This window comes from Phoca vitulina, unplaced genomic scaffold (genome assembly GCF_004348235.1).
Source record: "Phoca vitulina isolate PV1807 unplaced genomic scaffold, GSC_HSeal_1.0 scaffold53, whole genome shotgun sequence".
Lineage (NCBI taxonomy): Eukaryota > Metazoa > Chordata > Mammalia > Carnivora > Phocidae > Phoca > Phoca vitulina.
The window spans coordinates 12657131-12729219 of NW_022589756.1; the positions used below are offsets into that span (position 1 = coordinate 12657131).

A 72089-nucleotide genomic window follows, 5' to 3' on the forward strand; every position below is an offset into this window, starting at 1 on the left:
CAGTGCTTTTTGGTTTCACAAAGAAAAAGTCTATTTCTATATTGATTTATATGCGATCAATTAAAAATTAAATAAGCTGATATCTATCAGATGACTGACTTGTCTCTATCTTTAACCTGGCCCATGACTAGTTGCATCTTGGGATATCTATGCGCAACCTGGGCATGGGTTGAAGGAAAATCAAGTGAAGGCTCGTTGGTTTTAGCAGGTCTGAACTGAGCCAACAAAGAAAGACTAGTGTGTGTATGAAAATATATACTTGATTAGGAATTCTGACTTGAAGTTAAGTTTATTTTTAACTTGCCTTTCTTAAAGAAATCACTATTCAATCATGGCTAAAACTACTGCTCAGCTACAATCATCTCAAAAAGTTTAATTAAAAAAAATAAAAAGAAGTACCACTTAGTACCACACCTTGACTCAAAACCACCTCCTTCAATTTTCTAGATAAGTGACCTTGGCCAAATTCCCTAAAGTCCTTAAACCTATTTTCCTCATCTGTAAAATGACCACAATAATAACTACGTCACTGTTTGGTTGTAAATAATAAATGCAATTATATATGTATAGTGCTTAATGATAATAGCATTTTCAGAGCATTTGCTATCTGCCAGTCACTGGTCTAAGCACTTCACTTGAATTTATTTAACTCAGTATAGTCTTTTTTTTTTTTTTTTTTTTAAGATTTTATTTATTTATTTGAGAGAGAGAGCATGAGGGGGGGAGCGGGAGAGGGAGAAGCAGACTCCCTGCCGAGCAGGGAGCCCGATGCGGGACTCGATCCAGGGACTCCAGGATCATGACCTGAGCCGAAGGCAGTCGCTTAACCAACTGAGCCACCCAGGCGCCCTAACTCAGTATAGTCTTTACAACAACTTTGTGAAATAGGTACTCTTTCATCCTCATTTGACTGATGAAGAAGCTGAGATTCAGAGAAGTTAAGTAACTAGTTCAAGGCCACAGCTAGGAGGCGGCGGAGCTCAATCAGAGGCAGGCAGTTTGTTGCAGAGGCTATGCTTTTAGACTTTATCAGATGAGTAAATGTTCAATACCCAATACCTGCAATTGTATTGAGAGAAAAATCATCCCTTTTAATCTATTATTTAATTTTGCGTTTTATCTGTTTCCACTTAAAGAGAATTTTGTTCGAAGTTACTAAATAAAGTAGAACCTGTAAATAGGAATGCTTTGCAAAATTACGTGAATGATGGTTTGTTCCAGATTTAACTTAGTTTCACCTAAGAATTATTTTTTTAATTACACAAATTACATTGATGATAAAATTATATAGCTAGTGTCAATGAAACTAAATAATGCTATCAACACAGAAGCTGAGAAATGTATATCAGAAACCACGGGGAGATGTGTTTACTGGGTAAAGAGTACTTTTTTTGGTTTTAGAATATACATATATAATGTTCTATAGGTATTTTTATGTCAAAATGTACATTTAATACAAAATATGAAAAAAAGTATCAAGACACTCTGCTTCAAAAAATACCATACCAATGTATTTTTTCTAGTCTTGTAAGTTGTGTAAAAAGGGTAATCATAATATATGGGGGATCTCATCATCTAGTTCAAATTTTCCATCTTCTCTCAAACACATATCTCATATTTATCTGTACTTTTCTTCATTCAACATGTATAAGCACACACTTTGGGTAGCCCTGTGCTGGATGCTGGAGATATCCCGAAAAAAAGACCCAGTTCTCCCTTCAAGGAAAACTGACACACAGAGTTAGTCAGATCATTAGAATAACGCGATCAGTGTTTTCACTGTAGAATTTTCATAGCTGAGTTGAAAGACAAGAGAAGAAATTAGGAAGGGAAGCATCCTCAGGTGAGAAGACAGAAGATGGCAAGGGCCTGAGGCTTGGCGAGTGGGGTAGGTTTTAACTGATTCCACTTCCTAGACTCTAAAGAGAGGCTACAAGAAAGACACGGGGCGTGGAAAGCTATGCCCTCTTCCCATGCAGTGCCCGAGAGTTTGGGTATTTTACGGATTTTGAAAGTGAGAATGTCCAAACATGACTAGATCAATAGGTTAGAACTTTTCCTGGGAGGAGTGTGGAAGCTGAATTGGATTTAGGAAATTTGTGGGCAAAGTAATTCAGGATGTTAATTCAATTGCTATCACAGGAGAAAGTTAAGGGTCTGAACAAAGATGGTGACAGTGGAAGCTGAGAGGAAAGGGATTAAAAGGTACTAACTGCCCTAGATTCCAGTTCTTCCTATGTACTATAAATACATAAATACATAAATAAATAAATAAATAACCCAAACAAACAAAAAACTGTTTCTCACCTTTTCTTTTCTATCTCACATGTATTATTTATGAATAATCCAGAAGTAATTAGTTAGAACAGATATTTATTGCATGACTTTGTGCCAGACACTGAAAAAGTGCTTTATATGTATTACATAATTTAATTTTCACCAAATTCTTATAGGAACTGCTACTCTACTAAGAAGAAGTCTGAGGCACAGAGAGTTGAAGAAACTTGCCCAAGGTCAGACTGCTGGTCAAGTAAGATCCAAACCCATTTTGTGTGAGTCTGAAGCCAATGTTCTTCTGCACCCACAGACTGCTTCGGGTTCCTCTCACTCTCACAGACTCCTGGCCTTTTAAGCTGAATCAGTCCTCCTGTCCTTCCTTAGAGGAAAAACTGGTTTTTCCTCTGATCTTTCTGACTACTGTCTGATCCATTTCTTTCCATGTAATATCTTGAACTCCTGTGATACCCATTTCTCCCCATTTTCTCCTTAAATTTCAGCCATTTGGTTTCTGTGCCTTGTAAATTTATTCACACTAATTCTCTTCTTGAAAAATCCGAAGCATTCCTCCATCTGTCTTTTCCTTGTGCTGCTTAGAGTAGTCTGTATAATTAACCACTCCTTTCTTCTTGAATCTATTTTCCCCCATATGTGCTGTAACACTTTGCACTCCCAGCATGGTCCGATGTTCCTCTAGTGGTTCCTTCTCTGTTAGTAGTTCCTTCCTGCTGAGGAGCTCATTCCTTTTCTTCTCTGTTCTGTGCATGCCACGACAGGTATTGGGTTTTTGTTTATTTCCTTTTTTTTTTTTTTTTTGTCCTCTGCTGTTCTCTTTCAATATGATCCCTCAACGCACTCTTCATATTATGACTTTTAATTATCATGATAGAATGTAAATCTCTTTTCCTGTCTTAATTTCTCAACATTTTTTGAAGACCCAATTTCAAATCAACTTGGAAGTCTTTCTTCCGGCTTACTGACAACATATATTTCACACAGCCCGCCCAAACGCCTTCAGTGCTGACCCAGTCACCTGCGCCCATATCTCCAATAAGCAGCAAGGAAGTACACAAAGGCTTCATTCGGCTGTTAGTTAAGCCTTTTTGCCTGACTTTCATCTCCCCAAAGGCTTAGGTTTCATAATACATGCCAACCAGGTATTAAGCTTACAGAACTAAAATTGAAGCCTGTAGGTGATAACAAGAAAAAAAAAAAAAGTGATTAGGTCAGAAGAACAGCCCTGGCTGAATGCATCTTGGATACACAGCTTACACTCAAGTTCCTGGAAGACTGAGAACCTCTTTCCCACACTGGCAACTCAGAGCCTCCAAAGCTAGTATGATTCAATGAGTAAGCATTCCATTGAACCAACAGTTCACCAGGCTAACAGCGACTCTGGAAGTCCTGTGCAAGTAAAGATGACACACAATTGACACTCGGATCGCCGAGACATGGGAATTCAGATGTAAACTTAGATTGAGACAAAGAGCAACACCCCTAAGATTTTGCTCTGTTTGCTTGTTTTTGTTTCTTATTGTGGGGGCGGGGGGGGGGCGAGAGAGGGGAGGATGTTCTGGGTAGGAGGAGGAAACCAAGCTCCCGAGCCCCTCCTCTGCCCTCCTCTTATCCCGGTGGTCTTTAGCGCACTGAAGGTAATCTTTTTTGTTTTGTTTTGTTTTGTTTTGTTTTTCCTGTCAGAGCCCTGCCAGCCGCTCAGTCAGAGGCCAAGGGGAGGCTCTGACCCGGGCTGCGAGTCAGGAAGGCAAAGATCGCGAAGCTTGGCTTCTCGGAGCGCTCAGGGCCAGGTGACACAGCAGTGGGTTCCCCGGAGCGGGCTTGACAGTTTCATCCCCGCCCACTCGCAGGAGAGCGCCCGGCAGGGCTGGCTGCACGCGCGCGCGCAGGGGGCCATAAAAGCTGCGGCCGCGCCGAGACGCCGAGCTCGCCCACCGCCCCGGAGCAGCGGCCGCACCATGCACGTGAACGGCAAAGTGGCGCTGGTGACCGGCGCGGCGCAGGGCATCGGCAGAGCCTTTGCGGAGGCGCTCCTGCACAAGGGCGCCAAGGTAAGCGTGGCGCCCGGCCGCGGAAACTTGTCTTCCCACCCCGACCCTCGTCCCCCCACCCAGCCACATGACTCCCCGGGGAGCCAGGGCGCCGCGCCCCGGGCTGCCCACCTTGCCGCTTTCAAAAGCTGCTGAGGCTGACCGTCTCGAGCAGACCTCCGAAGCTGCTGGGGAGAGACCCCCAACTTTAACTGCAGAATCTGAGGTCCAAGAGGGGAGCGTCCTGGTGTTTATTTACTGTTCGTCTGTTTCACAAGCTGCTCAGGACCTCGATGCCTCTCCTCTTGTCTATAGGTAGCGCTGGTCGATTGGAATCTTGAAGCAGGTGTCAAGTGTAAAGCTGCCTTGGATGAGCAATTTGAACCTCAGAAGACTTTCTTCATCCAGTGCGATGTGGCGGACCAGGAACAACTGAGAGGTAAGAGAGGGGGAATCGATCCATCAAATCCGATCCATCCATCGGAACATGCCTTGAACAAGCAACGACCTGAAGGCAGCCTGGGCCAGAGAGCCAGCCTCGGTGCAGGCAGATCGGCTGCCTCCTGGAGAGCAGCCACTTAGAAGCTCCAGTAGATAGCTTGGACTGTTAGGTTTCCTACCCACATCCCGATAGCTATAAAGACCAAGGGGGGAAAACCGAGACTGCTTGAGTAATCTTTTATTTTAGTCATTTGGCAGCACATAATGTAATCAAAATTCCTTTGTGTAATCAAAGACCGTGCTGCTGCAGTAAGTATTAAGTGACTGAAGTTGCAGATGGAACTTGGAAAGTTGGAAGTAGGCTAAGGGACTGTGGCAAACAACTTCTCCCAGAACGCTGGAAGATGCAGAGTCCAACGACGACCAAATGTGGCAATGTTTCCTTTTAAACATACTAGAATGCAAGATCAAGGATCATCATCACAGACATGCTAGATGCTTTCAACCAAATGTTCTCTCTGGTTTTTCCCCTCTGAAATGGTACTTTAAAAATAATAATAGCTGTACTGCAGTGTTAGAATTGCAGAAGAAAAATTTCTATCAGACTTTCCTCAACACTTTCCTGTTTCCGGTCTACTCCCTTAAAATAGAAATATCTACTTGTGAGATATCAAGGACAATATTGGTGTGTACAATAAACAGATTTGGTCATATGGAGGCCTGATAGATTCGCATAAAAAAAAAAACACCTTTTTCTGGAAAAAAAGTAGAAAAATAAAATACATGTATTTCACAAAGTTTTATTGGAAGACTAAATTGTTAGGCACATCTTTAATGAAGGCACCAAAAATCTTCCATAAAAGTCATTCTAGTACTCCTGTTCTTAAACGAACACTGAACATGTGAATTTCTTTGAAATGTTGGGATATTCTGTAAGAGGGTAAAGATGGAGTGGTACCTTAGAAGGGAGTGTTCCCCCACAGCTAAAGGAAATTGTTTTAAAGGAAATTATGTAATTAAATCTGAAAATGCTAATAAAGACCTATAACATGAATTACAAGCACAACTAGAAGAGATCTGTGAACCACAGTGCTAGTGGAACATATTTTGCCAGAGGACAAAGTTCTGTTGATTGTGCATGGTATTTTGGATCAAGGATAAAGTCATGCCAAATCCCAACATCCATGCTGATGAAATAGGAAACAGTATAGATCATCTGAAAGCTATTTCTGCCTGAATTTATGTAGTTTCACATGTGACATTTAACCTTAATTGTTTTGCTTCCCAGTATTTAAAATTAGTATCTTGGCTGTAAACACATTCCTTAAGGATAAGTGATTGTGGAGGAGGAAACTCAGACACATAATGGGTGACCAGAAGAAGGCATGTTGGTCATGAGAAATCCACATGTTGTCTGAACATCAGCATTTATTTGCATTTAAGGAAGACATGGCCTTGACTCTAACAATTTCAGGATTTAATGCCATCTACAGCTTTTGAAACTGTTTAGGCTGTGGCCAAGAGAGACTTCTTTGAAATCACATAAATACGGAAGTGAAAAGTTTCTTAGAGATGATCTAGACATAATTCATATTACAAATGAAAAAAATACAACATGGAGAGTTTGGGTAAATCATAGAGTTCCCCAAGCTTCTAAATGTCAGCAAGAGCTTAATTGTAAGCCATTTGAGCCCAAAATTCAGTATAGGCCAGAGAGAAGATGATGTATTAGATATTGATAAGGGCAGAGGATAAGGAATGCAGCAGAGACCAGAATGAGGAAAGAAAATTTAAAAAGCAATTAGACTTATGTACTTAACAACCTAATTTCCTATACGATGGATGTGAGTTTTGAAAAGTAGAACATGTTTCAGGTGGAATGCAAAAAAAAAAAAAAATTATTCCTTAGATGTTTTCTGCTAGAGGACCTTTCTGGAATCAATTTGAGATTTTAAGCAGTTTAAAAATTCCATGAAAAAGTAAACAGTTTTTATTTTGTTGTTTTCTATTCCAGTATGGTAGAGTACTGTAAATAATGGCTTTTGCAATATTTTTGGCAATTAACTTGCATAGTAATTTATCCATTTGGGAACTGATGAATCCATGCTGTCTTCAATATGGTGGTTGTTAATAATTCTAGATTTTATTCAATTAAAATAAAGTTTGTGTGGATTTACTGTTTTCAAGGAACTCATATATTGGCCCTAAGACCAGAGAATACATTTCTGTCATTTGGAAGAACAGCCATGAATGTTATCTATAGTCTCAAGTAACAGAGCTAGAACCAATAGTAAAGGGCCCAAGGAAACAGTTTAAATCTATAGAACTCTTGTCAAAGGCTGCTTTGAAAAATAATGTGTTTCCTGATACAAAAGTGGTAAAACCAAGTATGAACTGGCTAAGGAGGGTTTGCAAGGCCTGGACTGGGTATGTGGTTGGACAATGTAATGAATGAACTTCAGGCCTCAGGATCTATGCAGACTTTACCCTGGTTGAACATAGTTTTTACACAAACTAGTAATACAAAGTAGCAATAATAGTGACAAAAAGAAAAGAATGAATAGTAGATATTGAAGTTACAGTATCCAGATCAACTGAATGAAAAGTACACTTTTACTTGCTGGAGTATGAGACTTCCTGAAATGATCATAATGGATCTGAATACACAAGATGACTTGTGTTTAATATACACTTTATGAAGATAATATGGCTTATTAAAAAAGGATGTTTGTCATAGTCTAAGCCACAGAACTTCAGTAATTTCTTAAGGACAGAATTTTAGAGTGTGCGAGCGTGCACGAGTGGGGGGAGCGGCGGAGGGAGAGAATCTTCCATCAGACCCCCCCTGAGTGCAGAATCCCCAGTGGGGCTCAATCTCACATGACCTGAACCCAAACCAAGAGGCAGATGTCCAACCAGCCGAGCCACCCAGGCGCCCGAGATTATGCATTTCTAACAAGTTTCGCGGTAATGCTCTTGAGGCTGCTGGCTCGCAAACCACGCTCTGAGAAGCAAGGCGTTAAGTCGCAGTCTAAGAGTATAATTTTCATTATAAAAGTAGATAAATGAAAATTAATTTCAGGGCACAGGGTAGGATTGAAATGTACCCATGGAATACAAGACTGTATCTATAATGTCTTCTTTTTTTTACTTAGATACCTTTAGAAAAGTTGTAGACCACTTCGGAAGATTGGACATTTTGGTCAATAATGCTGGCGTGAATAATGAGAAAAACTGGGAAAAAACTGTGCAAATTAATTTGGTAAGCTATTTTCGCCACGTTTATTGTCTAAACTTATTTAATAAACTGATGCTTTTAAAGAAGAAAAGGTTCTTACATTCACGGAATCAATATAATGACCTATAACCTAGAAAAAGGGACGTTACAGAAAGCTAGAAAAAAGCATTTCCTTTTACAAATGGGAAGACATTTGAGGCTTCTAATTATGCAAATAATTCTGTCTTAAAAATCTTAAAAGGAAATATGAAAAAACTCATAGTTTATGGCATAACTTAGGAGTTAGCAAACTATGGTCCACAGGTGAAACTAGCCTGCCACCTGTTTTGTGTGACTTACAAGCTAAAAACGGGTCTTACATTTTTTAATGGTTGAAAAAATGTAAAAAGAATATGAAATATATCAATATATGGAATTCAAATTTCAGTGTCTAGGGTTTTACTAGAGCACAGCTCCAGTCATGCATCTGCATATTACCTGTGGCTACTTTTTGCTGTAGCAGCAGAGTTGAATCGTGACAACGACCCTACGATGTGCACTGACTGAGCTATTTACCGTCTGGCCCTTTACAGAAAAATATTTGTCAATCCTGGCTTAACCTGTTTATTTAAAAACTAAGTCTTAATTTAATTCCAGAAATGTAACAGAAAGCAAGGCTGAAGTGACTGTTGGACTTTGTAATTATTAGGATTTTTATCCTGAGAGTCGGGGTGTGTGTGTGTGTGTGTGTGTGTTTATGTATAATTTCTACAATGTTTGATGATCATTTAGCTCTTAAATTACAAAACTGTAGAATTAGGAAATAAAATTTCTTTTTTAGCCTCCATATCACAAGTTTGTTGGTTATCCCATTTTATAAACACACTTCACATAAGATCTTGGGGTTTAGTAAAACTTAAATCTTAGCCAAAGGAAACTGTAAGAGCTAGGCTCTGCATGGGGTCACCCTGCCCTTGGTAAGGTCATTCTACTAGTCTTGCAAAGCAGGTATGTGTCAAGTACAGAAGGACCACTTGTGTGTATAAACATACAGGGAGTGGCCCCCTACTTCATGATATCCTCCCGGGAGATGATAAACTCCTTAAAAACAGGATGTGTTATGTTTTTTCTTTCTTTCTTTCTCAGTAATCAACACAATATCTTGAAGATAGTGCTTAGTCAATAAATGTTTGACTTGAATCTACATTCCCATGAATGATTTCTTAACTGTAATAACTTTATGGGAGTAATGAGAATTACACTACCTCACGAAAGAGTTGAATCACTTTGATAAGGGTACAGAGTTTCTCCCCAAACTTGACAGATGCCTGAAGTCCTTTAATCGAGAATGAAAGGTGTTCCTTCCAGTTCTTTTTAAAATTTGTCTCAGGGCACCTGGGTGGCTCAGTCGGTTAAACATCTGCCTTTGGCTCAGGTCCTGATTCCAGTGTCCTGGGAATCAAGCCCCACGCTGGGCTCCCTGCCCAGTGGAGAGTTTGCTTCTCCCTCTCCCCCTGCTTGTGCTCTCTCTCTCTCTCACTCACTCCCTCTCTCTGTCAAATAAATAAAAATCTTAAAAAATAATAAAATAATAAAATTTGTCTCAAGTGTTCCTAGATAGCATCAGATTTCAAAATAACTTTAAAATTTATATGTCAAGTTTCCCCTGAAGTTTTTCTGGGATATGTGTGTGTGTTTAGAGACCTGACCTGTCAACATTTATGTTAAATTTGTCTCTTGCTGACAGTATAGCGTGAGCTTTTTAAGTCACATCTGAGCATATCTGCATTTTATATTTGTGAATTTAAGCCACTTATATTTATCATTACCCTTTATTGGGATTTATGTCTTATATTTTTGTTCATATTTTATTTTTTAATTAATTTTTTAAAGATTTATTTTAGAAAGAGAGTGAGTAGAGAGAGAGGCAGCAGGAGAGGGAGAGAGAAAGAGAAGCAAACTCCCTGCTGAGTGCAGAGCCCGATGTAGGCCTTAATCTCACGACCCGTGAGATCATGACCTGAGCTGAAATCATGAGCCGAATGCTTAACCGACTGAGCCACCCAGGCTTTAGTTCATATTTTGAATTTACTAAGTTTTTTTTTTTTTTTTTTTTGCTTTTGACCTTTTTCCATTCCTTTCTTAAATTCCACTGGATACCTTTAATTCTTCTATGCTGGTAAGAAAATTGTACATTTTATTTATTTTTTTTAAGATGCTATTTGAGAGAGAGCAATAAATAAAAATTTATTCATTTTTTTAAGATTTTATTTATTTAAGATTTTATTTATTTGAGATCATGCACAGGAGTTGGTGGGGGGAGAGGGAGAGGAAGAAGCAGACTCCCCCTGAGCAGGGAGCCTGACTCAGGGCTGGATCCCAGGACCCTGGGATCATGACCTGAGCCAAAGGCAGATGCTTAACCGACTGAGCCACCCAAGCGCCCTGAAAATTATACATTTTATTAATCTTTGGTGGTTGTCCCTGACTTATTATGAACCATATTTCATTGCATCCTTTGGTTGCCAGATGGGAAAAAAATGAATGTATAACCAATTGAGAACTTCAGGAATATTTAAGAATATATTTTTATAAACTTAATGGCACTTTCCACAACCACATAAAGTGACGAGAATTTCTTTGCATCAAGCTCTGCTAGTGAAAAAGCACAAATCACACAGCAATTTTCTCACTACTGGTATTTTTAATAGTTTCCTCAGTAATATCTACAGATATTTTATAGACAAAGATCACTAGGTTATAAAGTTCTTATATTCATTGCATTCATAATGGACACCTACTGTGTCTTTTCTCTAAGAAATCAGCTGTCAGGACACCTATGTGGCTCAGTCGGTTAAGCAGTTAAGCATCTGCCTTAGGCTTAGGTCATGATCCCAGGGTCCTGGGATCCAGCCCCGCATTGGGCTCCCTGCTCAGCGGGGAGTCTGCTTCTCCCCCTCCCACTGCCCCTCTCTGCACTCATGCTCTCTCTCTCCCTCTGAAATAAATAAATAAAATCTTTAAAAAAAAAAAAAAGACAGAAATCAGCTCTCAGAAAACTGTGCAATGATTAGAGTTAATACAAAGAACATAAAAATAATGACGAGATTATCACAAAGGTAATAGGATTAGAATTATCAATTATCAATTTTCGCCAGGCTGGCTGAGAGGGCATGTTTGCTTTCACATGGCCTGGGCGAGTAAACACTTGCTGCAGGCTAGAAATTCTTACATTATCTGCAAATAGAAAATTCTAGAAGACCAGGAGAATTTTATTTGACTCCTTTGGTTACAACTCACTCTCTTAGATCCTTCCTCATTGAAATTATCTGGCCTTTATTTTTCTTTGGACTCTGCTGACGTAGGCCACTCCTTAGCTTAACTCCAGGAACTAATGACATTTATTTAATTTTACATCTAGAGAGCAAGCTATAACTTTTATATATAAGTTGAAAACATGTTACTTCCCCCTCCTCCCTGCAACACCCAGTTCAGTTCAAGAGTAGATCCCCTCCTCCCTGCAACACCCAGTTCAGTTCAAGAGTAGATTAGAGTCTGACCTATCACTATCCTTCCAACTTGATTATCTCTGTTAGTATAATGCAAATATTTGTGTTTGGTTTATATATTTTTTATACTCTGGATGTAATTTGCCTCCTTTTATGATGCCATGCATGTTCTTCTATGTTCCTGTCCCTATCAGAGTAACCACCTAGTTAAAGGACCTCACCACATATTTCTTCCTCTTCTGGAATCTTGTATATCATAATGATACCATTCTTATAGGGCTTACAAATTTTAAAATTATATTAGAATTATTTTTATACCTGTGCAATTTATGCCAGTATGCTATAAGCTCTTTCAAGGCATAAAATTTTTGTTTTGTGTACAGAGTAGATGTTCAATTTATATTTATTGGATACATAAACTGCCATTCTATGATATTTTACATACATGGATATTCATTTTTGTATTTTAATACAATGTTTGGATTATTTCCAAATCCATCAGTGCTGCCAAGCTGTATCATCTGTCCTACTTTTACTCCTTACCAAACTTGCCATTTCCTTATCCTTAACTCAGCAGATCTCACCATTCTTCCCACACAAGAGATACATTAAACCTCTTCCCATTCTTTTGTTTCCATTAGGCTATTCTGTGCTTCCTCCTTAGTCTGAAACCAACTGCAGTAGCTTTATTTATAGCTACCCAGAGCTCATTAGGAATGTTCAGGAAAGACTGAATCTTTGAATAGCTGTCAAAGGTTCCTCTGGCAACTGGGCGGGTGGAGGTAGACTTAACTTTGAATATTGATAAGGCCATTCTGTAATATACTTTTTTTACTTTCTGATCTTTAATAAGCCTAAATAATTCATTCTCATTCAGGTGGGATTTATAATCTAATTTGGACATGTAAATAACATATTGAATCCCTTAGTGTACTCAAATAAAAACTAAAAAAATAGATGGCTTATTGTGGTTGATTATTTTTTTCAGAAATACAAGGGTTCACTAAAGATTTGCACTGGTAAGGATATACATTTAGATTCCATCAAAACTAGATGACAGTCCTGAATTTAGAATTCATGAATTTTTATTTCATTTCTCTGGTCTTGAATTTCCCAGTTGTAAAAGGATGAAGATAATTTCCTTACCTGGAAGAATGGTTAAGCTTAAATAAACCCTAACTTACATGAAGTATCCAGCATAGTGCTACTACATAGTATCACTCAATAAATTACATTTCTCATCCAGAATGTCAAAACTTACATTTTCGTCATTCTCACAATCTCATTTCTATATGAAGTGGATTCTTCTGCCCTACTCTGCCTCTAAGGAAGAGTTGTGGAGATGGGTAGAAATGTTGTCAAATGTACGCCCTTTTCTTGGCTCCCAAGGATGTTGATTACAAATTAAATTAGTAACTTCTCTCTGTTTTGTTACTCCTACTCCGTAATATTTAAAGATCTAGTTGAACTGTTATGGTTAGGCAGAACTTGCTAAATTTTAAGTAGCTTCGCAAGGTGGAATACAATAATATTCATCACATAAACAAGCAAAAATGGAAAAAGACTGAACACAGAGAAACAAAAGATAGAAAAGGATTTCAGAAAAAAAAAGTGGTCCTCTATATTAGTACTCCTCGAGAATTGGGCTGGAGAAAAGACAAGAAACCTGAAAGGCAACGTTTCATAATTTAGATGACAGGATTTTTAAAATTAGAGTGTAGCACAAGAACCAGAAACTAAAAGGAACCTCAGAGGGGAGGAAGATAAGATAAGGAAAATGATAGATTAGGAAATTTCAGTAAGGAATACATGCATGTGTGCTTTTTGTATATAGGTTATGGAAATATATATGATATATAACATATTGTATATTATATATAATAATATATATTATATTACATATATACAGTAAGAAGACATGATGCCTGATAAGAGTTAAACAAATATGCTATTACCATTTATCCATTTATCTTTGCTACTTAAGAATTATTCCCAGGACAGGGGAATTTATGAGTGGTTTTTAACTTACAAGGTACTTTAATCTGTGGAAAAAACTAATTTAAGATTTGGAATACAGCACAGTTATAATTTTGGTATTACATATAAAAATTATTCATAACCAAAACTATTGAGTAAGCATGTGTTAATTAGATCATTTTGTCAGTAAGTGGATTTTTACTTGCACTATGTGAAATTAGCCATGGGATTTTCTTTTTCTTTTTTGAGAGTTGAGTACACCATCTTTTGAAGGTCAAATACAAAATTGAGAGTACCTTTGTGATAGACTAAAATAATACTATAGATCCCTGCTATTCTGTGTTTGTAGCTAGAATACGTCTATAATTTTCATTTTCTTCCCCTAGATGCTTGATATTTTAGTGACCCACTCTATGTGATACATAAATATTGCCAAGAGACAAGAAATAGAATATTAACAAAAACATTTTATTCTGTGGTTTCTTAACATTTCCTTGCATCTATTACCTGGGATAAGGAAGAGATTGTTGTAGGAGAGGACGACATATGCCCCAGCCAAAGCATTAAACCCTGTTTTGTAGATTTATTCCAAGAACACTTTCATTTGAAAAGTTCCTCAGTTCTTAACTTGGTAATAGATGGGAAAATAATCTTTTATCCTCCTCCACCAAAGACCTGGAAATAAATCTTCCTTTTTTAAAAAATTAAAGCTTAAATATTCCCAAACTTTCTATCTGGCTGCATCTAGTAGATGTTGAAAACACAAAAGCAGGGTGTCAGCAAAGCTATAAATACCTGAGAATAAAAGCATAGCGCCAATATGCGTAAACAGAAATTCTGTCCAGACTTGCTAGAGACTTAGGCAGAAACTACCAGAATCTAACTGACTTCAGTTATTTCAGCCATGTACATTTTTTCCTTCTTATATAAACCATTTAATGTTTTGTATTTTTTCTTTGTAAAGGGAATCATGTGGAGATTTTCCTCATTCTCCCTAAGCCTGCTTAATATCAAACTGACACATGGCTTAAGTGAATAGAATCTTCAATTTACTTTTTTGTTCTAGAACTACTATTAGGTAGAGTGGCAACGTTGAATGTGTGTCAAGAAAACTCCAAATGGACTTTTTAAAATAAAAAGAAGGTAACCACCACTATATGCTCTCAGTTTCAGACTCATTACTGTTGTGTCATTTTCTTTGCAGTATTGTAAAGAATGCAAAAAGTAGGAATTAAGATATCAAAAGAAAATGTTCACCTTCTCAAAGTCTGAGTTGGAAGGGAGAGGAGTTCTGAAATCTAAAAGGGAAAATAAGGCTTCAAGTAGAAGTTTTGTACCACAGGTTGTTTTTGGTAGTGGCAAATTCTCCAATGTTAGAATACAACAGGGACGCCTGGGCGGCTCAGTCGGTTAAGCATCTGCCTTCGGCTCAGGTCATGGTCCCAGCGTCCTGGGATCGAGCCTCGCATCAGGCTCCTTGCTCAGCTTCTCGCTCTGCCTGCCGCTCCCCCTGCTTGTGCTCTCTCTCTCTCTCTCTGACAAATAAACAAATAAAATCTTAAAAAAAAAAAAAAGAATACAACAAAAAAGTTGCCTACGCAGGGAGGTGAGTAACCAATCAGAGTAAAGTCTCAAAAAGACAGTGCGAGAGTGATGAACAAGATTAAGTGACAGATAGTACAGCAGACCCTGTGTCCAACTGACCGAAAAGTCGGGGTCCTGAAACTGAGGAAGAGAATTATGTGATCTCACACAACACAGAGGTCATGAGAGCTAGATACTGCCACACAGTGATCCCAGAACCCAGTTTCTTTTCATCTCTCCAGTCTGCCTTCCTTCGCGGAGCTTTCATCTTAAGGGTACTAGCAGTGTAACTGTGTATTCCAGCCACCACGCCCATACAGAGGGATGGAAAAGGACTAATGTAATCATTTCTTTCTGGTTTTCTTAAAAGCAACAGTCTTTTCGGCCACATCCTCTTCCACTGCCCTTCCCTGACCAGGACCCCCTCTAGCTGACTGCTCCTCAGGTCTCACTGGCTGGAAATGGGTCACATGTGGGCTCCTAAACCAGTCACTAGCAAAGAGAATGGGATTTCTGTGACTGAACGAAATTAATCAGTGTCCACACTAAACCTGGGGAGATCACCTTCCTCATGAGTTACTTGGGGAAGAAGTAGATACAAATGCCAAATAGACTTTTTATTAGAAATAAAAAAAAAAAAAGGACATGAAAACCGTGTAGGAAATCAAGGGTTTCCACTATTATATATTCCAAGATCCAAGAGAATTAACCTGGATCTGAGAACCATATGCTAAGAAGGGTAAATAAGTTTTTACCCAATATTTAGAGAAGAAAAAGAATACTGCATGTATAATTCTCGAAGATGCCGAGATTTGAGGTCAAGTGACAAACACTGTAGGAATACAACTTTTTTTCATAAAGTCTCAGATTGGGCAACTAAGTGAAGTTTTGCAGAGATGTGAGAAGCTCTGCAACTGTAGGCAAACAAAAGAGAAGCTAGTCAATGGCTCGCTTTAAAAAAAAGCAAGCAGCCGCTTGAAAGCCTTTCGGTGATAGTATTTGCAGAAATCTCCCTGGGTGTCTGCAATCGCCATAAAAGCTTCACTCTGGGATATATTATAAAGTATAACGGCTATGTTGTTTTTCCTGTTTATGCCTCTGGCTTAGGTTTCTGTTATCAGTGGGACCTACCTTGGCTTGGATTACATGAGTAAGCAAAACGGAGGTGAAGGCGGCATCATTATCAATATGTCCTCTTTAGCAGGTAAGGACAAGTATGACATTCATAACAATTTCCTATTGGTAATTTGGACCACAAAGGTAAATCTTCTGAGTATATTTACTATCAACTCAGGTTGGGAATTGAAAATTCATTTAATTGCTTTGTTTTGTTTTGTTTTTACTGCCTCTATGGAATTTTCTATTGCATAATATCAGAAGTTTGAAGTATATGTTTACCTCTATTACTTTAAATTGTGACTTTTTAAGCTCCCTTACTGTGGCACTGAGCAGTAATGCATATGAAAGCATCTTTGACAAAGTAAAAAAGTGCTAAAACACAGCACGGTATCTCTACTCCCATGTGATTTTAGAAGGAGTATATAATTTAAAAATATGGCATATATAGTAGTTGGGATCTGTTGTAGGGGAGGCCAGGCTTTACCTATAGTTTCTTAGGGTCTCTGGCTGGGCCTGAGAATTAAATCGACATAAGACAGATGAACAGGAAAAAAGGGTATAGATTTTTACGTGTATGTGAGAGCCCCCATAGGAAAACCAAGCCCCAAGAACGGCTAGGCCTAAGCGTTTATAAACAAGGTTGAACAAAGAGAGGTAATTGTGGGAAAGCCACTAAAATATTTAGGGGTCCTAAAGGAAGATGAGAGTTATTTTAACAAGGTCTGTACAGATTTCCATTGGCCTCAACTCCCCATCTCTGGTGATAAGAATGTTTCTTTCCTACTGGTATAGGAAGGACATATTTTACATGGGAGTTTTATCACCTGCTTTCAGGAGGAAAAGGAGAGGTCGGAGTGCCCTTCTTGTACCTGCTGTTTTTCAAGTGCCTTTAGCTCCAAATAATTCTTATGCCAAAATGACACATTTTGGGGTGACCTATTCTGCCACCCCTCAATGCTAAACTGCATTGATAGTTTACACCCAAACATGTAATGGCTTAAATATAGTATAAGCTTATTTCTCACTCATATATCAGTCCCGGGCAAGATCCTTGTTGCCAGGAGCCTCTTCTATATGCAGTCATTGGGAAAACTAGCTGGCTGAGCTCTTTGACATGGAGCTTCCATAGTTATGCTGGTGGGGGTGGGGTACGATGGGGTGGGGACTCCTTTCTCTGCAACAGAAATAGAGAGCACGGGGTAGGGGGGCAAAGCTGCCTTTCTAAACCCCTCTACCCCCAGCCTCACTTGTGTTCAGGTTCCAGAACAGAATTTGACCTCATGGCTCACCTAACTACAAGAGGGTCTGAGAATGTCATCTAGCTCTGTGCCTAAGGAAAGAATGGATTCCAGTAGACAGCTAACAGTCTTTGCCACAACGTGTAATCCAAACTCTGTTTTATTCAGGGCAGTAGGATTTAATACCACCCGGTACCATATTACTCAATAGTGGCTATAAATCTTTGGCAGAAACTTTTGGAGCAACTTAACCAGATGACTTGACTTCTAAAATTCTAGGGGAAAAAAAAAATCACCAGTGCTTCTTCAGTAGTTCAAATGAAATTATGAAGTTTTAGAAGTCTGACCAGTATTGACAGTGAGTCATCTAAACTCTGCATGTCCCAAAGTAGGGAGACTTCCTTACATTACCTGGTTTCAGTCACTTCGTAATTTCAGAACAGGTGTTCAGAACAGGTGTTCCCCGCCTCTCCCCTGTGCCCCACCTCCCAGTTCCAGTTGTATTTCAGGGGTCAGGTGTGCAAGCACCTGTGACCACATCAGAGCTCTGATTCTCAGCTTTGTTCTTTCTCCTTCCTCTGGGCTTCATTGTCAGGTGATCCTCTTTAAACTCTTCAAACCAAGGGAGGCTTAGAAATCTCCTTCTTGAGAGGTTCTCAAAAAACAGACTAGCATTTTGGTTTCTGGGTTGCTTAAAGACAAAATGACATCCCTAAAGTTATTATAGAACCAATTCTACAAGTTTTTGAGGGTAACTTGGTTATTTTTCCTAATGTTACGTCTACTTATAAATGATAACATTTCAATTTTGAGGATGTGGTAAAAGGTGAGAGCATGGGCAAGGCTTAGATATTTGGCCCAAGAGAGAGCCACATTTTAGATTCTGGGAGTCTGAAACCCTAGAGGCAAATTGCCAAGGCTATATCTGCACCATTTTGAAATGAAATTATAAGGGAAAAAATACATAAATGCTTGGAGAATTAACAAGAAGTATTTGATATCTTAATAAAAGTAGAAATGTAGAAAAACGTGGGGTGGTGATCAAGAGATAATCCCATGGGTTGTGTCTTGAAGCTAAAGGGCTAACAAGGATTGAAGACGCATGAACCCTGTCCAGGGAGCCCCTTGCCCTTCTGTCACTGGAGGCATTTCTTTCATTCCCAGGAAGTCTGGAAGCCTTAGGGCTAGATCAATTTTGGACTCTGTTTGAGACATTCTGTACCATAAGAGGAGGCTTAAAAAAAGGGGGGGGGGCTTACTTGCCTCAGAGCATAATTAAAAAATGCAATGTACTACTGCCTTTTGGCCAATAAAAATATTTAAAGATGTCATCACACTTAACATTCATTGAGCACTCACTGTTTACACAATACTATTTTAAGCATCGTGTGTATATTACCTCATTTAATACAACCACCCCATGAAGTAGATTCTGTAATCTCCATTTCATAGAGAAGGAAATCAAGGTAGGAGAATTTGAGTATCTTGCACAAGCTTACACAGCAAGGCAGCAGTAAAGCTGAAATTCCCGTGCAAGCAACCTGATACAGGACCTCTTCTGTCTTAATCACCAGGTGATCTAACTCTTCTGTCCGTGAGATTGTTAATCTGGCTCTCCATCCCTGAGTAGTTTAGCCCAACTGTGAGGTAAAAGAAACTGACTTCCTATAACTCCATGAAACCAGTGAAATGTGCTAGTTATCTTCAGGTCTTCTGGGCACTGCTTTAATCTCAAGACCACATAACTAAACTTCAGTGATATCTTAAGCTTTTGCCCCATTTGACACACAGAGTAAAGCCCTGAAAACATCTGAGGAGGTTACCAAAGTCACAAGTCAAAACACGTCATTGAGAAGCGCAATTTAAGGATTACAATTAGACGTCCACTTTGCTTTCTTGGCTAAGAGCTTGCTTTATCACACTACCCACCCCTGGGTATTCATTCTCTTCTTACCTGTTTCAGAATCAACATTTGGAACCGTGTGTGGATCTTTCTCTAATCATGCAGATGAAACAGTGAATAAATACAAATTCAGTGATAAGATCGTTTGGGTTTCAAATTACCTTTCTGGCACTCTTACAATTTAATGAATATCATGGCATTCCAGACTGCTTCTCCACCTGACATTCCTCCCAACCAGCAGGGTAACTCTACTTATAATGGTTACGTAGCTCATCTTTGTCCATTCTGTTTAATGTGGTGCCTTCATCCTTCTGTAGAGACGTACCCTTCCTCCATAATGCCTGACCTCTATACCTGATGCCTTTGTACTGTTTCTTTGTCGTCACTGGCCAACCTGGGCAGGCCCTGCCACCTCTCTTCCCACCCCGGGCTTTGGCACTAATGTCCTTTCATCTCACAAAGAGGATGAAGATGCATTGCCTTGTATTCTGTCCAATCCCCAAGAGCGTCTCTTCTTCCCACAATAAGATTAGTTTGATAAACACTTGGGATTTTGTAATAGTAGAAAAAGATCAGTGAGAACCTCTCTGGCTTCACATTTTCCTCAGAAATGTTACCAACAGTTTTAAACCCTTGAAGTCATTGCCTGTTGGGAGAGGCCAGATGACCAAAAAAGTCTTTGAGGAGTTACCAGAGTCAAAGTATTTTTCCCCCAGCTTTATTGAGGTATAAATGACAAAATCTAGGAAAGATATTTCCAATGCTTGCTTCCTCTGTGTTTTCCAGAGGTGTTTTCCGAACTTCCTTTCCTCAGATTTGTTCCTATTTCCCCCCTACTGGTCCCTCTATTAAAGGACTAGCTGTGGGTGCTGTTGAACTCCACCAGTCTTCCCTCACGATCTCTTACATAGATTCACTGGAGTCCTTCACTGTCAGTAAAACCTTAAGTTGAAACACTGGTTTGGGCAGAGAAGTTAATGAGTAATGACCACTGACGCAGACCAAGTATCAAATGCAATTAATAAGTTTAACAAACAGGAGTCAAGTGGAGAGTGATTCCTCCGCGTATTGAGGGAAGGGTGTGCGCCAGCTGGGAGCTCCGGAAGATGTTCTGAGCACTGTTAACAACCTAGACTCTTCTCTAGGAGTTTCTGTCTATCAACACAGTATATAAAGCTGTGCTCGTGTTGACATAGTCATCCTTAACTATTAAAAAAAAATAGTTGAGAGGAACAACAACAGATCAGCATGAAGTCTGGTTTAAGGCGGGTCATTCAACAGCTGTCCTCTGAGCACAAGACATCGGTGAGAGTCAAGTGTGCTTCTTATGTAGTTCGTTGCTTCAAACAGTGGGAAGGACGAAGTAGTTGTCACAGGAAAAGCAATCTGCCTGCTAATCCTGCCTCTACCTGCCTACATACCCAGCTGCTGAGGTCCTGGTGTTCACTGGGAGCATTCTCTGTGTCTCTGAGACAGGCACTCAGGGGCATTTTGTGAGAGATCCCATTAGGGTCTTATTTACTGAGATTAAAAACCGTAAATAAGAAAACTTATTTTCTGAAAACATTAGGGTCTCAAGAAAACAATCATAGATTTTTTTTTTTTTAGCATGTCTTAAATATCAACCCAGTATCATACTCACTTGAGCTATATGTTTCATCTAAGCTGATATAATTAGCTTGTAGTTTGTGTTAAGGTGGATGTCCTAAAGATACCGCTTTAAGTAACAGATTCAACTTAATCAAGCATACATTGAGCATGTACAGAAAGGAAAAGGGGGATATGGATATAACTAGGCAAAATTTCTACCTGAAGAGCTGTACATCAGTATCTCTTATCAGCATGGCAGAACCAAATGGTTAGCGTGACATAGACTTTTTAAACAGAAACATGATACTGAATTTCAAGGCACTGGGTCTCCCATGGCCTGAAGAACGGTAGTTGGACTGGAATGTCACAAGAGAGCAGAAATTTCAGGTGAGCTAAAATATTCATCACCTTCTTTCATCTCTAGGCTGAAAGTAAAAAGAATCACGTGGTACCACCCTCTGCAAGTATTCCTGCTACAAGGAAGGGGGCCTAACATATTTAGCAACTTCCAAGTCACAGGCATTGTGCTAAACTATTGGCTGTATGATGTCACATTTACCTCTTACCAAGTCCCTACAACTTATAGTCGAACAACTATATATAACTTGGAAAATGTGGTGAGAATTAGCAGTAGTAATAACAGCAGCTTTTATTTTGCCGTTATGAGTGTATGTCATAGATTAGGTGATCCTACAGTATCTGGATCTTTATTGGTCAGATGTCAGCTGTTAGGAATATGCGAGCCACATTTCTTGTTTTGTACTGGCAACGTTCTTCATGGTGTCCATTTTGCTGTCTTATGGCGTAAAATTATTAAGAAGGCACAGACTAGAGGGATCAATAAGAAAGATGAAATATTGATAAGTTGGCCTTTTGAGGAATGGATAAAAAGATTTAGGGCTTCCTAGCCAGATTAGGAAATGAATAAGTCTTCTGGAATCTAACATGCATAGATATTACCTAGGGATTTTGTTTAGATGTAAATTCTGACTCAGTAGGTCTGGGAGGGGTCCTGAAATTGTGGTGCTGGTCCTTGGACCACACTTCGAGCAGCTAGCTTCCAGTTTGCAGAGGGAGATTCACTGAGTGGCTACAGAAGCCCATCTCTTGTTTCTTTTGATCACAGCACAGGCAATGCCTGAACTTTTAGGAAGGAGAAGTTTGGTGCAACTTTAGAAGCCACTTTCTAAGAATTAATAAAGTTAATTCTTAACAAACAAAATTACCTTTCTGGAAAGATTTTTATTATAGAAGATGTCATGGTTTTAGGAAGGCTTAGACCACTTTTTATGTCATGTCACACTTTAAAACATGATTTGGGGGTGCCTGGGTGTGTCAGTCGGTTAAGCATCCGCCTCTTGATTTCAGCTCAGGTCATGATCTTCGACTGGTGAAGTCAACTCCCGCGGAGGGCTCCCCGCTGAGCTGGGAGTCTGCTTGGGATTCTTTCCCCTCCTTCTCCCTCCACCTCTCCCCCTCTCCCCCTCCCCCTCCTTGCTCGTGCTCTCTCTCTCTTTCTAAAATAAATAAATAAATCTTTAAAATAAATAAAATAGGTAAATAAATAAAACATGATTTGTTAATGGTAAACATGATACCTAGGGGAAAAAAAGCAGCATCAGATAAGGTGTTCTGTTATGTGGAACATCACATAATGAGGAAGTGCCTCCATTACTTTGGTCAGCTTTCTGCACCAATATAGATAAACAGATTCTCACTAGTTCTCCCTTTTCCTTTGTCTTAGAGATGTGATAGTTAAAAACAGAAAGGTGGGTACATGGTTTCCTTCTTGATTGTAAAGAAAATGTGAGGGGTTCAGATTCCTGCTTTTTGGCATAGCTGCTGAACTACAATTTATCATGCAAAGATTGGTATGCTTAGATTCTCAATTTATTTTCCTAAGTTGAATTTCTTTAGTACTTCTCTGTAATCTATTTCGTATGGCTTCTATCCACTTAAAAGAAAACCTGTTTGGGGATCCAGTACAATTCCCGTCCGAACAGATTTCAGTTTTTTGCACAAAATCCTTTTGGAGTTTTTTTACATCCTATGGGATGTAGAGATTAAAGCTATCTGTTGCAAATATGGCCAGAAAGAATATTAAAGATGGGAGAACAAATGTGGAAATGGAAATTATATTTTTCTAAATGACTTCCTTGTATGTTCTGTAATTGCATATGTAATTTTCAGGTATTTAAATTTTTCTTTGTAATTATCTCATCAGTCAGTGGCTATTTGGTGGTATTATCCTGAGCAGTTGTAGAAACGATTTCTCTATTTTGTGGCTAGAATTTCTCCTATTGATTTTTTTCTAAATCTATTGTTATGATAAACATAATCCTGTAACTAACTAGACATGTTATATTTTAGAGAGAGTCATTTTGGGATTCTGTAAGTGAACTTTGCACCATGCTGGGTCTAGAGTATTAGAGATAAAAGTTTTAGAGGGTTTAGAGATAGAGAGTTTTAGAGATAAAAACTCTATTCTTGACCTTAAATTTTAAATATAAGGTATCAATTTTTTTTTTAAAGATTTTATTTATTTATTTGACAGAGAGAGAGAGCGAGAGCAGGAACACAAGCAGGGGGAGTGGGAGTGGGAGAGGGAGAAGCAGGCCTCCATTTTTAAACACTAATAAGAAATGTCTCACAATATTAAACAAAATGTCATTTCTTTGGAGACTGCCGTCTCATTGCCACAATCCTTTGTTTTGTTGTTGTTCTTAAGTCCTTTAACATGAAGACCCTCTGCATATAGGTATTAATTTGCAAGATGTTAAAAACCCAAATTAAGTACAGCAGCTGGTCCTGTAGTCCTAATACTGGCAAAAGTCCCTTGGAGTTGGATGACGGGCACTGATCTAGCAGTTCAGCCAATGAATTTCTACTCTCCCACTGCACCAGGGGTCTTCCCATTAGTCTGACACGTTTCAATAGAGTATATATTATTTTATTTATTTGAGAGAGAGAGTGAGTGAACAAAAGCAGGGACAGAGGCAGAGGGAGAAGCAGGCTCCCCACTGAGCAGGGAGCCCGACACGGGGCTCGATCCCGGGACGCTGGGATCATGACCTGAGCCGAAGGCAGATGCTTAACCAACTGAGCCACCCAGGCGCCCCTTAACAGAGTATATTTTAAAGACTACTTCCCTATACCTTGTACTTGAAAGGTACTAAACACACAGATCTTAAATGAATGTACTTCTGTAAATCCTCTTCAATTAGGATTAGTAGCCCACAGTTTGCCACGGTTCAGAAACCAAAGAAAGTTAGGACACTGGACCAGGTTTGTGGCATTTTAGTTCAAAATGTACATTCTCACAAAAAGATATAATGTGGATAAATAAGTCTATAAAACAAGATTTGGGGATGTTTCCTCTTAAGAAAAATATTTATATAAAATAATAGCAAATAGTAGAGTTTATTATGTGCCAGGCGCTACTTGAAGTATTTTATGTAAATTAGCTCATTGGAGACTCAGCAGCTACTATGATGGCTCTGGTTCACAGAAGAAAAACACCTTGGTAGCCAGCACTTCTTCAAAGGTCACATAGCTCATTGTGGTGGATTCAAAATTTGAACTCGGGGGGCGCTTGGGTGGCTCAGTCAGTTAAGCGTCTGCCTTCAGCTCAGGTCATGATCCCGGGGTCCTGGGATCGAGCCCCGCATCAGGCTCCCTGCTCAGAAGGGAGTCTGCTTCTTCCTCTCCCTCTGCCGCCCCCCTGCTTGTGCTTGCATGCATTCTGTTTCTCAAATAAATTTTTAAAAAGATTTAAAAAAAAGTCCTCCCTGAAAAAAAATTTTTTTTTTTTAAATTCAGCCATCATGGCACCCAAAGTCCAAACTACTATGCTATATCATCCCTCTTGACCACTTTGATTAAAAAGACATTTTTGAGTGGTTAAATAGTATAAGAAAGTGTTGGTCATGAGATGTTTGATTGGAGCAGTGAGATGGAAGCCCAAGTAGAGTGAGTTGTTCAGCAAATGGGAAGCAAGGAGAGTTGAGACAGTGAATAGAGTAACTCTTTTCAGTACTTTGTGTTGTCAAGAGATATGGAATTGTAGCTGGAGGAAAATGTGAGACCAAGGGTATTACTTTTAGATAAGTGATTCTGAGACATGTTTCATATCTCAAGAGGAATGATTCTCATTTGATTCTGCACTTGATAACAGTGACCACTGTAGGCTTCTTAGAATACTATCTTTAATTTCTATGACATGGTGCTTAGCTTGTTTTCTTCCTACCTCTACTGGTTCTTCCTTCACAGTTTCTTTTGTTTGGTCATCCTCCTCTACCAGAGACGGCTGCCATGTCTGGTTGTGCAGGTTGTAAACTGCAGGAATTTGGGGGCGGGAGAGGGCAAAATTTACACTACCATGTTAATGGTGTTTCCAGAGTCATAACATACACATCCTGCACAATTCTACCTGCTGACCCTGATTCCCAGCCTCAGAATACATTTTTATTTGAAGCACACAGAAACAACATATATTAGTGTTTTAGGGCTAAGGTAAGTAACAGAAGTATGGTTAAAAATACTGAAGCTAGACCACAATAGCAATAGCATTGTGTGTAAAAGAAAAGTGGCTCTTGAGATCCAATAGAAAATGTTGGATTTCTGAAATATTCAGAACAAAATCATTGTTAAAAAGAAAAACAAAAACCTTAAAAAAAAAAAAAAGCCTTTCTCTACCCATTTAGTCTTCTTTTCACAATAGCAAGCTGAGGTACAGATGGTAAATTTCCACCTGGACTGTCCATTGGCAAGCTGGGGGGAAAGCGCTGCGGATCACTAACCCACCCTACCTGTTTGAAACATAAGAAGCAACAGTGAAAATCTATATGTGGGAAGATAAAGAAAAAAATCTCTAAGTTAACTATGACTTGCTTAAGTAATTGAAAAAAAAGAATTCTCTTAATCTGTAATACCCTAAAAGTGGAAACAATCCAGATATCTATCAACAGGTGAATGTATATGTAACTGATGGGTATATCCTTACAGTGGAATACTATTCAGAAAAAAAAGAAAGGAAAAATGAGCTATTGATACACACTACAGCATGGATAAAGCTCATAATAATTATCCTGAGTGAAAGAAGTCAGACCAAAAGAGTTTACAATATATGATTACATTTGTATAAACTTCTAGAAAAGGCAAACTACAGTGACACAAAGCAGATCAGTGTTTGCCTAGAGGGAGGGGGAAAAGCAGAAGGAAGAGATGACAAAGGGGCACGAGGAGACTTTTAGGTGATGGATATGTTCATTATTTTGATTGTGGTCATGGTTTCATGGGTGTACACATATGTCAGAACTTATCAAACTGTACGCTTTAAATATATGTGGTTTATTGTGTGTCCGTTATACCTCAATAAAGCTGTAAAAAAATAGAAAAGGACACGATTTCTGAATGTCTGATATTGATTTATACAGGCTTTGATCTAATATCAGAAAGTGAAAGCAATGCATAAATAGACATTTTGCAGGATAGCAGTGAAAATGTCATTATAATGTTAACAAGATTCATAAAACCGAATGCCACTTTAAAAATGCAAACAAATTTTTCACATTCTGGTCGCCTTTACAATTGTGTCTTTAGAGGAACGTCTGTGTTTTGTGCTTGCTTCTTAGATGGAACCAACCTAACACTATTTGATTTATTTCACTTCTGTGACACTTTGAACTAGCTTGGGTTCAGAAGTTCAGTACCTTCGCACAAGTAACAGAAATTCATTCCGAATTCATCTTTGACAACATTTATGAACGGTGTCCTTGTGCTTTTTTGTTTCTGTGGCTGCGTCAGCTTATCTCTAACTAAGGTTCATTCTGCATTTCCTGCAGTCCGTGAACACCATCCTCCAACCAACTGCCTTTGTCTCGTAAACCTTTAAGGAGAGGCAAAACAACGACTAACTTAGAAGAGCAAGCAGCAGCAATGTCTGGCTGCACCTACTTATTCCCTTTGTCCCCAACCCCTAACACACCTGTGTACCCTGTGGAGGCATCATAAATTCTTGTTGACTGACACCGATGAACTTAATTAACTTACACATTTTACTTAAGCTAAGAAACAACAAGCACGACAACAACAAGAGAGCCACATGGTACAGTACTTTGAAATCACCGGGTGGACGCACTATGTGTGATCTACCATCCTCAGGGATTTAAACTGCTCTTGAGCAAACATACTTTATAAATTGAGACCTGGCAGGCACCCAGGGAGTGGTTAAGGTCTGCATTTATTGCTGAACTTTGGCACAACACGCTCGACTGATTGGTGGTGCTCTGGGACTAGTTAGCTGGGTGGAGATGAACGTGTCTCAGCAGAATAATTTAGTATTATTAACGTGACATTTGATATTAATAACATTATAGTAATCAGAGATCACTGTTGCTTGACTCAGATATCACAAATTTAAAAAATGTTAAAATGAGTTAATGGGGGAAATTTGTTAAAAACTGAAATATACGAATGGCTCTGGCTTAAAGTGTCACTGTAGAGAACTGATAATGATGAGAAATAAACTTGATAGTAACAGTTCAGTAAAAGGTTTTTGCTGTTGTTTTGTTTCTTTTGGTGGGTTGGGCCAGGAGGTAGGGGAGAAAAGATGCTGTGTGTGCTACAATACTAGTATTTCTGCAAGCCATGAATTTAATCATACATCCGAGCAGTTACTATTGTGTATATGTGGAAAATTAAACCAATTCTAAAATTGCTTGAATTCTGTTAGAGTACATAATTATGAAATGAAATGAAATAGGATCATACATTCTTATTTCTGGTTTTCTTTTCTTTTCTTTTTTTAATTTCTGGCTTTCTTTACCTAAGTCATGGGCAGGAAGATCTAGGCATCTCCTACAGCTCAAAATCAAAAGAAGTTACTTTGACTTTTCTTAAACACTTTAGAGGCACCATTCAGTACAATAGGCGATGGGGAAATGCATACTAATTTATAGCAAAGACAAGTCATCTCCAAGTCTCACTTCAGAAACTTGGAAGCCATTTGGAAGTCTTACAAAATGAAGAATAGACACATTTTAAAATCAAGACTTAACAACTGAAAATTGGTGGTAACTTACTGGGTTTAAAGGTGATTCTGTTTATGTTTCAGATAATATTTACTTCTCTTGACAGAGGGTCAGGGAGACAGAAGGACTTACATATCACTCTCGGCTTCATTCCTAGGCTGTAACTCACATACCATCAATTCTGGCCAGTATAGTAGAGATCATGGAAGGAAAAAATGTCTGGTAATTATTGTAGTGTATTTTGTAGAATAAGCTTCAAACGGAATAGGCATGAATTACTCAATTGCATAGCAATTATTGGATTTTTATCTGCTTATTTTTTAGTGAAATTGTTTAAATTTTTTGTTTGTTTCAGGGCTCATGCCTGTGGCACAACAGCCTGTTTATTGTGCTTCAAAGCACGGCATAATTGGATTCACACGCTCAGCAGCGGTGAGGACCTAACAACCACAGTATCTCTTGTTTTCTTTCTGTGCATATATGAAACATGAGTTCTATAAAGCAGAGGGGAAGAAATTCAGAATTCAGTACATCTGGGTTAAAGAGAGAAAAGTAAATTTTCCTTTAATCTTTGTTATAAAAGATGGTTTTCAGATCACATCAAGGAGCAAGTGAAGAAGAGATCTTTTAAAAATGAAGTTGGAAGGGGCACCTGGGTGGCTCAGTCGTTAAGCGTATGCCTTCGGCTTGGGTCATGATCCCGGGGTCCTGGGATTGAGCCCTGTCTCGGGCTTCCTGCTCCGTGGGAAGCCTGCTTCTCCGTCTCCCACTCCCCCTGCTTGTGTTCCTGCTCTCTCTATCTCTCTCTCTGTCAAATAAATAAAATCTTAAAAATAAAAAATAAAAAAATAAAAAAATAATAAAAATGAAGTTGGTCCTAAACACAGACGCATTATGGAAAAATATCCTAAGGGTAAGAAAAAGGGGGGGGAGACACTCTTTATTTTTAAAATTGACTCCAAATTTAAAAATTATTAACTTTAGGCCTCCTTGAGTAGAATATGTAGTGTGTTTTAGGTATCACTTATCACTGGAGATATGATAAAAAGGCGAGCACAGAGGGATGGGACCAGAATTTACCAGAGAGAGTAGTCAAGGATGACGTCTCCATGGGGCCTCGGGTGACAGGTGTACAGAGGAATGCTTGCCTTTTTATTAACCGAAAGGAGGCATTTTGAATGGAACCTGAGGAGCAAGGGGAAAGTCAGAAGCCAGAGCCAGACAAAAAGCAGCTTATGGGCCCCAGAAATGAGCTTTGATTCGAAATGCAAGCATCAGTGGGTCTTTTATGCAAAGGAGTGACAAGATCAGGTTTCCATTTTCAGAAGACCATTCTGGCTGTTGTTAAGAGAATGTATTAGAGAGGACAGGTGTAGAAGGGGATAAAAGAGTTGGGGGAATCTCTGCTGTGATTAATCTAGGTGAGACAAAGAGAGGGACCAGACAGAAAAAGATAGAGAAGAGATGGGGAGAAAGAAAGTAGATGCATGAACGGTAAATGTTCAGTGAAAAAGGAAGATAAGCAGCTCTCATGCTCTTAATTCAAGTTGATTGGAAATTTTTATTTACTTTGCAGAGATTTAATCTTTAATTCAACTTTTAAGGAACACATAAAGCTCTTACAAAACAAAATAATTCTGATGAACACTGAGTGGTATATGCAACTAATGAATCATTGAACATTACACCAAAAACTAATGATCTACCATATGTTGGCTAATTGAATTTAAATAAAAAAATAAATAATTTTTAAATACCAAAAATCTCCTATTTACAATGACAAGAATGTAAATCTGTACAGTCAGTTCTCATTTTTTGTGGTAGTTAGCTCTATCAAACCACTTGCCAACACTGCAGTAGAGAATATTGAACTGTTGCTCCTCGGGGAAATACGGGGTTTAGTTCCTTTGAGCCTCTGGTTACAGCATTTTGAGCAACCAATCCATACATTGTCTAGTCTTATGTATATTTTTATGTAAAGACAGCCTATTTAATATGTATTGTATTTGATATGTATTAACATGGCCAACAGCATTTACACCTTATGCCTGCATGAAGCTTATCTAACATATGAATTTTCTCTGTAAGGTACATCACAGCCTTCCCTCACTTAAGAACACTGAACAGCACTTCACCACTATGCTTGGGAGGCGTTTTACATAGCAAAGTCACCAACAAAAGGCACAAAAACATAGACTAAATATATCACAAAGAGGACATTTGTTTATAGTATAAGAGCTGAAACAAGAACATCTTTTTGATCTTAGTTGGAACATTTGCTCTGTGCTTGTCCATAAATGACCACAAAAGATCCATGATTGTTGATTTTGGGGGTTACAAATGAACTTTAGCAGTAAGTTAATGGAATCCAAAAGTAATTGACTACATTTTGTTTTATCAACAGTTCAAATAAAATCAATAGATTGAAATTAAGCCAAAGAATGCTAGTCTGAAAATACTTAAATTGCCTTCCACATAGTGCATATTATAAGAGTATCTTTATAATCAATCAGAGTCCCAAACGTTCCACTAACAGTATTTTTTAAAGAAATAGTCTCTTGATATACAATCCTAATCTTTAAAAGCAAACTTGAGAGATATTGATTCTGAGCCTCGGCTTTTTACGTTTAGCTTCCTGCAGAGTTCAGTAGATAAGAGCAGCTTAGATAATCAAGTATTTTCAGGAGTTTCCCAGCAATATTGATTTTTAAAGAATTAATTAGCTGAGGCTTTCCAGAATTAATTTGATACTTTAGGTATGTATTCTTTTATTTTCTTTTTTCTTTTTTTTTTTAAGATTTTATTTATTTATTTGACAGAGAGAGAGATAGCAAGAGCAGGAACACAAGCAGGGGGAGTGGGAGAGGGAGAAACAGCCTTCCTGCTGGGCAGGGAACCTGATGTGGGACTCGATCCCAGGACCCTGGGATCATGACCTGAGCTGAAGGCAGACGCTTAACGACTGAGCCACCCAGGCGCCCTATTCTTTCATTTTCTGCTACCAGTCAACCTTAACATTATCATTGTTAGATCACTAGAAGGATATCTGACTAGTATTTTTCACATCAGAGTCTTTGAAATGGTTTTAATTATCAGTGTGTCCCATGGTATACATTTACAAAGCAACTGAAACCTGCAACCTTCTACTTCTAATCCACAGATGGCAGCTAATCTCATGAACAGTGGTGTTAGACTGAATGCCATTTGCCCAGGCTTTGTTAATACACCCATCCTCGAATCCATTGAGAAAGAAGAAAACATGGGACAATATATAGAATATAAGGATCATATTAAGGATATGATGAAGTTCTATGGAATTTTGGAGTAAGTAAAACTATACTGATCTTCCTTTATATGATGGAGCAAAGTACTATCTAAACATAAGTCATAAAAAGGGAAAAAATAACCCTTTAAATTTGAGAAACTAAGGGTGCTTCAAAGTGTTGGTTTGGCAGACTCTCTATTTCTCATTTTTTTAATTTTATTATGTTATGTTAATCACCATTCATTACATCATTAATTTTTGATGTAGTGTTCCATGATTCGTTGTTTGCGTATAACACCCAGTACTCCATTCAGCACGTGTCTTCTTTAATACCCATCACCAGGCTAACCCATCCCCCCACACTCCTCCCCTCTAGAACCCTCAGTTTGTTTCTCAGAGTCCATAGTCTCTCATGGTTCGTCTCCCCCTCTGATTCCCCCCCTTCATTTTTCCCTTCCTGCTATCTTCTTCTTCTTTTTTTTTTTTAACATATAATGTGTTATTTGTTTCAGAGGTAGAGGTCTGTGATTCAGCAGTCTTACACAATTCACAGCGCTCACCATAGCACATACCCTCCCCAAGGTCTATCACCCAGCCACCCCATCCCTCCCACCCCCATCACTCCAGTAACCCTCAGTTTGTTGCCTGAGATTAAGAATTCCTCATATCAGTGAGATCATATGATACATGTCTTTCTCTGACTTATTTTGCTCAGCATAATACCCTCCAGTTCCATCCACGTCTTTGCAAATGGCAAGATTTCATTCCTTTTGATGGCTGCATAATATTCCATTATACATATATATTCCACATCTTCTTTATCCATTCATCTGTCGATGGACATCTTAGCCCTTTCCATAGTTTGGCTGTTGTGGACATTTTGGCAAACTCTCTAAAAAAAATATTTTTTTCTGGGTTTCCAGATAGAATGTTTATACATTATGAATTCCAAGAAGCAGTGCATCATAATGCCTTTGACCATCATCAGATTTTTTTTTTTAAAAAAACGTGGTGTTTAGTTAGTGGAAGCTATGATACCTAATTTGACTAAATTCCAAGCGATATTCACATTTACCTTTTGCAAAATTTCATATGGCCCCGTAGCTTCGACCGTTTTCATAAGAAACAGTTGATCAACACACATGGCTGGTGAACAGTGTTTGAGTTCAAGCAGTTGGTCTCACAGCCGAGAGACATAACCGTCATGATGAAGGAATCAGACCACTTGGGATCAAATCCTGCCTCTACCCCTGACCATAAACTTATCTGTCAACCTTTGGGTACCTCAATTTTCTCACCTGTAAAATAGAAATAATGCTAAAATAGGGTTTTTGGAAAGTCCATGAATACATTGCTACGTGGAAAGTTCTTAAAACAGCCACAAGTAGATAATAGATGTTCAGTAAACTTTATCTGTAATTCCTCACATTTCTACTTTAATACCATTTTTATCTGGTAAGTCTAAGATCTACTATAAGATAAAGATGAGAAGATAATCATTTCCTGAACAATAAATATAAATTCATAAATTCTTCCTGTCAGAATGACATATGATTCAGTTGATATCTAACTGACTAAAATATGGAGGTAGCCATAGCTTCATGATATCCATTTCCCTATTACTAACATATAAAGGTAATAGATTTTTCAAAAACAATTCAAAGTGTAGTGATAATTATGCCTCATATTTAGTTTTAAAAAACCAATGTTTCCTTTATTTTTAGCCCATCAATGATTGCAAGTGGATTAATAACACTCATTGAAGATGATGCTTTGAATGGCGCTATTATGAAGATCACAACTTCTAAGGGAATTCATTTTCAAGACTACGAAACAACTCCATTTCATGCAAAAACTCAGTGAACATCTTATATATCAACTATAACTGAAAATAAGAACAAATGACTTCTATTAGACCATATCTTCATTTGAATGTAGCTTTTTAAACCAAATGTAATTGTGTTATTGTCTGAAGCTTTCCTCCATGCATTTGATATTAACTTTATCTCTAAATGATTAGTTAGGTATTTGGATAAAAACAATCAGGAACTATCAAAAACAGGGATGTGAACCAAAGCTAACTTTTGATCTTTATAGTCTATGTAATGATTAAAACAAAGGATATTCAAGGAATATTCTGCCTTTCAGAAAAATGTATTTAAATTTGTGGTACATAAATATTAATGTTTTTCAGAATATCATTTTAAAGGAGATACTTGAATTGTTATTTAAATCAAACCAGATGTAAAAATCTCATTTTGTTTTTATGTTCTCACTTGAAAAAAGAGAAGCTACCTACAATGGCAAATTTTTAGTAACAATAACTTTTACTCCTATGCCATCTTTCAGCTGAACATTTCAGCTCTTTAAAGATGTGGCATATTTCGGGGCCAGTAGTTAAAAGAATAAACTACAGTGTGACTATATCCCAAATGAAAAACCTGATGTATGGGAAAATGACAGAAAGTAACTGACTGAGATATTGATCCATAGTTCAGCCTCCCATCTAGGAAAACCATTTCTTTCTGTTTTTGCTTACTTTAAGAAATTTAATTTTCTCCAGAAATCTCAGGAATGAAACATTTAACAGTTATAGCAAAAATGATAGTGTTCCTAAAATATTATATTTAAGATCACCTCATTAAGGAAAAAAAATACAAATATAACATTTTTCAGGTTACTTCATTTGTACCAATTTCCATAGTGCCTGGTTTTTAATAAAACTTTTCTTTTTCTAATCTCCAGAATTTATTTAGTGTTCTATGTATAGCTATCGAGGACAAAAACTAGTTTTGTCACAGCCTCAGTTGTAAATGTTTCTGTGTGCGCAAAGTCGTAATAACAAGAGGTAAAGTTAGCCTGTGATGTTTTGCTATTTTCCCTGTCAAGTGTTTTAAGATAGGATCAGTAAATGCAACTGCTTTGGGTAACATTATTTGCAAGCAATAATTAATGCCACTGATAGTGAAAGCACAAGATTTCCAAATCAATCATTTTTTCATAGAATATTGTATAAGTGATTCACTCTGCCTGCTAAGTCCAAAGCTCCCACCTTGGAGCAAATGCTGTCCATGTGAGAGATTGATGAGGATTTTTCTAGAGACACTGGAGTGTTATATCTTGCTCTGTTTTAATTCTGCCATAGAGAACTATTGCCTTCACTTTTAAGGAGTAATTTTAATATGAATAATTCTTGTCCAGAGTTTCACATAACGTATTTGAAAAACAACAAGAAATGAGCATCTGTGAATGTCTGATAGAGAAGAGTTGTAACCGTGCACCAACTTGTTCATACATTGCGGCAGTAACTAGTCGGGGAATAATACAGGCATGTGGAAATGTCACTTATCTTACATATTTTCCTACTATAATGTTCAATGCTGTAGCTAAAACTTCTCATTTATGGATCATTTTTTGTAAACTGGCAGCCTTCAGTATATTTTGTGCTTTGAGTGGAATTTGTTTCAAATCAATGAACTCTGAAGACATTTAAAATCAAATATTGAGTAGAACTGAAAAAAAGTGACCTACGTTGTAAAAGTTTATCTTACATTAAAATGTATCTGCTATAAATAGCTTTAAATAAATCTATAATGTTATATGATATCTCTGTATAGTGGTTGGGAAAAAAATAAACATTAAATTTGGGGAAGAGGAAGCTTTAATTTCTTTAATTGCATTTTTTCAGTGAAAATCCTAATGTAAATAATATGTTTTTTTTTCAAATGTTCTTTTCTTAATAATTGGGGGGGGGGGTCCCAGAACAGCCAAACTAAAAGTATGTGGACACTGAAATAAGATTAAGACTTGATAATGGCACTGAAATGTCCAACAAACTTAAATTTTGTATCCAAATAATTTTAGACACTTGTGCCATTTAAAATATAAGTGATTATGTGATGATTTCTATTTTTGTTCTATCTGTTCATAAGTTTAGGATACTGAAGAGGTCTGAATAATGTAAATTTTTAATAAAATTCAAGTCATTTCACATACTATCATTTGAAGTGGAGCTTCTTTCTTACATTTGAATTTCTAAAGGTGAAATTACTCGTGCACGGGAAAAGGTGACTGGCTTCAGGGTCACAAATTCTGGCATCAGTCTTCCATCTCTTTCCTTTTGTTAGCTTCCCTCCTAGGCAGCTCTGTCCATACGATGGCTTTGGGATCAACAGGCTGATTTTCACCAGCTTCCAGTCTGGCAAAAGAACTTGTTTCTTTCTTTCTTTTCTTTTTTTTTTTTTTTAAAGATTTTATTTATTTATTTATTTGAGAGAGAGAGAGAGAGAGAGCATGTGCCAGGTGGTGGGGGGGTGAGGCGCAGAGGGAGAGGGAGAAATAGAGTCCCCGCTGAACAGGGATCCCCACGTGGGGCTTGATCCCAGGACCCTGAGATCAAGAACTGAGCCGAAGGCAGATGCTTAAACGACTGAGCCATCCAGGCGCCCGAAAAGAACTTGTTTCTGACAGCAGAGCTCATTGGCTTTGCTTAGGTTATGTACTAAGTACCGAGATGGTCCTTGTGTTCAAAGATCATTCTCCTTGACCAGAACCAGATGACATGCCTCCCCCAGAGGTAGTGAAAAAAGTGGTGGGGGACAGGAGAGGTGGGCGGGAAGTTGACCTGAACCCTCTGGACTAAGACAAGGAAAGGAATAATTCCAAGAGGAAAATTATGCCGCCATTACCAGCACATGGGTGAACATACTGAGCTAACAAAAGCAATAGATAGCCACTATAGTGGAAGACAGAGTGAGCGAGGATTAGTAATATCTTAATCTCTTGGGGAGATTCGCGAAGACTATTATGGTTCCTCTAACATACCTAAACCATGTTTCAAAACTCTGTGTGTCACATTGGATAAAATGTGATGAAAGAGAAGGGAAGAAAGTGAGTAGAAAATACAGCAGTTATCGCATGCATATATAACTGTACTCATTCTCAATCTAAGATCTTTACTATTGTGAATCACAATAAGGTTCAAAAAGGTTCAAAAGCTACTTATTTTAATAAATTGACTACAATCATTGCCCTTAGACTTTATTTTTGAATTTCTGACTATACTACCATTTTAATTCTATGGTTCCATTCAAATGTTTTAGCAGCACTTCTAATTCTTCTTACTAAAATTTCATCATCAACATATAGTTACACTAAATTTTAACAGATTTTTATTTAGAGACACACAAAGATAGCACAAGCAGGGGGAGGGGAGAGGGAGAAGCAGACTCCCTGCTGAGTACGAAGCCAGATGCGGGGTTGCATCCCAGGCCCCTGAGAACAGGATCTGAGCCAAAGTCAGATGCTCAACCAACTGAGCCACCCAGGCGCCCCTTTAACAGAAATTTTTACATTTAATTTTAAACCATTAAAATATCTTTTTTCACCCAGTTTTCAAGTAACACTTCCACACATAAATCCTCTCATTCAACAAATATTTCCCGAACCATTATTTTGTTGGTACATTTATATGTACATGTTTCAATAAATTGTGTTCTATGTAGATATTAGTAGAGACATGCATTGATTAAGGTCTGGTCTGGCAAAGAGTATTCAAGTCTGAAGGAATCTAATATGGGGACAGAGTTTCAAAGGTACTGGAAGAACTGAAGAGCCAAAGAAAAAGAATGGGATGATAAAGCAACCAGCAGGACGGCACTACCACCTGCAAAGTGGTGGGACTCAAGATATTACCAGAACCCAGAAGCCACTGGGAAGGCTGCCAAGCAAAGCTAAGCCTACAGGGCAGGAGTTGTCTGGTGGGACCTGGAACCCTGGAGAAGGCAGCCGTAGCCAGACACGCCACCTTAAGAGAGGGGAGAGGGAAGAAATGATGCTGAAATCTCTTATTGGCCTGTGCTTCAGTATTCTGTTCTCAAGTCAGGAAAATGGAGTTTGCAGGATCTGCCCACTGTGATACAGGGCTGAGCAGTATAGTGGGAGGGAATGGATTTGAGAATAACCAGACAAGTGACAGACACAACATACATTTGATATTTACCCTGCTGCAATCATAGATTTGAGCTTGCTACTTAGCACCCACTAAAGCTTATTTTTAAGAGGCATGAGTAAAGATAACACTCTAACTCCATAAGATAAAATGGGCAGTGGTCTGGGGTCTAGTTGCACAATAGCTAATGACCCCGCAGACATCTTGCAGATAAGTAACAGCCCATGCACTTTTGCATAGAGATGTACGGATTTATTACTAATTCCTATCACTCATCCTTAAGATCATTTGTCTTATTTGTTTTATGCTGTGACTTTAGCTATGTGCTTAAGAAATACTGTTGCAAATATAAAAAAAAGAAATACTGTCTCACCATCACAGTATAGAAGCTAAAGAAGGATTCAATGATACTAAAACATGCTGATCATCATATTAAATCCTATCAGATGTTTGGGCTCAACTGGTTTAGTGAGGTGGTAAATTCCCAGATTTAGGTTGCCGTAAAGCAATTGCATTCTAATCAGACACCATTATCTAAAATCTAAATGTATAAATTTAAATAAATAAATTTTATTTAACTGCCCTTAAATTGATATATGTTTTTGTATGTATAGATAAATTACATATACATAAAGAGATGGATGATATAGGTAAATAGATAAATAGATGATAGATAGATAAATAGATAGATGATAGATAGATAGATGATAGATAGAATGGAAGAACTAGAATAGATCTGTGGCTTCCAAATGTTTTGCTCCTGTAATCACAAAAGAATTTTTAGAACTATGTATACTTTATAATCATTGAGTAAGAGTAGCAGAGGATTCAGATAAACCTTGAAATTCATGGCTTATCATAATTAAACTTTTTTTCTTGGCTTGCACAGGAATCCAATGCTGGTATTCCGTGAACAGCTTTCCAGAAGTGGTTCAGGATCTCTGTATTATAGCTCCACTGTCTAGGGCTTTGGGGTCATTCATTTTCAGCCAGTAGACTGGGGAAGAAAAGTGGAGAAGGTATATCTGCTTCTTAAACATTTCAGCCTGCAAGTGACATAAATTATTTTTACTCATAACCCATTGGTGAGAACTAGTTCCAAGACCTTATCCAAATGCAAGCAATGCTGGGAAATGTAGAACCTGTAGACACAAGCCTCCCAAAAACAACTCTACACAATAGAAAGGGAGCATGCATTTTTGATGAGCAAATGCATCTTTTGTGTTTTTGCCATACCTAGCATCTCGATAAACCCCTTATTCCTCACACTGAATACACATACTCCCACTCAAGGGAAACATCCTAAAATCCCATGCAGTTACTACATGTAACTCAAATCCAGATTTCCAGTAGATACACAGTCCTCTCCATTAGGACATGTGGCTTCTCATGAGCTAGTGACCTATGAACTCAAAAGACAATTTATCTAACTTGTGCACGCACACCATGTGTAATGATGACCAGAGGGAGAAAATCTACAATAAAATCTCTCACTTGGGAAAGGGGAGACCAGGATCACTGGTAAATAGCAGTGATAACAATCCTATAAGTAAGCATTGTGAGGTCTCTCTCCTGGAAGTGAGGAATTTCCTTGTCCACTCTCTAAATGGACTCTGGAGCTCTAAATTATGGTGGAGTTGCAAGATGGAAGCAGCCTGAATCCTTAACTTGCCCTCTTGGAATGCTGCCCACTCTATACCTACGTTGAATTCTTGTGTCTGACAGGAATAAATTCTATTTGGTTAAGCCCCTGCAATTATGGGATTTCTCTCCTACAGCACTGAACATTAGCTTAGTTAATGCAGTTGATACTGAAGTGGAATGCTGCCAAAAAACAACCAGACCCAACCTATGTGGCATTGGCTTAGTAGGTGGGTAGTGGGTGGTGAGGCTAGAAAAATGGAGGACCATGTTAAGCAAAAGTAAAACGTTTGATAATGATACTGCTTCTGTGCCTACTGAGGCTGATTTCTAGGTGAAGAGGTTGGAAGACAGAATGCTAGCGGTGTGTTTTGTTATTTTCTGGTTACATTTAGTAACGTATAGAAACCAGAGGTGAGCTCAGGCTGGAATTGGCTAGTTTGTGATAAAAATGGGGGGGGGGGATAAAAAAGGAGAAGAAATAATTCAGAAATTTGGAGCCTTTTGGGTTGGAAAGTTTAACTGGCCTTAGACTCCAAATACAAAAGGGTAAGACTAAGAAATGTTTTCTGCATTAAAGATGCATTAAAGATGCATTAAAGTATAGGTCTGTCCCCGATGTTTATAGCAGCATTATCTATAGTAGCCAAATTGTGGAAACAGCCCAAGTGTCCATCAACTGATGAGTGGATAAAGATGTGGTATATATACACAATGGAATATTGCTCAGCCATAAAAAGAATGAAATCTTGTCATTTGCAACTACATTGATGGAGCTAGAGAGTATTATGCTAAGCAAAGTTAGTCAGTCAGAGAAAGACATATGATTTCACTCATATGTGGAATTTAAGAAACAAAAAAATGAGCAAAGAGAAAAAGAGAGGCAAACCAAGAAACAGACTCTTAACTATAGAGAACAAACTGATGGTCACCAGTGGGGAGGTGGGTGGAAGATGGGTGAAATAGGAGATGGAGATTAAGGAGTACACTTGCTGTGCTGAGTACCGGGTATTGCGTGTAACTGTTGAATCACTATATTGTACACCTGAAACTAATATTACTAATATTACACTAACTGGAATTAAGATAAAACTTAAAAAAAGTATAGGTCTGTCACAAATTACGAGTGTAGAGTTCCATCCAAGCCTGCTTATCTCAATGTAGCTGCCATTATGTTGAAAGAAGAGAATGGGGGGAGGAGGTGCAGAAAAATATATCAGGCTTGAGAATTATGACTATTATGACAATTAAATATATTTGAGATTTTTTCACGCAAACAAAATTGACTAGATTAAATAGATCAAAATCTACTAATTTTTTGAAGAATTGCTCAGCTAAAGAAATTACATGCCAGATTGAAAAAGCCTTTAAGTGTTTAAGACTTAAAATAAACCTTGGGTTTTGAAACTTGGATTGACAAGACAGAATGTGTAAAATTGACACAACTTTCCAGGCAATTTGGTACCATCAATTCCCACCACCACCGCCCTGCCCCGCCAATGGAGAACAATAGACCAAGAAGAACGTTTTTTTGCCTGGATGCCTTCACTGATTAATTCTCCAAAATATTTGAGGAAGAAGCAATTTCAACTTTATATCCACTCTCCTGGAGTACAGAAAAAGAAGCCCAACTTACAACCTTGATTTCAAAACCTGCCAAGGACATTATTAAAAAAAAAAAAAAAGAATAGACCGATCACACTTTTCCCATAATGAACATAAGTATAAAAATCCTTAAAGTTAACACACAAAAAAATGCTTCCACATCAAAAAATAATAGAAAACAAGTTGAAAAAAAAAAAAAAACAAGTTGGGTTACTATTGTAATTGAATTTGGTCCAACTTTAAAATATATTCCATGAAAATGATCATATTAAAAAATAAAAAAGAAAATCATATGATTATCTTAATATATGCAGAAAAAATATTTGATGAAACTCAACATCTATTCTTAATTATGACAACAAATATGTATAAAACACTAGTAATAGAAGAGTGATTTCTTAGTCTCATGAAAAGTATCCACCAAAAAAGTACAGCATATTAATAGGGAAATATTTTAAAAAGTCTTTCGCTCTGTAATTGGGAACAAATCAGGAATGTTCTCTATCTCAGCTTTCATTTGAAATTGAATGATCTATCCAGTACAGTCAGGCAATGAAAAGGCAAAGGAAAGGAAAGGAAAAAAATAAAACTATCATCATTTTCTGGGATATGACCATCAATGTACAAAATCCAAGAAACTTAAATTACTAGAATTAATGATTTATCAAGCATGTAGACTATAAAAAAAAAAAAAAAAGCCACAATTCTTTGTAGTTTCTTTCAACAACAGCTGGAGTCTGTTTCTGCACCCCAATATGGGCTGGCCTTGTGATCTCCTTTGTCAAAACAGCACAGGAGAATCAATATTATGTGAAGTCTGATGGGGTTTTTGCTTGCTGCTACTTTTGTGCATGGAATCTTGCCTCCTCATGAACAAGCCTGATGTTAACCTGTGGATGGATGAGAGACCACAAGGAGGAGAACCAACAACACATGCTAATTGGCCAGTTTCCAGCCACTCCAGTAGCCAGCAGCAGATGCATGAGTGAGCCCCATTCAAGATTAGCCAAGCCTAACTCATGCAGCAGAGCCACTTGGCTGAGCCCAGCCCAAATTGCCAACCCACAGAATGGGGAGATAAACAAATTGTTGTTTTAATCCACTAATGAATGGCTCTTTGTTATGTGGCAAATGCTAACTGGTATAAGAAGGCTCTGAAAACAAAGATGGTATAGAAAAATATGTGAAAATCTAAAAACAGAGAAAAAAATATTTAAAATACAGTATGCTCAATAACAAAAATTACCAAGTAGCCTCTGGTCTTGATGGGCTTCAAGGAAGAAAGAAAGAAAGGAAGGGAGGAAGGAAGAGAGGAAGGGAGAGACAAAGAAAGAGAAAGGGAAAAAAAGGGGGAAGGAGGGGAAAAGAGAAGGAAGAAAGAAAGGAGGAGATAAAGAAAAAGAAAACTAATGGGGTGCCTGGGTGGCTCAGTCGGTTAAGTGTCTGCCTTTGACTCAGGGCATGATCCCTGAGTCCTAGGATCAAGTCCCACATGGGGGGGGGGGGGGGCCCCCCCCCCCGGGGGGGGGGTTTTTCCCCCTGCCTCCCCCCCCCTTTTTCTCCTTCCTCTTCCTCCCCCTCTCTCACAAAAAAAAAAAATATCTAAAAAAAAAAAAAAAAAAAAACTAAAAAAGCTTGACTGAGTAATAATAATACACATCTGATTGATGACAAAGGAAAGCTCCCCAGCAGTCAGAATTTTAAGGGACCAAGATGCTGGAGAGAAGAAAAACTCACCAAAATGAATGTGGTGTTTTTACTACTTCTTGGAGACACTGGACAATTTTTAAATGCTTAGAGATGCTGACAAACAGTAGATCATGGCTAATGGCTACTAAGTTGCAGAGAAGCAAAATAGAACAGAAGTAAAATGTTACACGGAGGCGCCTGGGTGGCTTAGTTAGGTAAGCAAGGGTGTCTGTCCAACTTGTGATTTCAGCTCAGGTCATGATCTCAGGGTCATGAGACTGAGCCCACGTCAGACTCCATGCTCAGTGGGGAGTCTGAGATTCTCTCTCTCACTCTCCCTCTGCTCCTCCTCCCACTCCCTCTCTCACACTCTCTAAAAATAAATATATCTTTAAAAAAAGAGTATTTTAAAAAATGGTACATGGCTGGAGGAAAAATATTGGAGTTTAAGACAACTAAGTAGCGAGGATCTGAGAGAGCAGGATTATAGAAAAAAAAGGAAGTACAGAAAGGAAAGCCCAAAGCTGGGACTGAGCTTCAGCACAAGCCATTCAACAACCCATAAGCAGCTTGGTTTGAGAGGCAGACAGGCTAATATAAAGTGGCTACTAAAAAACTGGAAAACTAAACATTGTTTTCACCAGCATCACATGTGGGGAAGAAAACAGTAAGAGTCAGCCCCAATTATGGTGGGGAGGTAACTAAAAATAGTCTCATTTGGGGACAACAAAGGGCCATACTCTACAAGTAAGGACAGACCAGAAATAGAGACCAGGCCCTACAAGGACTAAAACCCAGATTCAAGTCATCTTAATCCCTTATTAGATTTAGCTGATACACTAATATTCTACTTGTCTACCATAAACTAATGAAAACCTTCTCTGGAGAAAAATAATCAGCTAGAGCTTCTATAATTGTTCATACACAATTTTTAGCATTCAATTAAAAAGTAACAGACAAAAAAAAAAGTGACAGACACACAAACAGTAAGAAAATATTTTATTTGAAAAAATAAATATTGGAGTTATCAGAAATGGACTTTTAAATCATTGTAATTTAAAAAAATAAAAAATAAAATAAAATAATTGCAAATTATATGTTAAAAAATTAGATGACCAAGATTGGGAATTTTGCCAAAGAACTAGAAACAATAAAGACTTTTAGTACTGAAAAGACAATTACTGAAATCAAGAAAATAGATGAAATTAGAGATTAGACATAGCTGAAGATACTCGTGAATCTGATCTGGGAATCAGAAATAGGCCAGCAGAGAATCTTTAGGCTGCAACAAAAAGAGAAAGGGAGGATGGCAAATACAGACCAAGGGGTAAAAGAAATGTGGACTTAAGACCATCTAACAGAGGTGTGATGAGAGTCCCAGGAAAGAAGAAAAGAGAAATTGAGGCAGAAGCAATATTTGAAACTCATTTTTAAGAATTTCCCTAAAGTATTTCAAGCCGCTGATTCAAGAAACAATATGAATGACAAGAAGAAAAGCACAACTTGTCAACTGATAGTACAAACCACTGAAAACGAGTGACCAGAGAAAATCTTAAAACCAGCCCGCGGGGTGAAAAAGAAACATTATCTTCAGACAAAAATAAGATTGGCAACTGACTTCTTAACAGAAACTATGTAGGTCTGAAAACAATGAAATGATATTTCAAAGTCCAAAAACAAGCAAAAAATAAATAAAATAAAAAATAAAAAATCTTTCAAAATTGAAGGTGCAATAAAAATATTTCCAGAAAAAAAAAAAAGAGAATTTTTCACAATATATCTCCACTCAAAGAAATATAAGCAAGGGTGGCTCAGTTGTTAAGCATCTGCCTTAGGCTCAGGTCATGGTCCCAGGGTCCTGGGATCAAGCCCTGCCTCAGGCTTCCTGCTCAGTGGGAAGCCTGCTTCTCCCTCTCCCACTCCCCCTGCTTGTGTTCTCTCTCTCACTGTGTCTCTCTCTGGAAAATAAATAAATGAAGTCTTTAAATAAATAAATAAATAAATAAATAAACAAACAAACATCAGAAAGGATCCCCAGATGGAGGAAGAAAAATACAAGGAGCTGGAAGTGTAATGGTAATGGGGGTGGGGGGGAGCATGATAAATAAAAATAAATATTTTACTAAGCAATAAAAATAATGACTTCCAGAATTTAAAATATATGAAACATAAATGTCATGAGGGTGTAAATAGAATTAGTGTTCTAAGGTATTCATATTTCCAAGGATTTGGTAAAAACCACTAATTAATATTAGATATTAATAAATCAAGCTAGCATAATATAGAAGATAATGTATAACTAATAAACTGAGAAGAAATTCTAATAATAATTAGCTGATGAGTCCAAAGAAAGAAAGAACATTACATATAATGGTGGACCCAATAGAAAACAAGTAAGTGCATGAGTGGTCAAATTGTAAATTAAATCATCCCACACTTCTCTTTACAAACCCCAGTGTCTCCCATTGCAGTTAAGATAAAATCCTCCTGGGCGCCTGGGTGGCTCAGTTGGTTGAGCGACTGCCTTCGGCTCAGGTCATGATCCTGGAGTTCCTGGATCGAGTCCTGCATCGGGCTCCCTGCTCGGCAGGGAGTCTGCTTCTCCCTCTGACCCTCCCCCCTCTCATGTGCTCTCTCTCATTCTCTCTCTCTCAAATAAATAAATAAAATCTTAAAAAAAAAAAAAAAAAGATAAAATCCTCCTTCTTGGATCTTATATGTTCTCACTTCCCTTGTTTCTGACTTCTCCATATACTCACTGGCTTCTCTGGCCCTTGAATGTATCAAACTTTCCCCACAAGAACCTTGCACTCACTCTGCAGCCTAGAGCACCCTCTTCCCATGTATTTCCAAGATTGGCTGGGCTGTAATATTACCGCCTCAGTACATCCCCCCATGGCCGCCACTCTAATTTAACCATTCAGCTCTCCTACCTTAAGCCATCACATCACACTTATTTTAGTTTTTATCTTCGTAGCATTGATTTTCTCTGAATTTACCTTGGTCATTTATTTTTTCAATTCATTATGGTTTTTCTGCTCTAAGACAACTTCTACAGAAACAAGAACTCTATCCATTTCTGTTCTCCATCTAATCCCAGCATATAAAAGAGTGCATGGGGGTGCCCGGGTGGCTCAGTCGGTTCAGTATCTGATTCTTGACTTCGGTTCAGGTCATGATCTTGGGGTTGTGAGAAGCCCCACATCGGGCTCTGTGCTTAGCAAGGACTCTGGGAGTCTCTCTCTCCCTCTCCTTTTGCCCCTCCCACTCATGCCTTCTCTCTCTCTCTCTGAATAAATAAATAAAATCTTAAAAAAAAAAAAGAAAAGGAAAAGAAAACAGGGGCACCTGGGTGGCTCAGTTTGTTGGGCGTCTGCCCTCAGCTCAGGTCATGATCCCAGGGTCCTGGGTTTGAGCCCCACATCAGGCTCCCTGCTCAGCAGGAAGCCTGCTTCTCCCTCTCCCTCTGCCACTCCCCCTGCTTGTGCTATCCCTTTCTCTCTCTCCCAAATAGATAAATTTTTAAAAAAAAAAAACAAAAAAAACAAAACAAAACAAAAAAACCCAGTACATGGAACATGATGTGCATCAAGTAAAGATTACTGAATTAATGAATGAAATGTCTGTTAAATGGCTAAAACATTCTAGACTGTCTTTAAAAATATGTTTCCCAAACACCAGAAGTTAATATTCCACTCTTCTTTGTATTGATCAGATGATTTCTAGGATATTCTGTTGGAGTCTAAGTACCACATTTTAAGAGGACTTCAGAAATCTGGAGTTTGGATTTTTATCTTAAGTTCAATGGGAGAAATATGCAAAGCTTCACATACTTGGAGTTGTTTTAAGGAAGGAGGAATAGACAAAGTTTTCTCCAGGGAACAGGGCTGTGAATGAGTCGAGGTACAAAGGATGTGGTGTAAGGTACCATCAGAATGAGGATACTCCAAATGAAATACATGTGCCCTGAAAGCAGAAAATGTGTTGATCATTGAGATGGGTGAAGGCTAATACTAAGCCCCTGCTAGGGATCTTGTACATGGCATCTCTGTACAAGTGGAAAGCTGGCCAAAAGAGCTTTAAATTTCTTTGAACTTCGTGTCTATTCTATAGTACCACATAATGGTCTTTGCAGTTAACTTTATACAAAGTCAATACCATTTATGGTAACACTTTCCTTAATCATAAAGGATCACTATGGTATTCGTGTGTTCTTCTGCTTCCTTTCTAACTTTCTTAATGTCTGGTTTCTTGTATCTATTTAATGTCTAAGTGTTTTGGTAGGAGGCTTTCCAGAACTGTGTGGCCTTACTTCGCTCTTCTGAGTTGCCGCCTCATCACACGGCCACCTAGTTGCCTACCTCCAGGCTCTGGAAAGGACCTTTTTAAATGAGTCACAGTGGCCTCCTAATTTTGGAGAAACCCAATGCTTATTTTATTGAGATTTTGTTGTAAAAGGTTTACAAAATGTTAGTTGATTAACCGTCTGCTCCATTCTTCCTGCCCATGGGGTGGGGGTGGGGGTGGGGAGGTTTCTTTGGCAAGGAGGGTATCTTGAGCATCAGTTTTCTTAAGTAAATTTTATCATCCTTATCTGATGGCCGTTAAAATGATATGACAAAATTGATCTTTTTTTGTTGTATCTTCTTCCCATATCTTATCAGTGAAGGGATTTTATGTATTTACGGATTACACAAGCAGACACCTAGGGTTTCATGATGGTGAACATGCTGCCTGTTATAAAATTGAGACAGAAAATTCAATCTTTCTAGCCTGGGCTCTTTTTGTTTTTGCTATCTTTTTTTTTCCCTCTGACCCACTTCTGCTGCCTAAGATCAGATTCTCATAACATCTTACATGTGCTAATATACTTTTATTTGTCTCATAATTACTCTCAAGCCTCCCGTGTCTGTCCTGGTCAATTAACCCTAAATACTGTGCTTGTGTAATCTAATCAGGTCACTCCCCAGCTCAAAACTTCCTGCCTCCTACTTCCAGAAGCATGAAGTCTGGAGCTCCAGCCAGACATTCCAGACCTTTCACAATCAGACCACAATTTGCCAATCCTGCCTTATCTGAGCTAATCCTTATCAAATTACAGCCTTCCCCAAACCCCACCTCTGGCTTTCGCTTATTCTGTTTCTCTTTTATCCTCATCTCTGAATCTGCCCCATACGAGAGGGAATAGGAATATGTACAAGGGGGGTGGTTAGGATAGGATTCCTGCAAATGGAAGAGAATTAAAATTGAGGGGGTGGGTGATGAGGGTGAAGGGAATTTTAGGCTAAAGATACTAGAAAGAGATTTAGATAAACTTTAGAGAAATATGTTGTTCAAATTTAGCCAGGTATAAAAGCATAAGGAATAGGTTTCTGAATTTAATTGTCTGCATACAGATGTTTGTAATCAGTGTTGATTCAGATTCAATTGAACAATGAATAAGCTTTTCATGTTATAATCATAACACCTAAGACAGAAAAGCAGGCCTTTCCATGGCTCCCCAAACCCCACTGGGTGTTCAAGTTAAGTGCTAGTTGCTGGCTAGTTGACTTGAACTGTTTAGTGGTTGGGGGTGGTGGGGGTGGTATCAGTCAGGATCCAAAACTGTCCCATCCATCATAGGACTTGATCCGGGACAATGCTTTGTTCATGTGTTCTAAAACACCACAAGTCAGTGGGTTGCTGGGTCGCTGTCCTCAGTATCACTTCACACACAATACAACAGAGCAGTGATTGATCTCTGCCTCCCGTTATCTTTATTCATCTTATTACAAGTTATGGTGAGTGAGTAATGAGGAATGCTGAACTCCAAACAATCCTGTTTTCTGTCATTGCTATAAAACATTCAAAACTTAAAAACCCATAAATAAATAAATCAGCAGAATAACAGGAGATCTCTTTACACATACACACGCACACAAAACACACACACAAAAAACACTACACAACTTGATGAGTAGAAAGCCAGAAAGGATGGAAATGGCAATCTCCAATAAAACTTTCTCTTTTAAAAGGCTACTCACTTTTAAAGGTTTCTAAGGCAAATGCTAGCATCTTTTTTCATTTACCTCTTCTTGGCTTCTTAAGCATTTTAGCGTAGAGAGAAGAGGCTGAGAATACCCATACTAATTCTCAACCACAAGCTTCCCTGAATCCATCTGTTTTGGTGTTCTCCCCCTTAATATGGAAAGAAAAAGTAAGTAAATAGTGAGTCCTTCTTAAAACTCCCTCTTGTTTCACTTCAATATAGTCCATCAACTCTGTCGTATTGCAGTTTGCGACAAATCTTACTTTAACTATGTTTTAACCTGCACGCCAAAACAAGGAATGAAACACTTTTTTGTTCTTCCCTCTCCCACTACCTAAAGAGACGAACTTGATTTACTTTATTTTTTAAAAAGATTTTATTTATTTATTTGTCAGAGAGAGAGAGAGAGAGCGCAAGAAGGGGGAGCGGCAGGCAGAAGGAGAAGCAGGTTCCCCGCCGAGCAAGGAGCCCAATGCGGGACTTGATCTCAGGACCCTGAGATCATGACCTGAGCCAAAGGCAGACACTTAACCAACTGAGACACCCAGGCGTCCCACAAGCTTGCTTTACTTTAATTTGTGCTCTATTATAGTCTAAAGCAGTCCTTTCCCCAACAGAAGGGAAAGTTAAATAATTTTCTTATTTCACTCATGTGGAATTTAAGAAACAAAACAGATGAATGTATGGGAAGAAAAAAGAAAGAGAGAGAGAGAAGCAAACCATAAGAGACTCTTAACTATAGAGAACAAACTGAGGGGTGATGGAGGGAAGTGGGTGGGGGATGGGCTAGATGGGTGATGGGCATTAAGGAGGGTACTTGTTGTGATGAGCACTGGGTGTTATACGTTAAGTGATGAATCACTAAATAAAAAATAATAAATAAAAATAAAAAATAATTTTCTTAGAACTCTTAAGTAGGATATTTACAAATTTTTTAAATTTAATTTAATTTTCAATTTAAATTACATTTAATATTACACATTCCAAGGATATCAATGGATCTACCTTTCCATTTTACATACATTTACTGAATAGCCACCTTGCTTCAAGAACAGTCCAAGAGATCGAGGAGCCAAGGATGAGTAAGTCAGGCACATGCCTGTCTTCAATTGTGTTTGGGAAACAAACATAAAAACTGTAATAGCTTTATGTAGAAGGCTGATAGGAAAATTATAATGGAAACTTTGCTTGAGTGAGTCAGGGAAGATGAAGCTTCGTAGAAAAGGAGAATTTTGAGCCCAGCCTTGAAAGATTTTTAAGAGTTTGGGTGGAAGATGTTTTAGCGAGAGGTGTACTGCATAATTATTCTAGCAAACTATAATCAGCTCTCTAGGAGTTTAGCATAAAATTTAGGATTGGAAGCTAGTGTAAAGCATCCCATGTGTCGTTCTAAGAGGTTTGTGCTTTGTGTTGGCAATAGGGAACCTTTCAGGGACGTTAATAAGGAAAACCATGAAAAGGGTTGTGTTTGAGAAGATATTCCTGGGATGTGTTCAGAATGGAATAGACAAAAGCTGTCCTGGATGTCCAGATAACTAAATGGGAAAATATTGCAAAATCCCATAGGAGAGATGACAGAGGCCTTAATAAATGTAATAATAATGGAGATGAAAAGGTAAGCACAGACAGAAGCACAGTCGCAGATCAGAATCAGTAGCACTGCTTGGGGAAGGAGGGAGAGCCCCGGGACCACTGACAGATTTTCTGTGCGCCATGTGCAAAGTTTAAAAAAGCAGCATCAGCATCATCAGTGACATTTATTGAGGGCTTACTCTGTTCCAGACACCGTGTCAAGCTCTTTGCTTCAAATCTTGTAACAATCTTATAAGACAGATACCATTAGTATCCCAATACTACAAAATACATGAAATTTAAACTACCTTGGGGAGACCGCTGACGTGGAACTGGAGTACCAGTAAACTTGAATATTTTTTTCAACACATGTCGAAGTTTATTATTTATTTTCTCGATAGTCATATGAGGCAGTGGTCAAATACTAAATTCACGTATTTTAATAAACAGAAAATTGACCTGGAAAGAAATGGCAGCTCAGGAGTGAACTCTGGGTCTCAGGGTTCCCACGCTGGAGAGCTTTTCTGGCTCTCAGAAAGTTACTATTACTGGAGAAGATACTGTGTCCAGTTTGTATGTCACAAAGGACATTTCTGCAGAAGAGGTCCTAGGAAAAAACATATTTGAGTTCAGACTCTTAGTTTCAAGTGAAAGTGATTCTGAGCACACCAAGGTATCTTACAGAACTGAAGGACAGGGATGCAGCTAGTGGCAGGAGCAGCTAGAAAGGTCTCCAAAGTATCACCACTGCCCTCTTCTTCTTACCTATTTGAATTTTCTCTTTCTCTCTCTCCACGGACTGGCTTTTGTCAATGTAAGATTTTATTTTTTCTGAGGTTTTTTTTTTTTTTTGCATAGAGAGGACAAATCTTAGCTACTGGGATTTTTTTAAAATTAATATTCAATTTATTAAAGTGAAAAAATTCTAGAATTTAGTTTCCCTTAAGCTTCTTTACATTAACTGTAAATTCTATTTACAAATTAGTAAAATTTAACAATCACTTTCAGAGTGGTCATTGCTGTCTCAGGTTGTAGAACTCACTGAACAATCAGGCTCCTTACAAATTAGTTAATTTAATTGCCTTTAACATTTTAGACTGCATTTATAATTAACATATTTGTTGCCTGATCTGACCTGACATGACAAGTGAAATTTTCTCAGGTACTTTCTCAGCTATTTAAATTGCTCTAGTAAACTTCATAAATTAAATTCATAAATGTGATGAATCTGCAGTTCTCTCACGCATTTTAACAGTGTTTACAATCTTAGAAAAATTCTCTTCTGATTTTGAACTAAATTACAAGTTCAAATCAATCATTCAATTATACTTTTATTTTTTTTAAGATTTTGTTTATTTGAGAGAAAGAGAGCACGAGTAGGGGGAGGGGCAAAGGGAGGGGGAGAAGCAGATTCTTTGCTGAACAGGGAGCCCCACCCAGGGCTCAATCCCAGGACTCTGGGATCATGACATGAGCGGAAGGCAGATGCTTAACCAACTGAGCCACCCAGGCGCCCCTGGTGATCGCACTGTTATGTAATACCTCCCCCTTGGAGGGCTGGTGTTTTTTGACTTCCAGTGAATTTCCATGAGAAATGACACTATCTCATTTCCAAGATTAGGTTACAAAAAACCCGGCTTCTGTCTTTGGTGATCCCTCTTCCTCCCTTGGTTGCTTGCTCTAATGTAGCCAGCTTCCATGTAGTGAGCTTCCCTATGGAGGACCCATGTGGCAAGGAACTGAGGGAGGCCTTCAAGTAACAGCCAGTGAGGAACTGGGGCATTCAGTTCAGCAAGCCATGAGGAAATGAATCCTGTCAACAACAGTGAATGTAGAGTGAGTGAATGTAGAAGCAGATCCACCCCCGACCTGGGCCTTCAGATGAGATCGCATCTCCAACTAACCCCTTGATTACAGCCTTGAAGAGACATTAAGGCAGAAGTGTTTAGCAGAGCTGCACCTTGATTCCTGATCTACAGAGACTGGGAGATAATAAATGTTTGCTGCCTTAAGTCAACAATTTTTGGAGTCCTTGTCATAAATATGTATAATCAACGTTCTCCAGAAAAACAAACTAATGCGTGTGGGTGTGTGTATATACAGAAGGAGAGAGAGCGGGAGCTGACAAGTCCAAAATCTGCTGAGTAGGCTGACGGGCTGTCAATTACAGCAAGAGTCGATGTTGCAACCTTGAGTCCGAAGGCAATCTTTGGGGTTGGGGAGTGGAGTGAGGGGGGAGAGTGGCAGAACTCATTCCTCTTTGAGGAACCTCAGTCTTTTCTCTTCAGGCTTTCAACTACTTGGATGAGGGCCATTCACTTTATAGAAGGTAATCTGCTTTACTCAAAATCTACCGGTAAATAGTGATCACATCTAAAACTTACTTTACAGCAACAACTGGATTGGTATTTGACCAAACAGCTGGGCACCATAGCCTAGCCAAGTTGACACACAGATCAATCATCATAGCATCAATAGATAATTAATATATATATATATTAAACATTATAAATACTTAACACCAAATATGAACATATCATTCCTAACCTAATACTAAAATATTAATTTGATTTACTGAAAATTCCTCTATATTTAATTTTAAACCTCCTCAAGGAGACAATTTTATTCTTCGAAGAATAATTGCTCTCACCATTGCAGTGTGTTAAAATCGCTATTGACCTGTTATTTGGGGCTAGAATGAAAGACCTGGAACAGTAGACATACAGACTGACATCAATCTTGTCACTGACAACACGGTCCAAGACATTCTTTTATTGAATATTTCCACCTGAGTTAAATAAATGGAATTCTGCCACCTGAGACTTTAGCTAACTTTTTTTTACCACTTAATTAGATTTTGTTTTTTTTTAATATATTTCCTTTTAGATTTAAATAACATCTATTGGAACTTCCATATTTTTCATAACTTTAACTCAAATATCACACCAGTGGGTGCACCCTGACTTCTCCTACCCACAGAGTAGAAAACATGGCTACTAACTGTTCCCATACTTCTGCCTTTATACCTGGCGTACTAAAAGATATTGACTTCCATTTCTTGGTTTCCATACCTAAAACTCCTATAAAGATTCCAGTTGGTCTAGTTCAGATATGGTGTTGGTCACTAGACCAGGACAGTCTTATGAGAGAGGGATTATAGAGAAGGTCCTATAGCACCATGAGAATGAGGGGTGCTGGGCAGACAATCCCCTCAATTTCTGGTGCATAGGAAGTAAGACTCATGATGTTAGATGTATACTGCTTTAAGTTGATGAACAAAAAAGATTTGCATGCTCAGCTCTAAAAAGGAAAGATTTCATAGTAGCATTCTTCCCAATTCCTCACTTGCTGGACTTCTCCTCAAAAGCCACCTTTTACTCTCATGTCCCCATCTTCACAACATCTCACCCAGGCCAGCCCTTTGGAGGCAGCAGGTAGAACTTCACATACTTTCTCCTTTTTCAAAACTGGAATTTTGCAGTATGTAGGTGAAAAAAAGACACACAGCCAGAGCCAGAAAGGCAAAGGGCCAACTATTTCACATTCTAAACTTCACAAATGATTTAATTTGCACACTAGCAACATGTTCTTTTATGTAAGCCATTTTAAGCATTCTAAAAAGTAACTTTCTGGGACCATGTCTAAGTGCAAATAGGGTATGATCCTATAGATAAGAATTCTAGGCTCCAGAGGAAGGTAAAGAGATATTTTTGGATATAGAGACTCTGATAGCAATAAAGTTGGAGGTTGGAGCATGGCTGCTATAGGCCCATATGTCAATACCAAGCAGAAAATTAGTTATTTGCTGCTTTCTGCCACTTGGGTTGTCTCTAAGTATTTGAATGTAATGATATGAAAGTGAAAAAATGGAAAACACCTAAAAAAACCACTGTAATGAAGCAGGAGTGATACAAGAACATCAGATTAAAACTCTTAATTATTGATTATTGGAAGACATAGTAGCAACAGAACCAAGATTAGAGACGAAACTAAAGGAAACCAACCCCTGGATAATTCTTCAAGCACTGAATTGGTTCTTTCCTCAGAATTCTATTTTTTAAAATTGGATATTCATACATGCCTTCTCCTCAGTCTCAGGGTGAGCACTGTAAATCTTACACTAAACCACATGGAATTCATAACCTTGGCTAGGTATCATCTTGGTCCTTTTCCTCTTAAATTAATTGTATGTGGCATCTCAGAACTTCCCTATGTGGCTGGGGGCTAAAAGTGGTATTTAATCATACAGTACTTAGAATCTCTCACATGGCTAAGTGTGTATATCCAGTTCTAAGAAATGAGTAAAGTTTTGGTTACTCTAGAGTAAAAAGAAACTGCCAAGCTAGATATGAGTCACATACAATTTTTCTGTTTGGCAGTGAAGTCTATTTCTCTGTTTTTCTGTACATTTTTCAAAGCTTGAAAGAATAGACTCCACTTAAAGGGGTTTGGGGGATGATATTTAGTTACATACTTAGAATTTATTCCACTTTTACCAACTGCACTCAGATTTTAGAAATGTCCTTCCCTCATTGTGCTAGAGCCATGAACTCTGAATGGATTGACTCCATCCCAGCTCCAAGCTATATTATTTTACCCCAGATAAAACAAAGATTGTTTCAGCAGGGGCTGTCACCAAAGCCCAGATAAACCAGCATTTGGTTTCTTCCTGGGCCCAGTGATTGGCTTAATCAGAGTAAATCTCAAGACTTTTGTTAAACGATTATAAAATGTGACAGTCTCTCTCCCCTTGGATATGAGTCAAATAACATGTTGCCCTGGCTGCTATTGGCAGCCATTTTGTGGCTACGATGGAAGCCAATCTGAGGATGGAGCCAGAATACAGAGAAGGGCACAGCCAAGAGAATCATAGAAAACTGAGAGACTGCCTTAATCAAAACATGCCTGGACTTTTCAGATATGTGAGCCAATAAATCTGGTTTATCACTTATGCTAATTTGAGTTGGAGTTCTGTTACTCATAACCAAAAACATCTCAACTAATATATAAAGCATCTGGGGGAGGTGGATTTATCTAGAAAATGAATACTAGGAAATAGTGAAGGTTAAATTCATCATTATTTATTCTCATTCACTGTGGCATTTCATGGATTCAAGAATATCAGATGGAAAAAATTGAAAGTTAATCAGGACCAAGCACCCTTTTAATTATATATATTTGTATTATATATATATGTATTAATTATATGTGGCATCTCAGAACTACATATATATATATATTATATATATATTATATATATATATATGTAGTAGTTGATTCAGTCCTATTAGAAAAATATGCCCCAAAAGGGGAGTGAGCCATTTGAAGTTTCCTTGGTCTAAACATTTTCTCTACTAATTATAGAAAATACCCCAAATTGGTCATTCTTACAAAAGAAGTCTTTGAAAGATCTTAATATTCAAAATCATAATCTTAGATGGGCAAGATAGGAGCAATCCTTTTTTATTAAACAACTCATCAGGCATTAGTTTATCAGATTAGCTCCAGCAGAAATAAGAACCTTTGGGAAATGGAATACACATTTTATTAGGCAGAAGAAAGGCATGAAAGAAGAGAGTTCTGCCTACAGACGAAGGACAGGTGGGGGTAAGGAAAGAGTAGTAACGTAACAAAAATTGTTCTAAAAACTGACCTCACTTTAATTTTTGCAGAGCCATTCTATGCAGAGAATGTTGATAAATTATATCTTAATGTTTGGACTACTTATTTATATGAGTATGAACCCTGACACCAACAATTGGCAAAGTTGTAAGAACATGTCCTAGAACTAGAAGTGGTTCAAGCCAGAAACCTGCAATAAACAAACTGAACGGATGCTACACTTCAAATTTTACAGTTTGCCCTTCTACTCCCTTCCCCAGCCCCCTTCACTCTCCCTGATCCTGCCAATCAATGACTTTCTTGGCAATCTGTGCTTATAAGATATTTGCATGACTTCGCTCCACTTTCCATCCAACCTGGAAAGGAACCAATTTTGTGAAAAACTTCTACTTGTCTCACTGGAAAAAAAGCAATGATTAACTCCTAGAACTGCATCCACACATAACTGAAGCTGGTTCAGCTCTTAGTTCACACGCTCTGCTTTTCCAAAAGAAATGGAGTCCTTCTTCTTTCCATTCTTTAACTGCCATTTTTCCCCTAACACATTAAATATAAGATTTTTGATTTGAGGGAGGTTTCTAAATATTTATGGAAGCAGCTTGAAAGGAAGTCTTTATAAAACCACTTTGGGTGCACACTATTAAAGCTCAAGGTTGAGGCCATCTGTGGCCAATGAACTTCTGAATGTCGGAAGTGTGCCATAAAAACAGCAGGATTTTCGCTAACACCAGTAGAGCTTGCCTCTATGACTGGAGTTTGATAGTACTCTCTGCTACATTCAGTTTTTTAGAAGAAAATCCATTGCAAATTAGGTCAGGTGTTAAAAAGCTTTCTGCTATCACCTAGGTACCTACATCATAAATCTGAAGAGAACCTGGGAGAAGCTTCTGTTGGCAGCCCGTGCCATTGTTGACATTGAAAACCCAGCTGATGTCAGTGTCATATCATCCGGGAATAACGGCCAGCGAGCTGTGCTGAAATTTGCTGCTGCTACCAGAGCCACTCCTATTGCTGGCGGCTTCACTCCTGGACCCAGATCCAGGCAGCCTGCCGGGAGCCGGGACTTCTGGTGGGTCCTGATCCCAGGGCTGACCACCAGCCTCTTACAGAGGCGTCCTATGTTAACCTGCCTACCATTGCTCTGTGTAACACAGACTCTCCCCTGCGCTATGTGGACATCGCCATCCCTTGCAACAACAAGGGAGCTCACTCAGGGGGTCTGCTGTGGTGGATGCTGGCCAGGGAAGTTCTGCGCATGCGTGGCACCATTTCCCGCCAACACCCGTGGGAGGTCATGCCTGATCTCTACTTCTACAGAGATCCTGAAGAGATTGAAAAGGAAGAGCAGGCTGCTGCTGAAAAGGCTGTGACCAACGAGGAATTTCAGGGTGAATGGACGGCTCCAACTCCTGAGTTCACTGCACTCAGCCTGAAGTCGCAGACTGGTCTGAAGGCGTGCAGGTGCCCTCGGTGCCGATGCAGCAGTTCCCTACTGGAGACTGGAGCGCCCAGCCGGCCCCTGAAGACTGGTCTGCAGCTCCCACTGCTCAGGCCACTGAATGGGGAGGAACAACCACTGAGTGGTCTTAAGCTGCTCTTCCACAAAGGCAAACAAAATGGGAATAGAGATGGAAAAGGTTGACGGAAAATAAACAGTTTGTAAAAACAAAAAAAACACTTTGGAAAAAAAAATATTTTGTTCTTCCTACAGAAAAAAAGACCTTAAAAATATGTTTTGATTTCTTTCTAACTGAGGGAGAGAGAAAGAGAGAGGGGGGTACTAAAGTGTAAAACTACCACTTGACCACTTGGTAGTGAGCTAATATTTTATAAAAAAATTATTAAGAAAACTCTTTGGTGTGTAAAATCAAAATATTAAGAAAAACCAAAGCTGTGTACAATTTTTTCGAAGTGACAAAAATCCTGCTCTATATGTCTGGCTTATGGTTTGCTTTCAGGAAAAAAAGAACACCATTCGAGCCTCATTTGAACACTGGTACCGATTTACCAGTAGATTAATGTCAAATCCTGCTATTTTTGAGATTCTGACCTTTTACTTTTATTTTGTTTAATCAGGAAATATTTAAAATTACACTGTTTAGGCTTCTAGGTTTCACATGAGCTCATTTGCCAGCAGTGTGTCCTCCTCCATAGGGGTTCTGGCAGAAGTAGACAAGCCTGGTAGAATATCAAAGTTTATCAAGCCACAGGATCTACCAAGTCTTAAGTTTTCTCATTACTCTGCATCCCACACACCCAGTCCCACCCTGGAAATTAGTAATACAATCCAGAAAGAAACATGGGAGTTACTAAGTCGAATAGAGTATAGCCGAGAATTCTAGGCTCAGAAGAAGGATCAATTTAAATCTGTTTATAAATCGCTAATAAAACATTTGTGAGTATGACACCAAAAAACTAAAATTGAGAAAGTTTACTCGCACACCATTCCCACAATGGCCTCCATGACCAGTTGATAATTATACTTCATTCTTATAACCAAAGAATCTGAATCCAATGTCTAGAAAATACGTGAGATAGTTATCAGAAAGAATCATATTTCTTATCTCCCCCTGAAAATCTCTACCTCAAAGAGAGAAGCTGTGGTTATCTAAATGACAGTGTTAGAGTACAATGTTTCTTAAAATCTTAAAGTAGATTCCTCAGTATGACTCCTTACCTTCAGTATCCTGGAATATTCCCAAGAGGTAAAAGCAAACAAAACAACAGAAACCACAAGATTCTATACAGAGAAAATACTGAATATATTTATATTTTTAATGTCAAAATTTTCAACATTAAAGGATCCATCATAGTTTTTCATTTGTATCTTTCCAGCTACCCAGACACCAGTAGACAACTTCTAAAATTAAATAACTTTTATGAATAATATACATAGCACGGCCTCAAGCTTTAGGTTTTGAATATAAGGTATAAGAGAAATGAAGTAGACACATGATCTTTCATTTTCCTGCTTTGCATCAGAGCAGTTCTTTGATGACCCATGGACCTACCTCTTTCTGTTTCTCCTCTGCCTCTCCCACACATTTTCAGGGAAATGGACCAAAACATTCACTGAACATTAGAAAAATTAAGCTGTAGAAGAAATATCTTAGGAATATAGCTGTGGGTCTTATTTTCTTATTGTAGTAAAAATAATAATATCTTGAATTTAAAATGTCTTTCTTTTAAAGCATTTGAGCATATTGCTTTTGTTTTTATTGTTAATATATTACCCAATGTTCCCTTGACATACTTAAAACTACTTGACTCATTGGTAGAGCTAAGACTAGAACCTAAGCCTCCCACATATGTGTCTAAAGTTCATCCCACTAGGTTATATATTAGCCAATTCATGAGGTACCCACCTAAATAGCAGAACCCAAAGGCCTCTGAATAACAGCAGAAGGTCATGCTAATTAAGGCTACTTTTTCTTTGGGTGTGAGCTCTGTTGCTTTGTGATAGAGCTAATTTTGATTTTTAAAATCAGCTCCTTGCTTTTTCCAGCACAATTATTACCTAAGGAAGGAACTGTCTGAGCTGCTGCCTTTGAGTTTAAATTTAGGTCCAGTCATTTGCCTACGTGGCCTTTGAGCCTGCCACATGAGAGAACCTTATCAAAATCTAGGGTCAGGAAGCCAGATCTGGATAGCAGTGAATAGATGGATTTCCATATACAATAAGTAATGTACTTAGTAATTGGGGCGATAAATTAATAAATTAATAAATTGGGACAATAAAATAGCAACTATCGCACAGGATTGCTGAGTTTTAAAGAGAACTTATACATGTGTAAAATATATTACATATAATATATATTCTATACACAATATATTACGCATAACTATATTCATATTGCACATAGAACAATGTGTGTGTTTAGTAAATAATCTGTTCTTATTTTTCAGTTTGTAGCATTTTGTTTTTATCTGTACTCTATTAGCGATTATCCCAACAGATCTGATGTTAGATTCAGAAACATCAACCAGCCATGAGCACCTGTCAGGTCCCTAGGCCAACCTGTATAGGGCTTTAGTCCCACCTCCATCCCATCCTTCCCAAAAAATGATTAGGAAAATTTGGCAGAATTACTCTGATCATCTTAGCACATTTACTCAAAGCTGAAAATATTTGAATAGCCTGGTCATTCCTTAATCTAAATGTACATAAACTTTGTAAAACTCATTTATGAATTTTTCAATCGAATTTTCAGAATATTCCCTGATGTTGAAAAATTATGTGAGTATATATGTATATATTCATATGTATGGATATATGTATTATATATGTGTATGTGATATGTGTATGTAATATATATGTACGTATATTCAATGAAAAATGTGGAATACAACTTCATGTATTAAATTGTCAAGTATTAAGAATGTTAAGTAATAATATATAATGAATGTGTTTAACTTACTGCACGCAGATGATCATAAAAGGAAAGAGACGTTTTCCCAAGAGTTAAATGGATTTCCTTTCAGTATTCCAGTTTTAAATATGGCTTCACATACAGGTACAGTGTACGATACTAAACTTTTTAGTCCTCCTTCCACAATCCATATCTCTACTATTTTTCCATTCCATTTTTTTCTCTCAAAATACTAGCTTGTTATTTTTAAGTTGTTGACACAGCCAAGATGGAATTGCAAAATCTTTAATTAAGAACTCTTTCAATCTACCTTGTTTAAAGTAAATAGTGTAAAACAAGAAAACAAGTCTATGAACTCCATATCCATACTTCTGTGAAAAGATAAAGTCAAGAGGCTTTAAAAATACTGAACTTCATATAGGAAAGAAAAGTTTTAATTTTTAAGGGTTGTGGAGTTTTATATTTATACATATAAATCAAGTTTATTCCAAATAGTCATGTGTCTGGATGTTGATGAATGTCTGCCTTAGGTAAGCCTTCATAGTCTTAACTTGCTTATTCATAGTTTCTTTTTTTATTTTAGCTTTAACTTGAAACATGGTTTTATTGTATTGTACAGCAAAGACTCTAGGACATGGTTATTTGCAAATATATTGGACTTGAGATTACCTCAGGAGCTAGAGCTACGTATAATTCAGACTGTGATAAATCAGATAAACATTTCAGTCTTTGTTTAAAAAAAGTAATTTTTATTATATGCCTTCTCGGTTTTTTTCCTGGGCAGGGTGTCTTTACTTGCCCTGTTTTCTTCTGTTTTATCAGTCTTCTTTATTTACATAACAGTTTCCTTCATCTTACAACTTCCAAGTTAACTTGACATAAAGCTGTTTCTTCCTGGATCAGAAAACGAAAATATGTCATGTATTATTATTCTTTTCTTTATTAAACCATCTGGACATCTGGAAGCAGATTCTAAACCTGTCAGCTTCTCATGATATAAAGCAAATATGCATTATTCTATGGAGGAAACTAAAACAGAGGCGTTCTTTCTTCATCTCTCCACTTCATGGAAAGAAGTTTAATTTATGAGGATTTCTGTGAAGGGCAGTCTGTACCAGGGAGGAAGGGCATAGCAATTATCTAAAAACAAACAAACAAACAAAAAAACACCCAGAGTTTCATCAAACACCTCCCAGATCTTTGAAAATTTGCTCAAACTCCATTTAATTTTTGATAGAGCCTCCATATACATAGGAAGTGAAGCATAAGCTTCCAAGCCAAAATGTTCTTCACAGATGGCAACCGAGGGGGAAAACAATGGTGTGTTCTTTCCTCAGCCATTCAGTCAAGTTTGTATTGTAAGGCTTCATAAACAAGGAGTATTTACAGCATACAGTGGCTGTGAGATGTGCCAGGGGGCAGGTAAAGTGCACTCACAGAGCTAAGGTGTTCCATTTCCTAATTTAACCTCTCAAAAGAACCGAGTTCCACCCTGGTATAGTGCCTCTGAGCTATTAAGAGCAGTAGGCTAGACACTGGAAGACAGTAGGATCTAATCAGCTTTAGTCAGCTGCTATTACACAGCTGAAAAAAAGAATGCATTCTTGGGTAATCTAAGACTTAAAGGGACATAATATACATTAATCGTTTAGTCCACTAAATCTACAGCTCAATTATCTAAGTATCAAAGAATTAGTAATAGGAGCTACAATAGGAAGTGCCTTTCCTTCTCTATTCTAACACAGAATTGTTTTCTATGAAATCATCACACACAATATTAAAAACACAGCATTTTTGATACAAAGCGAATGCCTCCAACTCACCAACATTTTCAAAAATAATAAAACAGAATGGTTTTACTTTATCCAAAGCACTAGGTCGAGAAAGCATTCACATGCACACCTGTAGCGTACATAAACAATGATTTGGCTACTTAGTTGTCCTAAACTGCCGTTAAGCCCTATCTATCTGGACAATTCTATTATTCACACAGTTGACTCAGAATTTTTATTCTAGGGGCATCTGGGTGGCTCTGTCAGTTAAGCATCCAACTCTTGGTTTCAGCTCAGGTCACAATCTCAGGGTCGTGGGATCAAGCCCTGCATTGGGCTCTGTGCTTAGCGGGGAGTCTGCTTGAAATTCTCTCCCCTTCTCCCTCTGCCCCTCCCACTCATGCTCTCTCTCTCTCAAATAAATAAATCTTTAAAAAAAAAGAATTTTTATTCTAGCCTATCCCCTGTCACTTGTACAGAATGATAGTACACAGCAAAGCAATTCTTTTTTTTTTAATTTAAATTTAAGTTAGTTAACATTTAGTGTATTATTAGTTTCAGGCACACCAAAACAATTCTTGAAGATGCCATCTAACATTTATTAATCTCTGTAGACTGATACTCTAACTTTTCCCACCTTGATAAAGAGACTGGCTTCTTCTCTGCCCTTCCCCCCACCACCATTTTTAGGATTGAAGACGTGCTTGGGATTCTCTGTGGCCCATTCTGCAGATTTGTCTGTTGAATGTCACCTGTCACTGGTGAGGGACCTCCAGCCTGCAGTTCATGCTGGAAAAATAAGACTCGCGTTTATGAGAGCCTATACACATTTCTCTCACCAATATGTTAAAACTCTTCTCATTGTGTATAGCTTTTCTTGATAATGGCACCCATGCCTGACTGGCCGGTTAAGTCTTGTAGATTTCTGACAGTTTAGACTCCTTCAAACCGGACTTCCAGAACTTGGAAGCAATTTTAAGAGAGCTATTTCATACCTTTGCTTTAAGAAAGCACTAACAGAATTTCCTATTATAAACGATTTCAATATGCATCTTTAGAGAACCAAAGCCAATGGATTTTCATCAGGCTCAAAGAAAATACTGGTGCTTTTCAAAAACCCATCATTGTTTCTTTATAGCCGAGCTCTTTATTGGCAAAATTCTCTGGATTATATTTGGAAACTCTGTGGCACATTTTTAAATCACTGGTTGATGTGTTTTACTTTAAATGAAGGCTTCCTGTATATGCTATAGAAGAAAATTTACCATTATCACTGGATCTTTGCACCCTAAAATAAACTTTATTTTAAGCCACACCTTTCAGTGAGGTTTGACAAAAGAAGACAGCCAGATCTGGAAGGTTATGAATTCTGTGATGGAACTTGATTCATGGTTTCTAATAAAGATATTTTAATGCTCCTGCCAAGTTCAGCAAAAAGGCTTGCCAGAACATAGACTCTCAAGTAAGCCTACCCCTTAATCTTGTGTGAGAAGAGAAAACAGGCCCAACAGCAATAGGGGCTGGATATGAAAGTCCTTCTCTGTATTACTTTCCCCAGTAAAGTTCAGCTGTACCACCGAGAAACAACACATCAATAATATCTGGTAGTGTTCAGAGCCATCAGCAAGAGGAGGGGGCTTATTTATGGTCAATTGAGTATCTATTTACAGAAGAAAGTTCTTTGTGTGAATTACCCTCTTAGTACAGGCATTTTTCCTATTAAACAGAGACAATTTTTGATTATTCAGGTTGGTTGGGATGGAAAGGAAGGCTGAAGGAACAAGACCAATCAAAGTGACAGACAATGAAAACTCAACTGTGGTTGGCTTTTAATTTTGTTTTTGTACTTTCATTGGAATATGGGTGTGTCTGGCATTCTGAGAATTTGCATTTCAGGCAAAGTAATAAAAGTAGACCATAGAGACCTGAGTCAGAAAGCTGGAAAAGTCATTTTAGCTCTCTATCTGCTCAACTTCTGGTCACCCCATTCCTTGCTGGGGGTGGACATCTCCACTTCTCCCATTATTACCTGATTTAATTAAGTGGAGTGGAGTATTTGTTTTTCAACCAGAAAACGGAAACCCGATTTTCCATGGAATGATAAAATAAAACTCAAGCAATAGAGATTTAATTGCTCCCTAAGAAGACTAGTGGGATAAAATCAATTTGTTTCTTAGGAAACTGTAACTTGTCATACGTTTCAGAGATATTTAGCCGAATACACTTGATAATTGCATACAATCTGCAAAACAAGATTGCTGCTGAAATTTTTACCACCCCCACCCCACAACACACACATACATCCCACATCCCTAAGACTGAGACATGATATAAACATCCAGGTAGAGGCACAGAAGGACGAAAATCCAGGAAACACCGGAGAGAGATTCGTCACTTAGCAAGGGAAATAGTGAGAGACAACCCAAGAACATCTTTCACCTGGAAGAGAAGACCCTCCCCAGGGCTGTGTGAGTGATCTCACAAGACAAAGAATATTTTTAAATTTATTTAACCTACACATTCTTCCATTTTCAAAGAGGTAAACATTTATATATTTGGCAGGTGGGATAAACTCAGTGTTCACTTGCAGAGATATTGCCATTTCTGTGGCTGCTTCGGAAAAAAACCAAAGTTTTAGTGCATGATTTAAATGCTTTACAATCATTTTCCTAACGCCAAATCCTTGGAGTCACTGTTTGTGATGAACCGAACAGGGTGCACAGATGCCTTAAAGCTTGGAAAATTGTTCACCAGAAAACGTTTCATTTTAGTCAGAGTTGTCTTGGGAAGACAGATATTTCTAAACAATACTAATTCAGGGACTTGGCTAACATATTGGATATGGAAAGTTGTGCTTTCTTGCCAAGTTTTGGAGATGTTTGCACAATATCCAGATGATTGAATTATATACATGGCAAATCAAAGTGACAAATATCAGTTGTACAAACCAAATTCTTAAAGGTATCTAATGACTGGACATTCTAAATTAAAAATTAGAAACTCACCCCTTTTCTACAAAAAAAAAAAAAAGTGGAAAATTAACATCTTTTCTGTTTTATCAATCTATGCAAAAGCAAGCAATATAAAATGTTGTTAAACTAGGAAACCTTATTAATTTTATAATTGATGTTTTCAACTGACATCTTTATTGTAGAAAGGGGTAGTATAAGTTACTAAGCACTCAGAAGGTTATCAGTAAAATTTAGCTGAGCTCAACCTGGCATTTTTATTCAACATGAAAAAAATTTGGTCTGAAAAAAAACAGGTAGAAAAATTAACAACAGAAATAGGGAAATATACCTGCATATTCATAAGCCAACATTAGATAGGAAATAAGCAAAAAGAAATCCAAATGGTCTTTGACTTCATCAGCATAAATGATGCCTGAAAGCATGAGTTATAAGTACAAAGTCAAAATAAAGGAGATAGTTTGTATAGAAAAGAATATTTCTTCTGTAATGCACCTCGGACTTACTGTGAAAGATATTAGAGAAACATGTTATATGATAAAAAAGGAAGAAAATACTAATTATTTTTCAAAGGATTTGAAAAGCTGATCTAAAAGTTGATGCACAAGGGCACCTGGTTGGTTCAGTCAGTTAAGCATCTGCCTTTGGCTCAGATCATGATCCCAGGGTCCTGGGATGGAGCCCTGCACCAGGCTCCCTACTCAATGGGGAGTCTGCTTCTCCTTCTCCTTCTGCCATCCCCTCCTGCTTGTGCTCTCTGGCTCTCTCTCTCTCTCTCTCTCTCTCTCTCTGTCAATAAATAAATAAATAAATAAATAAATAAATAAATAAATAAAGTCAGTAATGCTAGTATTGTACTATTATTAAAAGTTTAATATTGGGGCACCTGGGTGGCTCAGGTGGTTGAGCATCTGCCTTCAGCTCGGGTCATGGTCTCTGGGTCCTGGGATCAAGTCCCATGTCCGGCTCCCGACTCAGTGGGGAGTCTGCTTCTCCCTCTCCCTCTGCCTCTGCCTGTCCCCCTGCTCATGCTCTCTCTCTGTATCTCTCTGTCTCAAATGAATAAATAAAATATTTTTTAAAATTTAATATTGAAAATAGTTTATGGCACATGCAAACTGTAATTCTTCACTCACTAATATCCAGACACTGTATCAATTTCTAGTATTTTCAAAGTCAGAGAAATAAAATTTGAAATACCAGATTGAAGCAGATGAAACTGAATGCATAACCATTTATGACCTATAAAAATGGCAGTTTCATATGATTCAACTTAATAGATTGTTAGGGGAGTATTAAGAACATAATGTGGCTATAGCCACATAATTAATCTTGGTAAAGAGAAAGCTGAATAGTGATTGAACAATGGGTAGGCCTTTTTATCATATTACATGTTTCTCTAATATCTATCACAGTTAAGTCCTACAAGCATTGATGGAGAAATATTGGTCTTTTCTACACAAACTGTCCATTGAGAACATTAAAGAAAAACTTAGGCTCAGCCTTTAAGATAAAGTACCTTTACAATTTACATTTACAATAAGGAGTATCTCTCTGAGAGTAAGGGATTCTATTTATTTTAACTGGCTACCTTTCTTGAAGGTATTAAGCATGATTAAATATTTTTGTGTGGCAACAGAATATTCTAAAGTAAAGAATGTTAATTTTTAGTTAAAAACAACAAGATTACATGGTCAAAACATACATTAAATGACAGCACAAGAAGATAAACCAGACTATCTTACCTCACAGAGAAAAGGTACTACATCTCAGAGAACTTACTCTCTAAGCTCTTATGTCCTTTTGTATTTCAGTGCCATTTTTATTGTCCCAGCCCAGACTTTATGGTAAGTCATTTCAGTGATGTCCATAGATCAACTTAGAATCCTTTGTTCCCCTAACATTTTGTGATACAGGCAAGGCAAGTGCCTTATCCTGGGTTAATGCTATGGTTTCCATTATTCTCATAACCCTTATTGCTGATTATACGCAAAGGGCATGCTAAGTAAATCCACCTAGGTTTGAACTAATTAGCAACCTTTTCTATTTACCCTAGAAGCTAGTTTAAATAATTTCCACGTTCTTCAAGTGGAATGCTACACCGTACACTCAAACCCAGAGGCTATTTCACTGAAAAGATTTAAGCCATTAACAGTAAATTTTATTGACTTCCTTCTTTTCTTATCTGAAGAATTTACCTTATTTCCTCCTATCCACTTCACTGTTGTCACAAAGAATTACGCTGCTCTTATTTTCAAAACTAACCCTTTTACCTGTCCTGAGACTCTCATTTTCACCTGACTCTTCTCCAGCTTTATTTGATGAAACATCTTCTGAATTTCAAGTGAATTCCTCCCAATGGCTTGATTCCAAGATACTACACTATCCCAGTTTTAGTCTCTCTGAATGTTATTCCTCAGTCTCCCCTGCAAGCTTTACTTTATCATTTTGACTCTTCACTGAAGCATTTCTGAGGGGATTTTGTTTGCATTAGTATCTCTCCACATTCTCTACCTTGGTGTCTTCATGTCTAGACACTCTGTTTTATATACTTCTGAATAAATTGCTGTGGTCCTCACATTGAGCTTTGTTAAGGAGAGCCACCCTGCTGCCTTAGTCAAAACATCCTGAACCAGGAAGAATAGAAAGCCTAAAGTGCCATCAAGATAGGGTAGCTTCACAGCTATTCAGATTTTCTATTTCATCTTGTGTCAGTTTTAGTCATGTGGAATTGTATAAAACTTGTGGACCTGAGAGACTCTATTTTGAGAAAAGCTCCACTTTCTTTTCTAAAGCAAATGGCTTTTTTTTTGAACTGTGCAAAAAATCCTTGGCTGGGCCAGAAGTGACAACTGTTTTATAAGCAATTGTCAGTAAAAGTCAACAGGACATCAGGCATCCTCATCATAAGACTGTTGGTTGTGGACTTCCTGAAGACAGAATAGTTAACTAATGCATACCAGGAATAGTTTTATTTGTTAACACCAATAGAATAGTCAATTAATGTGTGACCAAAAGCAGTTCAGCCTCTTAGTACCAATTGACAATTTTTTTTACTTTTTTATCCAAGTCATGTAATTGCCCCCTTTCCTCTTTCTCATAAAAATCCCTTGCTTTCACCCTGTAGGCAGAACACTTTTCTGGTTTCTGCTAGGATTTGTGCTCCCTGAATTATAATTCTGAGACCACAAATAAAGACCTTTGTTCTTTTCCCATTTTACCTCCTTTCTTGGTTGATGGCAGTTTGTGTTATTCAAGGAATTTGTTCATTTTATTAAAGTTAGCAGATGTATTGGCATCACACTGTTCGTAGAATGTAGGGGTGCCTGGCTGGCCAGTTGGTTGAGTGTCTGAATCTTGATTTTGGCTCAGGTAATGATCTCAGGGGTGTGAGATCAAGCCCCACACTGGGCTCCACACTGGGCCTATAGCCTGCTTAAGATTCTCTCTCCCTCTCCCTCTGCTCCTACCCCTGTGTGCTCACCTCTCTCTCTCTCAAATAAATGAATGAATGAATGAATGAATGAATAAATAAATAAATAAAATGTTAAGATTTAGAGTGATAACTTCTCTTTTATTCTTGATATTAGCAATTTGTGCCTTCTCTCTATTGACCTTCTTAATGAAGTCTTTCTACTGTAGCTATTTGGAACTTGAAACCCTATGAGTTGTAGAAATGTATCAGCTCCCTGATAGTCCTTTGCCTGGCCTCATGGAGTTTCACCCTATTTATGCACAGCTTAGGATTCAGCAACAGACTCAAGGGGACTGTTATATGAGATTCTGTAGCTCTTTTTCTGCTTCTTTGCTAGTGCTTTGCCACATAAATTGAAGACCCTCGCCCTATATGAATTCTAAGTCTGTCTCTTTAGTGGAATCCATGAAACTACCAGCCTCTGCTTGGATTCCTTTTCCTCTGAAGCAATCCAGAAAGGCAAAAAGATAAAAATGATTACAGGGCTCACCTTATTCACTTTCTTTCTCAAAGATCAGTGTCCTGTGCTGTCTATTTCCAATGTGTAAAAACAGTTGTTTAATAAATTTTGTCAGCTGGAGGGCAAAATCAAGACCAGTCACTCAATGAGGGCAAATAGAATTCCTTGAACTTGGGGTGTCTTTTGGATGTGCTCATTCTATCACATGAGGCCTTCTTGCCCAGCTTTGCTGCCATGTTAATTTCTTCTGTTGTCAGAATCTAGCATCTAGCTACAGTTGTTCTCTGGGCCTCCTGTACTAACAGATTGCCTTAAAAAGAAAAAAAAAAAAAGAATTTTGAATGGGACTCAGTTAGCATTCTTTCTTAACCATCAAGTGTGCAATGAAATTTTGAAAGAGTAATGGCAATTTCAGTGCCTACTTTTGGCCAGTCTTCCATTCTTGGCATGACACTGGTGGAATGGGATGTCAAGGTGCTACCTTCTAAAATGGCAAATTGTCCAGGAGTAGTAATACATTCCTTAACCCTTCCTCATGAGAGAGGTCTGCCAAATGGCCTTAAGACCACGAGGCATGAAGGAAAAGAGGACAGAAAGGGGAGGGCAGGACCGAGAAGATGTCCCATGCTAAGGTGATTTCCTCAGGAATTTTTTCTCTCTGTGGAACATGCCATCTCTCTGTCCTTCCCCACCGACTCCTGAGGTCACCTCAACCTCTCATCTTGCAGTAAGCCACGCAGGGCCAGGGAGGGTTTTCATCTCCCTTGGGAAAAATTTTTATTTTTTTATTTATTTATTTTAAAGATTTTATTATTTATTTGACAGAGACACAGCGAGAGAGGAAACACAAGCAGGGGGAGTGGGAGAGGGAGAAGCAGGCTTCCCGCCAAGCAGGGAGCCCGATGTGGGGCTTGATCCCAGGACCCTGGGATCATGACCCGAGCCGAAGGCAGACACTTAACAAATGAGCCACTCAAGTGCCCCTGGGGGAAATTTTTTTTTTTAAAAGGAAAGAGGGTGAAGTGAAGAAATAGGGCTCCAAAAGTCAAGCGAAGAAATCACAGGAATCTCTTGGGGACTACAGAATGAATATTCTGTAAAAGCACTAAATTATGTCACCAAAAAATATCATAGCTCTCAGGAGAGAATGTAACTGCTTTCTACCTCTTACCTTCAGCAAGCCAGTTATGTGCATTGAAGGTCTTCTTCTTTGTGATATTGTAGGTGCAGTTAAACAACATGGTTTCTCCAATTCCTTCTAGAGCTAATATATAAATTTACTTAATAGTAAAATAAATATTCTAATTTTATACTACAATATTGGGAGGAAAATTTCTTAAAGATATTCTACATATAATAGACATAATTCAACATGGAAGCATATGAACATGAACAGGCTGAATTATTTCTCTATTATTAAACACTTTAGCATTATAGATTGCCAGCACTTCTAAGAGTTTAAGTAAGAATAAGAGCTATAGAGCTACCACCCATGTTTCTCAAAATTCTAAGGAAATAAATCAAGAAGTCCAGTGGTAAGAAAATCAGTGGCCATGGCAAACAATATGATAATTCAGTTTTATTTTGTAAACCTTTCCATTTTGCATTTCTAAAATTGATGGTTCTATTTCTGTAATTCCTGGAGTATGATTAGAATTACAAAATTATTTAGCTCAACATTGAAATTGGTGAAGACAAGGAGGAAGGGGATAGGGGAGTAGAGGTGGGAAGGAGAGGAAGAGAGGAGGAAGAGAAAAAAGAGAAGGAGGAGGAAAAAAGGTGGGGGAGGGGAGGAGGAGATTAAAGAATAAATAAGAGGGTAAAGTTCTTTTATTTGTTCTTTTGGCACACTTCCCGAGAGTCCTAGGTTCAGATGATAAATTAGGTAACAGCCAGACCTTTGCTCTAGCTAACCTTTATATAGATTCAGAATTATTTCCAAGCAATTGTTGAAATCTTCCATTATATTGGCTTCTAGCTCTGGTTAACAAGCTTATGCAAGCTGGAAATGACACTTGAGCATTCTAAAGGTGCGTGTACCTTTAGTACCTCTTCTCTATGATTATCAGTTTCTTAGGCTAGAAATAGAGTATTTTCATGGGCAAACACTCTTTATGGAATTCTGTACAGGCATTATTAGAACTGTGAAAATATGGAAGGCACAGAGTCTACTCATGAGATTGTGATCTATAGCAGAGGTGAGAAAACCATGAACACAAACCTATGTTAAACTACATTGTGTTTACAACTACAGTTCATAGAAATGGTGTGATAGGGGAAAACACAGATAAATTAGAAATTAGAAGGGTAAGAAATAGGGAAGACTGAAATAGGAAATGGGTAATAGGCATAACTACAGCCAGTTGACAATTATCTGAAAATAAACAAAAAAACTCCTTGGAAAAAGGTATGGCTCAAGCAGAAATCTGAAAAGGTATAATATGATTTGGAGTAGGCATTTCCCTGGGGATATGTTACTTTTATAAGGAATAAAGAAGGGGTGCCTGGGAGGCTCAGTCATTAAGCGTCTGCCTTCGGCTCAGGTCATGATCCCAGGGTCCTGGGATCCAGCCTTGCATCGGGCTCCCTGCTCCGCGGGAAGCCTGCTTCTCCCTCTCCCACTCCCCCTGCTTGTATTCCCTCTCTCACTGTGTCTTTTCTCTGTCAAACAAATAAAATCTTAAAAAAAAAAAAAATACAGAATAAAGGAAAGTAATAGAAAATAGTAAATTCTATTATTTCTGTTTTATTACTCAGAAGGTAGAGGGCAAAATTATTTCTCCTCCCTTACAGTTACTACATGCTACTCTCATCTATGTTCTTGAAGTTATTCCCATCTGTTGTATCTGTATAGTAGAAATATGGCAAAATGGTACGCTGTTCCTCATCTCTTCCCAATACGTGTTATAAATCAGGACTTTTTAAACTTTTTCAGGAAATCCAGTTTTTAAACATTTACCAGCCCACTACTACCTGTGGAAAATGATTTTCTCTGAACAACAGGCAGGACAAGCGTCCTCAGAAGACACTTTTGGAAATGCTGGCTTACAGAAAAAAGTTCTTTCCAGCTCTATCTCCTAATACCTCTTCTATTCATCCTTTGCTACAGCATTATCCAACTTAACCCTGTTTTCCTCAACTCCTACTGATTCTTAAAAGTCTCAGCTCAGGGCGCCTGGGTGGCTCAGTTGTTAAGCAACTGCCTTCGGCTCAGGTCATGGTCCCAGGGTCCTGGGATCGAGCCCCGCATCGGGCTCCCTGCTCGGCGGGAAGCCTGCTTCTCCCTCTCCCACTCCCCCTTGCTTGTGTTCCCTCTCTCGCTGTGTCTCTCTCTGTCAAATAAATAAATAAAATCTTTAAAAAAAAAAAAAAGTCTCAGCTCAGACATGGTCTTTTTTGTGAAAGCTCTGATCTTTCCAAGCAGAGGTAAATAGATCCTGGTTGCCTCCACTGAAGCTCGGATGTGTCACTATTAGAATATTATTGTCTTAGCTAATTCAGTAATTAATTCAACAAATATGTCCTCTGCCCCTATTGTGTGCCAAGAATTGAATTAGGTGTTGGGAGTAACATTGAACTGGCAGCCATAGTCTATTCCCTGGTGAGGGAGATAAAATTAAATAATAAATCAAATATCATTTTGGCATGTGCTAAGAAGAAAAGTATGATTATCCACACATTTGCTTAATCTACAAAGTTGTGATTCCCTTCAATGTCAAAGGCTCTTTTCTATCGTCTTC

General features: G+C 38.1%; 1 protein-coding gene, 1 non-coding gene and 1 pseudogene across 2 annotated transcripts; all 3 read left to right on the forward strand.

Annotated features, from left to right (window-relative positions):
• The first annotated feature begins 3919 nt into the window (after positions 1-3919).
• On the forward strand, positions 3920-35137 carry HPGD (15-hydroxyprostaglandin dehydrogenase). Its single transcript, XM_032389099.1, has 7 exons — positions 3920-4343; positions 4638-4761; positions 7919-8025; positions 16158-16254; positions 28287-28363; positions 31092-31255; positions 32921-35137. The coding sequence occupies exons 1-7, from the start codon at positions 4251-4253 to the stop codon at positions 33057-33059; spliced, it is 801 nt and encodes a 266-aa protein (XP_032244990.1). The 5' UTR covers positions 3920-4250; the 3' UTR covers positions 33060-35137.
• A 20795-nt stretch (positions 35138-55932) lies between these two features.
• On the forward strand, positions 55933-56083 carry LOC116622688. The gene has a single exon (XR_004297609.1). It is a non-coding gene; the product is annotated as a small nucleolar RNA SNORA62/SNORA6 family (small nucleolar RNA).
• Positions 55988-56917, forward strand: LOC116622573 (annotated as a pseudogene).
• Positions 56918-72089: the final 15172 nt, after the last annotated feature.

Excerpts from the sequence above, each read along its gene's own strand:
- HPGD (XM_032389099.1), top strand. The coding sequence starts at position 4,251 with ATGCACGTGAACGGCAAAGTGGCGCTGGTGACCGGCGCGGCGCAGGGC. Across the intron at positions 4,344-4,637 it reads TCCTGCACAAGGGCGCCAAG|GTAGCGCTGGTCGATTGGAA; the intron begins GTAAGCGTGGCG and ends TCTTGTCTATAG. Across the intron at positions 31,256-32,920 it reads AAGTTCTATGGAATTTTGGA|CCCATCAATGATTGCAAGTG; the intron begins GTAAGTAAAACT and ends CTTTATTTTTAG.